General features: G+C 43.9%; 1 protein-coding gene across 2 annotated transcripts; it reads left to right on the top strand.

Annotated features, from left to right (window-relative positions):
* The first annotated feature begins 13,304 nt into the window (after positions 1 to 13,304).
* On the top strand, positions 13,305 to 42,862 carry LOC139009063 (HUWE1-associated protein modifying stress responses 1). 2 transcript variants are annotated; one of them, XR_011471261.1, is made up of 5 exons: positions 13,305 to 13,991; positions 14,559 to 14,639; positions 26,636 to 26,911; positions 39,823 to 41,351; positions 42,728 to 42,862. XR_011471261.1 is itself a non-coding variant. In XM_070412998.1 (4 exons), the coding sequence occupies exons 1-4, from the start codon at positions 13,766 to 13,768 to the stop codon at positions 40,065 to 40,067; spliced, it is 828 nt and encodes a 275-aa protein (XP_070269099.1). In that variant the 5' UTR covers positions 13,305 to 13,765; the 3' UTR covers positions 40,068 to 42,862. The 2 variants fall into 2 exon arrangements, 1 of the variants encoding a protein (XP_070269099.1); XM_070412998.1 differs by having other exon boundaries at positions 39,823 to 42,862.
* Positions 42,863 to 71,865: the final 29,003 nt, after the last annotated feature.

Raw genomic sequence — 71,865 nt, 5'->3', positions numbered from 1 at the left:
AGTGCCTACCGCATGCCAGGAACTGGCCTAGAGATTGGAGATGTAGAGATGAACAGGGCAGCGGGCAGACATGGCCTCTGCCCTCATGGAGCATTCTAGTGGCCGTGAGGAGATATGCCTCGTTCATCCCAAGAGTAGTAAGTATTTACCATGATGAGAAATCTGGGTGAAGTGGGAAAACGTGATGGGGGTGTGATTGGCCCAGCTGGTCAGGGAGGGCTGCTCGAAGGAAGTGCCATTTGAATGGAGACCTGAATGACAGGAAGGAGCCTGACAGAGACGAGGGCCTGTGCCTTCCTACTCAAGATGCAGTCTGTGGACCAGCCGCCTTGGCATCGATGGGAGCTGGTTAGAAATGCAGACTCTCAGGTCCCAGCCCAGACCTACAGAACCAGACTGCATTTGAACATGATTCCCAGGTGATTCCTGTGAGTCGCAGAGAAGTGGATTGAATATGAGGGCCTGCATTACTGGTGTTTCAGGATGCAGGCGTGACCAGGAGTGAGGCTCTGTGACGTAGACATCTTGCCTTACAGAGAAGCTGTTTCTTTATTTGTGACACCTGTGTTGGCAAAGCGACCTGAGCCTTTTTGTTTTCAGAGCAGTGCCACTTTTTAAAAAAATATTATTAAATCCTCACCAGAGGGCATGTGTAGTGATTTTTGAGACAGAGAAAGAGAGAGAGAGAGAGAGAGGGAGAAACATTGATATGAGAAACATTGATGTGAGAGAGAAACATCCATCGGTTGTCTTTCGTACACACCCAGACTAGGAATTGTACCCGTAACCTAGGCATGAGCCCTGGCTGGGAATTGAACCCGCAACCCTTTGGTTCTGGCAAGTGCAGGATTGAGCAGGGAAAGGGTGCAGAGGACGATGCTCCAACCAACTGAGCCACTTTTAAAACAGTTTTCAGGAAAATCAAGGAATCATTTAGCAGTCAGAGCAGGAGACCTGAGAAACAGTCTACCACGAAGGGCCTTTCATGGTGATAGTATTACCACTGTGCTGAAGCAGACCTCTAACCCAGGCTCTAAGTCAGTGATGGCGAACCTTTTGAGCTCGGTGTGTCAGCATTTTGAAAAACCCTAACTTAACTCTGGTGCCGTGTCACATATAGAAATTTTTTCATATTTGCAACCATAGTAAAACAAAGATTTATATTTTTGATATTTATTTTATATATTTAAATGCCATTTAACAAAGAAAAATCGACCAAAAAAATGAATTCGCGTGTCACCTCTGACACGTGTGTCATAGGTTCGCCATCACTGCTCTAAGTACCGACCACAAGGTTGCATCAAGTTGGGAAGGCCACAGGCAATCTTCTGAAAATGCATTTATTTGCCTGTGATATGCCCCCTCCGATAACAGAGGTCACATTTTTAACCTGAGTACTATCTGATAACCCACAGAACTTGCAGCTACAGTTCCAGGCTGAGGACTAGCCGTGAAGGAACATGCTGTTCTAATGGGGAAAAATTGCATAAACAGTGGTTAAAAGCAACAAAACACACACACAGGCACACACACACACACCTCAAAGAAAAACCTTCAAGTCCCCCCAAACTACGGAGTATTACATTTATTTAGCACTGTGCAAATTACCATGAGCGTTACATTACATAAGGAGTAATGAATTGTGTTCAGCTGCTGGTACAGAGAACTGACCACAGTTGCTTATATAAACTAGAGGTTTCTTAACTCTACTTAAAAACAAGTCTCACCCTGGCCAGTGAGGCTCCAAGATTAGAGTGTTGGCCAGTGTATCAAAGGGTCTCAGGTTCGATTTCCAGTCAAGGGCATGTACCTAGGTTTCGGGGTTGTTCCCTGCCCCTGGTTGGGGCAGGTGTGGGAGACAGCTAGTTGATGTGTCTCTCTCACATTGATGTTTCTCCCTTTCTTTCTCTCTCTCTCTCTCTCTCTCTCTCTCCCCCCTCCCTTCCTTCCACTCTCTCTGAAAAGCATTGGGAAAAATATCCTCTGGTGAGGATTAACAACAACAAAACAATCTAGAGCAGTGGTTCTCAACCTGTGGGTCTCGACCCCTTTGGGGATTGAACAACCCTTTCACAGGGGTCGCCTAAGACCATTGGGAAACACACATATAATTACATATTGTTTTTGTGATTAATCACTATGCTTTAATTATGTTCAATTTGTAACAATGAAATTGGGGGTCACCACAACATGAGGAACTGTATTAAAGGGTCGCGGCATTAAGAAGGTTGAGAACCACTGGTCTAGAGGTAGCCCTGGGACGACCACAAACTCATCATAGACTTCCTCCTTTCTGTTCCACTGTCCTTAGCATATGGCTTCCTTCCTCAAGGTTACCTCATGGTCAAAAATGGCTGCTACAGCCCTTGCTATTTTGTTTGTGTTCCAGGCAACAGGAAGGAGGAAGTACAAGAGCAACAGCGCAAGCCAAGTCAGTTCCCTTTAAATAGCTTTCCTGGAAGCCCCACCCAATGACTTCCCCTTATTTCATCATCCTCCCTCAGTTGCAAAGGGGACTGGGAAATGTAGTCCTTATGCTGGGTACATTGTCCACTTGAATACAATTTAGGCTCTGTTAGTAAATACTTGTGGAATGGATATGGGGAAGGGACCAAGCCAACTTTGTTATGCACATAATCTTCCATTATATGCTCAGGTTTTTTTTCTGTTTCTTTTTTGTTCCTTTTTATTGAATTTATTGGGGTTACATCTATACTAATAAAAGGGTAACAAGCTAATTAGACTGGGAGACCTTCCGGACAAAGACATGGTGGTGGGGTCGAAGCAGAGGCAGTTAGGGGCGAGCAGACTGGCAAGGGGGGGCAGTTGGGGGCGAGCAGGCCAGCAGAGAGTGGGCAGTTGGGGGTGATCAGGCCGGCAGGGGGGGCAGTGGGGGCGATCAGGCTGGCAGGGGGTGCAGTTGGGGGTGATAAGGCGGGGGGGGAGGGACAGTTGGGTGCGAGCAGGCTGGCAGGGGGCAGTTGGGGGCCAGCAGATTGGAGAAGGTGCAGGCCGGGCTGATGGACAACCCCCGCCCCCGCCCCCCCCCCCCATGCACGAATTTCATGCACCCAGGCCACGAGTTAGTAAATAAAATTATGTAGGCTTCAGGTGTACAATTCTATAATACATCATCTGTATATTGTGCTGTTTGTTCACCATCCCAAGTCAAATCTCCTTTCATCACCATTTATCCCCTTTACCCTCGTCTACTTCCCCCCAGCCCTATAGGCTTAGTTTTGAGAAACCCTTAGGAAAATTTCCCTCATGAGGTCTGAAATTTTTTGGCTCTTTGGGCAAAAGTTTTTTGTTTTGTTTTGTTAATCTTATAGATAAAACTTGTAGTCTTTTCATTTCATTTCTTTTCTTTTTAAGACAGGTAGAATTTACTTGCCCAAGTATAACAAGGGAAGAAGAACATATAAGCCTTCCAATTTCTGCTAAAATCTCCTTATTTAATATTTAATCTTATTTACTGTTTTTATTTAGAACAGAGTTTAGAGAGAAAATGTCCTTCAGTTTACCAAATGAAGTAAGAGAATTTTGGCTGAGTTCAGTCATGAGCTTGCCATTTCTGCCCCAGGAAAGGAAGTAAAAAGAGGTCAGAACACATTTCTTTCCCTGCTCAATCCTGCACTTGGCAGAACAGTCATCGACTTAGTTGTTGCTGTGCGAGAGAGCTGTGAAATGTGAGTGGTGGGCTCCCCAGGCGAGCCATGACACCTTTGAAGTCTAGGACTGTAGAGTCAAAGAATTTCAACTTCAGTAGAGATCTGAATGCAGCATGGGTAAGACCTAGATGTGGTGTTTTTTGTTGTTGTTTTGTTTTGTTTTTTTTAAATATATTTTATTGATTTTTTTACAGAGAGGAAGGGAAAGGGAAAGAGAGTTAGAAACATCCATGAGAGAATCATTGATCGGCTGCCTTCTGCACGCCCCCTACTGGGGATGTGCCTGTGCTGGGGTTCATGTCCCAGAATCAAGAAGGGTTCAGGAGTCTGGAAAAGGGGCTGTGCGTAGATGACATAGAAATCCAGAGACTAATAAAGAGTCCGGAGACAAGTTATAATTTTGAAAGGCATTGGGGGTTAGAGGAGCTTCAGCTAAAGGAACTGAAGACTCCCTCCTTGTCTAGGACCCTTGCTTTTATTAACACAATTTGTCCTAAGGCAAGGTGGAGGTAATACACTTCAAAGGGTAAGGTTTCAAAGGGTACAGAGTCCATTGTCAGAATGGGGAAATTAGCCTACGGCTATCCAGGTGTTTGGCCAGTAGGAGGCAATAACATGTAGATTAAGATGCCCTTTAACTGTCTGGCAACCACAATCAGTTTCCTATTCAGGTTTGGGGAAATGCCTTTAGCCATTCCCAACAGGTGACTACATGTGTGACTCAACCCTGTTGAGTCCCCAAGTCTCATCAACCTTTGGATGAAACTCTTGAAATTATGACATGCTGGAACTGGTCTCCGGCATGCCTGCAACCAAGGTACATGCCTTTGACCGGAATAGAACCTGGGACACTTCAGTCTGCAGGCCGACACTCTATCCACTGAGCCAAACGGGTTAGGGCTAGATGTGGTGGTTTTAAAATATGTCCCTAAATTCTATGACATTCCTCCCTTCAAAAGGTGGGACCTAATTCCCCTCCTCTTGAATGTGGCCCAGACTCAGTGCCTTGCTTCTGAGGAATAGAATGTGGCAGAATGATGCTATATGACTTCTGAGGCCAGGTTCTCCACCCCCCCGAGCCCCCCTCCCAAAAATAGCTTCTGCCTGGTGTCTCTCAGCTCACCCACTCCAAAGGAAGCCAGCCACCATGTCTTAAGGACACTCAAATGGTCTGAGGTCTCTAGCCAACAGCCAGCATCAACTTGCCAGCCCTGTGAGGATGCTATCTTGGAAGGGGATCCTCCAGCCTCAGTCAAGTCTTTAGATGACGGCAGGCCTCATCAACATCTGATTACAACCTCATGAGAGAACCCCATGTCAGAACACTCAACTAAGCTACTCCTGAATTCTGGGTGTTTATTGTTGTTTTATACCACTGCTGGTTTGTTACGCAGCAGTAGATAACTAATACACTGGACATTAAATATTATGAGAGGGAATAAATGGAGAGAGATATTCTTTTTTGTTGTTGTTAATCCTCACCTGAGGATATTTTCCCATTGATATTTTTTAGAGAGAGTGGGAGAGAGACAGAGAGTGAGAGAAACATCAATGTGAGAGAGACACATGGATTCGTTGCCTTGCATAGGTCCCGACCAGGGCCAAAGATGGAACTTGCAACCCAGGTACATGCTCTTAACTGGAATCAAACCCGGGATCCTCAGTCCACAGGCTGATGCCCTTTCCACCGAGCCAAACCGGCTAGGGCTGGACAGAGATATTATTCGTTGGTTTCTGCCTCTAGGTTTCCTGAAGCTTCTCATTTGTGATTAAAATAATCAAGTAGAGCCCTGGCTGGTGTTGCTCAGTGGTTGAACATCATCCTGTGCACCGAAAGGTCGATGGTTTGATTCCTGCCTGAAACATGCCTAGGTTTCAGGTCCATTTAAGGTTGGGGTGCATATGGGAGGCAACTGATCGATCTTTCTCACATTGATGTTTCTCTGTGTCTCTCCCTCTCCCTTTCACTCTCTCTCAAATCAATAATGGTCCAGGCCAGAGGAAATAAAATCACACTTGATTCCAGAACATCTGAAAATAGACTTAGCCACCCCAGGATGTGGTAATTGCATGAGAATGCAATTGACAAACCGGAGGACGTTTGAAAAAACAGATTCCTGAGCCCCACTCCTGGGGACCTGGGGACTAGATTCTGTAGCTTTGATTGGGCTCCAAGGACCTATATTTCTAAAAAGCCCCAGGTAATTCTGAGGAGCAACAATTCACATAATCTAGAACAGTGATGGCGAACCTATGACATGCGTGTCAGAGGTGACCCGTGAACTCATTTTTTTGGTTGATTTTTCTTTGTTAAATGGCATTTAAATATATAAAATAAATATAAAAAATACAAGTCTTTGTTTTACTATGGTTGCAAATATCAAAAAATTTCTATATGTGACACGGCACCAGAGTTAAGTTAGGGTTTTTCAAAATGCTGACACGCCTGGCTCAAAAGGTTCGCCATCACTGGTCTAGAACCATATCTAGGCTATTATGAAGCCCACTCTCCTGCGCTTGGGAGAATTTTCTGGAGGAAAACATCCTGCTCAGCTTCAGGTTGCCTCATTGTTCATTCTACCATCCCAGTTCACTGAAAGATCAGACTGTGGACTAGGAATACGAGATTTCTCAGTGATAACGTTTGGATTTTTTTTCCTCTCCAAGATACCTTCTCCCAAGGTCATCTCCTTCCTGCTGTCCTTGCCCCAGCAAGGGGTGGAGATTCTGGAGACAGACTGCCTGAGGCCCAATCCTGGACCTACATGCCACGTGGTTTTACGTGAGTTAGTTAACCTCTCTCTAAACCTCAGTTTCCTCATCGTAAAAGGGGACAATTGATGGATATGGTTCAGGGTTTCTCAACCTCACCACTACTGACATTCGGGCCAGATAATCCTTTGTCGTGGAGTTGTCATGTGCACTGTAAGATGTTTAAAAGCATCCCTGGGCTCTACCCATTAGATGCCAGTGGTACTTCCCTCCCCCTCAGTTATGACAACCAAATATCTCCAGACATTACCAAGTCCTCAGTTAAGAACCACTGATCTAGGTAACTTAGTTCTGAGCATGGTGCTTAGCAAAAATCATGACTATTTTCTCTTTTCAGAGTGCAACACTATTAGGTTTAAGCAATGTTTTTTCCTGCGTTTTTTGTTTTTTTAAAGATGCTACTTGCATTTTTGTGACAAAATTATTTTTTACAATTTAGGCAAAATGTTGAATCTCATGCTATGTGGATTCCAGTCACTTAAAAAAAGGTATGTGATGCCTTAGCCACAAGGCTCAATGGTTGAGTGTTGACCTATAAAATAGGAGGTCATGGTTCAATTCCTGGTAGAAGCATATGCCCAGATTGTGGGCTCAATGCCCATTAGGGGATGTGCAGGAGGCAGTCAATCAATGATTCTCTTTCATCATTGATGTTTCTATCTCTCCCTCCCTCTCCCTTCCTCTCTGAAATCAATAAAAATATATGTATTTTTTAAAAAAAGATATGTGAGCAGCAGCAGCAAAAGAAAAAATAGATAAATTGTACTATATCAAAGTTTCCACCTTTTGTGCTTCCAAGGATGCCATTAATAAAGTGAAAAGACAAGTCACAGAAAGGGAGAACAATTTGCAAATCATATATCTGATAAGGAACAGGTATATCTAGAATATATAATGAAATCTGACAACTCAATAAGACAAAGACAATCCAATTAAAAAATGGGCAGAGGGCTCGAACTGGTTTGGCTGAGTAGATAGAGCATCGGCCTGCGGACTGAAGGTCCCAGGTTTGATTCCAGTCAAGGGCATCTACCGTGGTTGCGGGCACATCCCCAGTAAGGGGTGTGCAAAAGGCAGCTGATCGATGTTTCTCTCTCATTGATGTTTTGAACTCTCTATCCTTCTCCCTTCCTCTCTGTAAAAAAATCAATAATATATATATATATTTTAATGCATTTTATTGATTTTTTACAGAGAGGAAGGGAGAGGGATAGGGAGTCAGAAACATCGATGAGAGAAACATCGATCAGCCCCCTCCTGCACACCTGCCACAGGGGATGTGCCCGAAACCAAGGCACATGCCCCTGACCGGAATCAAACCTGGGACCCTTCAGTCCGCAGGCCGACGCTCTATCCACTGTGCCAAACCGGCTAGGGCCAATAAAATATATTTAAAAATAAATAAATAAATAAATAATTGACAGAGGAATTGAATGGCTAGAAGAAAAACAAGTGACCAATAAGCACATATAAAGTTGTGGGCTATCAAAGATGAAGTGGTGTGTGACTTCTGACGCTGTGCCTGAAGGCAGCAAAATGGACAAGTTGTGTTCTTTCCTCTGCTAAAACCTAAATGTGCAGAGCTGCCCTTCTCCTATCCCACTGCAACAGAAGTGAAATGCAGGCATCGATTCAAGGGTGCACTTCATATGTCAGCATTGGTCCTAAACTTGGACAGGGAATGTATTCAAATATACAAAAACACTGCTCTTATTTAAACATGCTTGTTGACTTGTATGCTGTTGAATGTTAAATAAAACGTTTTATTTTGTCGTGTTATTTGTACTGCCTTTTCGTGCTTACCATATTGTTTACTTCTCTCATGTTTTTTGACTCATGCCCGTGAGTCTAACTTTGACCTTTTCTGGCAGTAATTAATCTTTGAGACCATTTTACTGCCTACTCTGATGAATGCAAGCTTTATAACAGAGAAGCTATTGGTAGTATGTATTCCCTTGACATTCTGTTTGGTAGTCAAATAGATGAGGGAAGATGGGCTGCCATTTTCATTTTAACTCAATTATGTCAACAAATAATGCTGGAGTGTGGAAAGCCTTTCAAAGACTGATGCAAAACTCAGAAGCTATAAAATAAAACCCTTGTCTATTTTGAAAAAATTTGCAAGGCAAGAAAAGTGAAAAAAAAAAAAAAAACAGTAAAAAAAAAAAATGACAACCTGGGAAGCTGGACTAATCAAAGTATGACCATAAGGAGGCCCTTTTTTCATTTATTTGATCAGCAAAGTGCAAAGTATTTTATAATAGTCACTATTGACAAGTCTGGAAAAATAGCACGCTCATATTTATTGGAGGCAATGACCATTACTCTGCCTTTCTGAAGGGCGTTTTCTTTTTTTTTAAATTTTATTTTTAATCCTCACCCAAGGATATTTTCCCACTAATTTTTAGAGAGAGTGGGAGAGAGAGGGAAAGACAGAGAGAAATACTGATGTGAGAAAAACACACTGATTGGTTGTCTCTTGCACACGCCCTGACCAGGGCCTGGGCCAGGGAGGAGCCTCCTTTGGCCCTGATGCTCTATTCACTGAGCCAAACCGGCTAGGGCTCTGAAGCGCGTTTTAGAAGTCTCATAAAATATTTGAATCATATACCTTTGACCCTAAAATACTATTTCTGAGTATATATATTTGCTCACGTATCCATGTACACACATGCAAGGATGTTCACTATAGCACATATGTACAAGGATATTCATTATAGCATTGTTTATCGTAGTCAAAGACTGGTATGATCTAAATTCCATCAATTGGAACCTGTTTATAATCAATCCATACAATAAAGTATTGCACAACATTTTAAAAGAATTTATGTCCTGATGTGGAAAAATATCCAAATTATTTTAAGGGAAACAAGTATGCATAATAGTACAAATAAAATGATCACCTTTTTCCCTTAAGAGGGGAACATACATACCACATGTGACACACACATGGACACACCTAAAAATTACAAGTTATTTATTGGAAACAGGATTGAAGATCTGGAATGAGGTAGGTAGAATGATTTTTACTTTTCCATTTATGTTGTTCTGTACAACTGGAATTCTTCAGTTGAAATACGGAGTAATAATACCACCACCAATGAATATAGAAAAATACAATGTTTTCACCAAGAGATTCTACTTTGTGGCATTTATACAAAGGAAGTAATTGAATGAGTGTGAAAAGATGAATGTACAAGGGTGATGAGTAAATGTAGTACTAAAACACAGAAAACAGCCCAGCCAGTGTGGCTCAGTGGTTGAGTATCGACCCATGAACCAAGAGGTCCATGGTTTGGTCCTAGGTTCTATCCCCGGTTGGATTCCCAGTCAGGGCACATGCCCAGGTTTTGGGCTCGATCCCCAGTCGGGGGCATGCAAGAGGCAGCTGATCTAGTCTCTTATCGATGTTTCTATCTCTCTGCCCATTTCCCTTCCTTTCTAAAATCAATAAAAACAAATTAAAACACACACACAGAAAACAACCCAAATGCCCTTTAGCACAGAACTGTTAAATACATTATGATGTACCCATACCCTGGAACGCTATGTGACTATTAATAAGAAGGAATGAGGCTACTATATTGAAAAGATATCCTAGATGTATTATAAAATAAAAGGTAGGTTTCATAATAAGCTGTGTAATACAGCTTTTATATTAATGTATTTACATAGACATATTTTTTTTTATTTAACCAATCCTTTATACATAGACATATTGAAAAGTCTGCAAGAGTGGTAAAAATAAAAGGATACATTAATCCACTTTTCTTGAGTCATCATTCTCTAGTGACTTTAAATGGAGGTAAAGTTTCCAGATCTTAGCTGAAAGATGTCATATTGACATTGTTTCAGACAGGCCTTCTAATTCCAAGGTTGGAGGCTAATCAAGGAGCACTTTCCCAGGTGTCTGTATTGAGTGAGTTGGTGTACTGGTACGTGCTCAGTTCTTTCCTCACTTATTCTCATTTAATCCTGAGAGCAAACACTATGAGTTTCTATCATCATCTCCATTTATGATGCTCAGGGAAATGGAAGTAATTTGCCCAAGGTTACTCGGCTAGGAAGTATCTGTACAGTTACTGCAAAAAAAAGAAAATTTGATTCAAACCAGATAAATCTGGGTTCTTTAAGCCTTTTCCACTTCTGAGCCTTTGAGTCTGTGTCCCCTGCTCTGAGGGGCCTCTTCCTTCCAGGAGCCCTTGTCAGTGCTTCAAGGCCCAGTGAAAATGCTTCCTCTCCCAGGAAGCCCTCCCAGATTCCATTGCTGGGAAGGACCCTTTTATCCTCACTAATCTGATTTTATGCCCTCATGGCATTTAGCACAGACTGCTTTTCAGAGTGCCCTCCTGTGAGCCTCATCCCCACGGCTCTTGCAGGTTGGCCATGAGCATCCACCAAGTGCTGATGTTGCTTAGATCTTTTTATAAAGGGTAGTTTAGAATGAAAAAAAATCATCCAGTAGCCCGGCCTCTAGAGTTATCTTCTGCGTGTGTGCTTTTTGAGAGAGAGAGAGAGGGAGAGAGAGAGAGAACCTTGGCAGGTCTCAGAAAATATATTAATATGCACACAGATTAAACTATTTTTTTTGCTGTATAATTGAAGGTTTTCAGATTTATTTTTGTATTGTAATCATTATTGAAAAAAATGTTCATAGTATAGAATAAGTTGTGTTTGTAATGCCTGTAAAAATAGGTAGACTCTCTAGGCCAGTGATGGCGAACCTTTTGAGCTCAGCGTGTCAGCATTTTGAAAAACCCTAACTTAACTCTGGTGCCGTGTCACATATAGAAATTTTTTGATATTTGCAATCATAGTAAAACAAAGATTTATATTTTTGATATTTATTTTATATATTTAAATGCCATTTAACAAAGAAAAATCAACCAAAAAAATGAGTTCACGGGTCACCTCTGACACGCGTGTCATAGGTTCACCATCACTGCCAGGCTGTGTGCCTCTAATCCGGGATGGACAAAGGGCCCTGCCCTTCGGGAGGCCTGATGAACTTAGGGTTCCCCTAGAACCCTTACTTTTGCCTGGCACGTCCTTTCCGCCATGGCCTCCATCCCCCTTCCTAAATCCCTGTTTTCAGATCCAACCAGGAATCTGCCCAGATTCCTGCTCTACTAACTTACTTTTTGGGGAGAGGAGCATACTAAGGAAACAGACATATCAATAGCAGATTGTTCAAAGTGATAAAAGGTATGAAAAGACAACAACCGGGCAATGGGAGAGAGGGGGGAGGGCACCACTTTGAAACAGGCTGGTCTGAACCGGGCTCTGTGCTCACGGGGCCTCGAGTAGAGCCCCGAGGATGACGGCCAAGAGTGGGGAAGGGGAGGGGAAGGAAAAGATTCCGGAGAGGAAACTCCTGGCAAAGGCCCTGAGGCAGAAAAGAGCTTAGTCCCCGGGAGAACGGAAAGGCGGCCCGTGTGCTGGAACCGCACGAGCGGAGCCGCGGCCGGCGTGAGATGAGCACAGAGGCGGCGGGACCGAACCCTGCGGGGACGCGATGGTCTCCGGGAGGAGGTCTGATTTTATTCCAGGGGCGGTGGCTTTAAAGCCACATTTGTAGGAGCGCGACCCGGCAGCTGGTGGGAGATGGTGCTGCACGCCGACCTCCCCACGCCCCAGGGCTCCCGGCCGCCGGCCGCCGCCAGCGTGACCCGCAACGGGGCCAGTTTGCCTCTGAGCGGTCCACGCCCATTTACGTGGCTGCCCGTTCCCAGACCCTGAGCCCCAGAGGCGGCCCCACCGGGACCCGCGGCGCGCAGCCCCGCGCCAGGTGCGCAGCGGCCGCGCAGCCCCGCAGGCTCACAGCCCCGCGGGCGCACAGGTGACAGGACTGTTGCGCGCGGCCTGTTAGCGAGAGTCCGCGCAGAACTTTCCCCCTGGAAGCGGGGCCTCCCACTCAGCGCGGCCACGCGGGTTCCGGTCGGAGGAGGCGGGGGCTGCCGCGTGACGCCAGCGGCCGCACGTGGCCCGGGAGTGTGCTGTAGGGACAGGTGCGGGGGCTGTCCGCCTCACCTGCCAAAGCTCAGACGCGCCAGGGCCTCGGCACCCTCCTGTTCCGGCTGATTCTCGGTTTCGCGGGCCGGCTGGGCGGCAGCTGCCGTCTAGTCCAGAGACGTGTCCCCGGAGACGCGGGTTGCTCGCGGTGGAGGGGGGTAGATGGGCGGCAGAGAGTTCCCCACGCACCCCGTGATAAGCTCTGTGGGTGTGGGCTGCCCTGCAGGACACAGGAAGGGCCCGCCGGCCTGCAACCTTAAAATTTTTCTTTGGGCTCTGAGGTTCGACTTGTCCCATCTAAGAAATGGGACAGTGAAATACACAGATGGGAAGCACTTTGCACACTTGGACAGAAGTTGGGTGTTTTATTCAATTCCTCCATTTCCCTCCTTGTGGAAGCCCAAGGGACCGGACTAACCAGGCTGTCACCCACCACTCCCTTCCAGCCCCGCGGCGCAGTGGCCGGATCCAATTTTGCGTCTCCTAGGGCCTGGAAGCGCCGGAAAAACCCCCGCCCCGGGTGCGGTCGCAGGGCGGGTCACGTGACTCCCGCTGGAGGCCCAGGGGCTGGGGCAGCGGGCAAGTGCGCATGCGCACTTTTTTTTTGGGCTTGGACGCAACCACTGTCAGCTCTCCCCCCTCTTTCTACGACTTCACCCTTCCTGACGTGCTCTCCTTTGCCCCCGCCGATTGGTTATGTTATGGCAGACATGTGGAGGAACCAATCACGGGGATGTGTTCAGACACCGGCACGCGGAACAGGTTGTATCGGACCAATGGGAAACCCTCGGAGCGGACGCGCCCCAATTGGGCAGGGGAGGGCCGAGTGGGCGGTGCTTCCTCGGCATGTGGGCGGGGGAGGGCGAGGATCAGCAGCCGCAGAGGCGTCGACGGCGGTGGCGACGACGTTCCTTAGTTTTCGGTTTGGGCTCATTGGCGCTGGCACGGCTGCTGGGAGGGCTCGGTTGTCAGCAGCGGCGGCCCTACGGCGGGGGGCCGCGGCGCCATGGGGGGACGGTAGACGGGTTCCGACTCTAGAGGCGAGAGGCGGCGGCGGTCCTCCGGCCCTCGGCGACCTTCGGCGGGGCCCAGGGGTGGGGAGGCCCGGGGCGGGGGTCGTCCCGGGCAGCGCGGGGCCGCGGGGCGGGGCTCGCAGGTCGTCGGGGAGCAGGAGGCCCGGGCCGCCGCGAGGAGCCGCCGCCGGCCGCTGGGCCCCGCCACCGGGCCTGTTGACGACGACGCTTCCGCGGGAGCCTAGCCTGAGGAGGACGCGGCGGCGGCGGCGGCGAGGCCGCGGGAGGCCGCGGAGGATGGAGGAGCGGAAGGAAGAGGGCGAGGCAGAGATTCAGGAGCACGGGCCCGAGCATTGGTTCTCCAAGTGGGAGCGGCAGTGCCTGGCCGAGGCCGAGCAGGACGAGCAGCTACCCCCGGAGCTGCAGGACGAGGCGTCGGCCGGGGCGCAGCCCGAGCACAAGCAACAGAAGCTGTGGCACCTCTTCCAGAACTCGGCCACCGCCGTGGCCCAGCTCTACAAAGGTGAGGGTCGCCGCCGCCATCTTGCCGCCGCCGCCTCGGCCCGACCCTCGGCCGAAAGCCCCGGGCGGCCTCCCCGGCCCGGCCGCCGCCCCGCTGCCCCCTCCTCACAAGATGGCGGCGCGGAGGCCGGGCCGCGGGGGCGCCCGGGGGAGGCCGGGGCCGGCGCGGGGGAGGTCTGCTTTGGGGGCCGGCCCCGAGGAGGCCGCCCGCTCCTCGGGCCTGGCTGCCGGGGGGCCCGGGCCGGGGAGGGCAGGGGAGGAGCCCCCAGTCACAAAATGGCGAAGGGAGGCGACAGGGCCGGCCCTATTGTGCCCGAAGCCGGCCTCGGGGCGGGGACAGGGCACCTCCCTGCGCCGTGGCTGGGCCTCGGGCTGCGCCCCGGACCCCGAGGCTCCCCTTCCGCCCCTCCGCCGACCCCCTTTCTGCCTTCCTCCCAGTCACTGTGGGATCCCGAAACCCTGGAACAAAATGGCGAAACCTAATATGGCCGTTCCTGAATGATTGACGCCCCAATAACATTTCTTTCTCCGTTTTTTTTTTTCCTCCTCCCCTTTCCCACTTTTTCAGACCGAGTGTGTCAGCAACAAGGACTTTCTCTCTGGGTCCCCTTCCAAAACGCAGCCACCGCCGTCACCAACCTCTACAAAGGTAAAGATAACCTTGCTGCATTGCCGATTAGGGGAAGGGCGCCTGCGTCAGGGTGAAAGGCCCGCGTTCCAAGTGTGTGGGCCGCCTGTACCCGGACCCAGACTGCCGGAGTGTTTGCTCCTGTATCCAAAGGTGAACCCTGAGTGTCTTGCAACTTGGAAATGGTGGTATTCTAGCGAGATCGAGGATCTTCAGCTAGGGGCGATTTTGACGCTCTCCCCCCCCCCCCCCCCCCCCTACATTTGGTTACGTCTAGGGGCATTTTTGAATGTCATCACTGGGGGGGCTGCTGAATATCCTGTTCGCTAGAGGCAGACCCATTACCCTCACCGCCCCCCCCCCCCCCTCCCGCCTCCCGCCTCCATGCCCCAAATGTCAAATAGTGCAGAGGTCAAGAAGCCCTCAGCTGACTTTGGGTGAGAGGAGCTTCTCTTTGGAAAAGGCGCCCAAGGGAAGAAAGTTTATGGTTTTGCACCTCGTGGCGGTGGGGGGGAGGGGGCGGCGTGTGGAGAATTGTAGGCACCTTGTGGAAAAGATTCTTGTGATGGACAGCTTCGAGCATGATCGTTTGTAGCATTTATAAGTGCGATGTAAACTATCTAATTGAAATAACCTGTGCCCATCTTAACACGCTGCGCTTCCCTAGCAACTTCAAGTATTTATCTTGAAAACTACCTTGTATCTGCTTGTACAATATTGACAGGAAATGTGTGATCTGAGTGTGAGTTAAGAGTTGTGTTTTATGGTAGTGCCTTTCTGGAGTTAATTTTTCTCTTCTGTGATGACACGAAGATATGTTAAAGTAAACGTTCTTGCCCATTGTGCTCTCTTAGTGACAGTGGGTTGAGATTTTGTGCCTTATTGATTTTGAAGATTTGGAAATTTGGGTTTAATTTTTGGGGGGGGGGGCAAGGTTTCTATGGAAAAAGGATTTGAATTTGACTGTTAATTTTAATAAAGATATGATTAAATGCTTTCAAACTTCTAGAAGCTGCTGGTAACAGTAATGGAACTTAGTGCATTTCAAAGTTATCAAAATAGGCTGTGGAGTGACTTGATTCTTAGATTCTTTTTTGTGTGTGTAAGAATGTACAAATGATGGTAGCATTCTATAAGAAAAATACTCTATTGTGAGATTTTGTGGGTAGAATTTGCATTTTTTTGAGAATGTAAACTGAAACTGGTGAGTAAAGTGTTAATTTTAGGGAATGAGGAACTGATAGTTCAGGCTTATCAAGAAAAGGGAAACAGTTAAAACGTGCCCTAGTGATCAACTTTGATTTTATTGTTAATCCTCATCTGAGGATATTTTTCCATTGATTTTTCTAGAGAGAGTGGAAGGGAGGGAGGGAGATTAACAGAAACAGATATGAGAGAGACTGTCAATTGGTTGCTTCCCCTGCACATTACCTACAACCCAGGTAAGAACTAACCTGCCTGATGCTCAGAACTGCATCAGCCTGGGTGAGTTCCTTAAATTTTGACCCCTGAGTAATTTGCTAACATCCATTAGTGCTTGAGGGTCTGGTATATTCTCTGGGATGGCTCTTGGTTTCATCCAGACAGGGAAATTTGAAGTAAGACATAGAATTCATTTTTTAAAATACTCGGATTTCTTGGAGTATAACTTACATGCTTTAAAATTACCCTTTAAAAGATGTAAGCTTGAGCTTGACAAACACTGTTAAGAAATTCTATCTCCACCACAGTCCCTAAGCAACCACTGATCTGATTGTTGAATATATGGTTTTTCCTGTTTCCATAATTTCATAAATAGAACCTTACAGTATGCAGCCTTTTGTGTATGGCTTCTTTTGCTGAGATTGAGTTCACGTTGCATGCATTAATAAATAGCGCAGTGCCTTTTTTTCTTTTTCGTTTTGTTGAGTAGCTTTCTGTTGTATGATGGTACCATGGGGTATCCGTTTGCTTGTTGCAATTGGCTTTTTACTTAAAGGGGAAGGCAACACATTTTTAGTGCCTTGTATGTGCCAGGTTTGCCTAGGTCAGTGGTCGGCAAACTGCGGCTCGAGAGCCACATGCAGCTCTTTGGCCCCTTGAGTGTGGCTCTTCCACAAAATACCACGTGCGGACGTGCATGTACAGTGCGATTGAAACTTCGTGGCCCATGTGCAGAAGTCGGTATTTTGTGGAGGAGCCACACTCAAGGGGCCAAAGAGCTGCATGTGGCTTGAGAGCTGCAGTTTGCCGACCACTGGCCTAGGTTATACAAAAATAGGAATGTTTTCTAGTTTTATTACTATTTTTTTTTTTTAGTTTTTGGTGCTCTTGTCTACAAGATTCTACTTCTTTAGGGCTAAAGCTGGCAGTTTTCTTTAGTGCAAATTCTTCATATAAGTAGATGGGCTTAGAAGCTGAACTTTGAAATCTCCATTTTGATTACTTGATTTACAAAAAGTCTATTAGTTTTATTTGTTCAGAAACAATGTAATAGTCATTTATTTAGAAATAAACATCACCTGAGGTTCTTGCATTATTGCAAATGCTGAATTGCAAATGCTGAATTGTTAGACTGAATTACTCTTACTTTGTATTTTATTTTTGTTAAATGCATTCCTTTGTACCTGATAGAAAAGGTAAGTTGTGGTTTGTGGAGTTTGGTAGGGTAGCAACATTTTTTATCTGATTTAAGGAGAGTATGGATAGTGCTCTGCAATTACATTGTTATTCCTTTTCAGGGTGTGGTGTAGAGAACACAATTCAACTATGGGAATAATTGAATACCCTAAATAGGTCTAATAAAATTGGCAAGGTAGTGTCACAAGTGTATGCAGCATTAAGTAGTGGTAAATTTCAATCAGAATGTTCACAGTTCTGATTATTTAAATGTAATTTACAGGGGGGCAATTTGAGGGGATCTTTTTAATTGGGTGATGCTCCTTTATTTTGTATGATTAAGCAATTAACCTAGCAAGCTAAAAAATGGCTCATTTTGCAGCCTAGGGGTAGCTTGGTACATTCATCAACTTCTTCATAATCTCTAAAAATGAACACATTGGAAGGTCAGAAATGAGGTACAAGCCTAGAAGAGGGCCCCTGTGGTCTTATGAAAAATTGAACATTATGTTGGTTAGGCAGAAAATGTAGTTGGAAGGATTTGGAGGAGGGTGAGTTGGGATATGCCCCCTCAGTGTGGACAGAATTCAACAAAATGGAGTGCATGCTTCCTTCTCCACAAAGTAGGGCCAGACTTTGCCAGCCTTTTTTGGAAAGGGGAAGGAAAATCCTGATGCTGGTTCTTGTTTTTATGTTGATTTGATAACTCTAAAGAGGGCGATGTTCGTTCAATATTTAGTCAGGTTGTGTCTCCTTTGCCTAGTCTAGTGCATTTTTTGATGTCTGCAACTAAAGGGAGTAAAAAGTTACTGAGATCATTTTAATATATTCCAGGTTGATGCTTACTGGGAAATACTGGCCAAGCCTGTGTGTTGCTTCTTAAATCCACCATCCACCCACCACATTTTCTTAGGTGATTGATTTCCAGTCTCTGTCTTTTGACTCTTTAGGAAAGTACATATTCTCCTTGTCTAATTCCAGATTCCTCCTTCCTGGGGCTACTTGTTCAGGTTGTCTTCTAGGACAAGGCCATCCTAGGAGCCTCACATGGTCAGACTGAGGTGTCAGCTGGTGCTCAGCTCTTCATCAGCCCCTATAAGCTAGTGCTTTTGATCTTAACCTGTAGAGCCACTTCTTTGTTTCTCTTAGTTTGTGAAGGTTTTTCTTCTTTAATTCTTTTTTTTATGCTATGCCTTGTTTGCTTCTTCGCATTTTAAAACTGCTTCTGAAACTTCAGTTGCATGCTGAGTTCTACCACATGTTGAGAGCTTTCTCTTGCTATTGTTTATATTAAAGATGTTTCTGGTCTCCCTGTTAATAGCATTTGCCCCAGGCCAGCAACCTTATGGAGTCTACTGCTGGATTATCTGAGTTCAGAATTTAGACTTAATATAACATAGCTGTAAACTCCTGGAGACAGACAGTGGAGCAAGATGTTTCCCCATTGTGCTCCTTCATTTTCTTAACTGTAAGTGGTGGGGATTAGTATTCACAGCTTAGTACAAAGCTCTTAGTTTAGTGCTGGCATATAGTGAGTATTCAAGTGTTAGGGCTGACTGTTGGTGATCAGGTTTTATTTTTTCAGATGTTTCTGGCTGTGGGCAGTACTGAAGAGGAAGGGAAGATATTCTAATTTATTTTTTGTCTATACTTTTTTTCTTGTGTTGGAATAAACTTCATGGTGTGTACTTTACTTCATTTTCCCCTAAAATGGCTAAGTATAATAAAATTTTCAGGTGAAAAATAGTATGCTTTTTGAGACATCTTGGTGCTAAATTCTGTTTATAATATGTTGTCTCACTACAGTGGGCCATTTTGGATATATATGTATTATACACACACACACACACAAATATATACATATAAACTGAAAGTGAACTGAACATACTGAAAATCTGTGGATTGATGTATAAGCAAATGGGCAGACGAGCATATGCTACCTGAAGACATACTGGGATTTCAGCTTTTTACAATTTTTGGAGCTTGTTTGTGACTATCCTTGCTGCAAAAACTATTGAACTTTAAGACTTTGTACAAAATGCCTTAGTATGGATCACAATTAGAAACTCTGTCTTAAATTGTATTAAACTTATAAGGAGCAGTAGTGGCCTAAGTTATTCCTAATATTGTTATTAGATTCTGTCTGTAATTTTTAAAAAATATATTTTTATTGATTTCAGAGAGGAAAGGAGAGGGAGAGAGAGAGAAACATCAATGATGAGAGAGAATCATTGATCAGCTACCTCCTGCATGCCTCCTACTGGGGATTGAGCCCACAACCTGGGCATGCCTGGAATCAAACCCAGTCCAGAGGCCGATGCTCTATCAACTGCGGCTCGCGAGCCACATGCAGCTCTTTGGCCCCTTGAGTGTGGAGTACACTAAGTTAATAACAATGTACCTACCTATATAGTTTGTTTAAAAAATTTGGCTCTCAAAAGAAATTTCAATCGTTGTACTGTTGATATTTGGCTCTGTTGACATGAGTTTGCCGACCACTGGGCTAGGGCTGTTTGTAAGTTGTTGTTTTTTAAAAAATATATTTTACTGATTTTTTACAGAGAGGAAGGGAGAGGGATAGAGAGTTAGAAGCATGGATGAGAGAGAAACGTCGATCAGCTGTCTCCTGCGACACCTCCTATTGGGGATGTGCCCGCAACCAAGGTATATGCCCTTGGCCGGAATCGGACCTGGGACCTTTCAGTCCGGAGGCTGATGCTCTATCCACTGTGCCAAACCGGTTAGGGCTGTTTGTAAGTTCTTATAGAAGACAATAATTTTACTTAATGTGTAAAAGGATGTTTTGGCAGCAAATAACCAGAAAAATACAAGTTAGGCTGGCTTCAATGGTATGGACATGGATTGGCTCCTCACTTGGAGGGTGAGGTTGACTGAATTCAGTGGCTGTCTCCCTGGCTCTGCAGCTCTGCACTCTTGTGTACTCACACATGTATGTATGTATGAGCTTTGTCTTCAGGCTAATTACAGTAAGTTGGCAACTCACATCTTAGAGCCACTCAGTAAAGCTTAGAAGAGCTGGGAAAGTTTTTTCCCCAGGAGCTACTAGCAAATGACTTCTACAGTTTCTTGGCCAAAATTGGGTCACATGCTTACTCAGAGCTCAGCATCATAGCCACAGTTTGGGATTGTGCAGATTAACACATAGAAATCTCTAAGACATAGGCCAGGGACCGCACGTTTTTGGGCAAAATGCACGTTATTTAAATCATAACTACAGATCATAATGCACTTTAGGTGTTGTTTTTCAATAATTATAACATTTTTATTTACAAAAACAATTAAACAATTAAAGTTCCTAGTACTTTTTTAACGTATGGTACTGCGTAAAACATTTTCCTCTATGAGGAGGGACCAAACAAAATTTACATAAGTATCTAGATTCGCTCCTTTTTCTATGGGCGGCACAAACTCTGCAGGCTCTCGCAGGAAATTTTTTCTTTCCACTCGCTGGAATACACGTAGGTTCATGCTGCTTCATATCACCTGACAACCTTTTGGGTGGATCTTTACGAGGTGCTCTCCTTGCACCCCCAGGGGAAGGGCCGGACAGATTTGTCTCTGGTTCCGGAGAGCCTTCGTTATTGTCATCCGTTATCCAGTCTCTCGCCACCGATAGCAGAAACTGTTTATACTTCATTTTTGCTTGTGGATTGAGGACGTTATACACTCTAAATGAATTGAAAAGTCCACAGTTTATAAGGTACAGCGCTACTTTTTTTTGTCCATTTCATCGTTTTCCTTAGAATGGAACAGCACGAAAGGAAGTGTATCAGTTTCATTGGTTTCCTTCCTTTTTCTGAGAGAGGGCATTTCTAAAAGCGCCAGGAACTTGAAGACGATGACTATTCAAATGACCAAAATACAATGTAACTGCAATACTTTATGGGTTTGTGCAATTATATAGTTTTTCGTAGATTGACCTGCACGGTTTCCACCAATGAGATCGCTTCATTCGATGTGGACAAGACAGTGTGTTGACATCTAAGGTCCATAATAGATGGCGCGTGAAAAACAAGAAAACTCATGAGCGGTCCTTAACAGATGGCGCGAGAAACAAGAGAAAGCTTGTGAGCGGTACGAAAGGTGTTAAGGACTAAACCACATGTTCCACCCCTTGAGCAAATTTGCTGCAGAAGCTTCCCCAAGAGCTATTCAAACAAAAACTTGGAGGGCCTTTAGAAAAGGAAGAAGGATGGGATGCCAGGCAACTGTGGCTGCAATGATTCTTCCTTGGTTCCTGCCCTTTGTTTTGTGTGTAGGTGAAGATTAAGTAAACATGTAATTAGCTAGAAGTTAGTGCTTATTTTTGGATACTACCTCTTTGGGGGATACATAGTTATTTTCTTAAAACAATTTTATTTTGGCTATGACTCAGATCTTTGTTTCTTTTTTTTAAAAAAAAAAAGTTTTTTATTATTTTAGAGAGGGAAGGAAAGGGAGAGAGAGCTCAAAACATCAATAATGCATGTCCCACACTGGGGAATAAGCCTGAAACCCAGGCATGTGCCCTGATCGGGAATCCAACCAGTAACCTCTTAGTGCATGGGTCGACATTTCAACCACTGAGCTGAGGCACACGAGCAGGGCCAAATCTTTGTTTTTGATTACCCCCCCCCAGACTGTTGGGTTAGTGCAGATTTGATTCTTAAGTATTCCTTTGAAGAGTTGCTTTGATGTAGTGGTGTGCTCTTCTGGTTTGTAGATCCTCTAAGGCAGGGGTGGGGAACCCTTTTTTTGTGCCAAGGGCCATTTGGATATTTATAACATTATTCGAGGGCCATATACAGTTAACTTAAAAATTAGCCTGCTATATTTGATCAAACAATTAACTTGTCCCTAGTGCTTTGGCAAGGCCAGATCAAGTGATTTATCGGGCCTTACGTTCCCCACCCCTGCTCTAAGGAGAATGGAAAATGGCTTCTCTGTTGTTGAGGAAGAAATACCTTGTAGAAGTAACTGTGCCACCTAACTTTGGGTAAGGCCCTTGGAGCCTCAGTTTCAGTTCCTCAGTTTATGAAATTGGAATATTTGCTTTGGTGGACTCACATAAGGTTTGTGAGTATCAGAAAAACAATGTGAATAGTGAAGTATCATGTAAGAAGTGTTGCATTTGGTCTTGACCTCAGAAATCATCATTTGCCAACTGCCCCATTCCAGTGGTGGGAGGATTAGACTTCTAAAAATCTCTCAAATTAAAATTTCAGCTGCTTATATACAAACTTTTTTTAAAAAATATGAAATGTGGGACATTTGACTGCCACGAATCAGTATTTCTTGAATGAGGATATGAATGTGTTATGATTAAAGGTTAGATTGACATTTTGTGATGCCCTTGGGGTTTGCCTAACCTTCAAGCTTAATGGCCCTTTTCCATGGTGACATTGGTGTCAGATGGTGTTGGACCAAAGACTGTCCCCCACTGTTAATTTGAGTTGTACTTTGAGAATTTGAGTAATATTGTCAGGGTTCAGATGTATTCAAAGCAGTCTAGCTGAGAGTTTTCAGGAGGTCATCCTGTGTGTCTAACCTGCGATTTAAATTAAAAGCTAGTCTAGCCATGCCTAAGATTCTCCAAATAAGCATTTAGGTTTTTCCTACTTAGTTCAAGGTATTTCGGGAGGGTTTTTATTTTCAACCAAGTAGCTGAAGTCCTAAACATAGGACTATATTTTAAATGCTTTAGTGTCAACATGAGATTTTTCTATTTAGGGAAAATAACAGATTGGATTAATCTGGGTGGTAAACTAATTGGATTTGTTTTCAGGAGATGTTGTTAATGGTATAAAACTAAGCTATGTCCAGGCAATGCAAAAGTGTGTACCTGAAGACCTTAAATGTTATATCTGCTTTCCTTCTACTCTATCTTCTAGTAGGTAAAAGTCACAAAATGCCTAATTTTTAGTGTGCTCTTGGGTTTGGATATTGAGACTTGTGCAGAATTTTTGAGATGAAATGATTTGTCAGTTGCATACACTATAAAAGAAGTTCACAACTAGTTATTTAACTCATCTAAACCAGTGAATATTGAGTTTTCCAATTTTCTTCAAATCTGATTAAATCATCAGCCTCTTGCAGATCTAAATTTTGAGACTTTCTTGTGCCTTTAATCAGAACAAACCAAAACTTTGTTTGCCAACCTCTTTCTTTCCTGGATTGTCAGTTTCTTTAAACTAAACCACCTTACTGAAGGTTTGTAGCAGGTGTAGCTTCTCTTTTTTGCTGTCTGTTTTGTCAGATGTACATTTACATGTCTGCTTCATCTTTGTGCCATCAAAGCCTGCTTTGGGCTTGTTGTGTCCCTTTCATGCTTCCAACTTTTTCCCCTCTGTATATCTAGTTCTGGGCTTACCTCCATTTAGTTCTTGAAAAATGAAATTTCCTTAGTCATTGTGTTTGGAAAAAGAGAAGCTTCTCCAGTTATGAACTGGATTACAATTCTTTTAGGTGTAGGGCAGGTTTTTAGAAACCTGGTTGCTCTAGGCCAGTGATGGCGAACCTTTTGAGCTCGGCGTGTCAGCATTTTGAAAAACCCTAACTTAACTCTGGTGCCATGTCACATATAGAAATTTTTTGATATTTGCAACCATAGTAAAACAAAGACTTGTATTTTTGATATTTATTTCATATATTTAAATGCCATTTAACAAAGAAAAATCAACCAAGAAAATGAGTTTGCGTGTCACCTCTGACACGTGTGTCATAGGTTCGCCATCACTGCTCTAGGTTCATATATTTTGTGTTTCTTCTTCTCCCTTCTTTGGGATGGGCTTAGTTTTCTTGATGACTTGATTTCTCTTAAAATGCTTCAATTTCTTCAGAAAACTTAAGGTCTAGACACAGCTTAACAAGGTCATCTTAGAATTTTTATCTACTCCTCTAAGGGGTGGCTTCATCTAAGTCTTTAAGACTGAGAGGTGGAAAAGTGCTCTATTGTCCTCTTAAATACAATTTGCCTTTAAGATGGAGTTCATACTTCCTTTTTGTTTATGTGAAATGAGAAATCAGAAGACATTGATTCATGTAAGTTGGCCATTATTCTGGTAGTGAAATACTGGAGAAATGACTTCATTCTTGAGCTGCTTTTTATATCTGTAAAATTAGAGTCTACTTTTTCAAAATTGGGATGGAGTTTTAATATTTTTAAGAGTGCTCCCATGGACAACTTCCCTTTTTCTTTTTAACTTTTTAGCAATAAGGAATGATCATCTGGTAAGGAATAACTTTTTTTTAAAATATATTTTACTGACTTTTTACAGAGAGGAAGGGAGAGAGATAGAGAGTTAGAAACATGGATGAGTGAGAAACATCCATCAGCTGCTTCCTGCACATCTCCCACCGGGGATGTGCCCACAACCAAGGTACATGCCCTTGACCGGAATCAAACCTGGGACCTTTCAGTCCGCAGGCCGATGCTCTATCCACTGAGCTAAACTGGTTTCGGCAGGAATAACTTGTAATAATATTCTGCTTGTGTTGCCCTCTTTGCCATCTTTTTTTTAATAATAGAAATTCATACAGTTTAAGAGCCTCTGTGATGTCTGAATTCTTGTTTTTCTTTTTGGGACACCGCTCTTCATTGATTATTGCTACTCCTTTCAGAATCTATCTTTGTAGCAGACAAGGGATTTAAAAAGAAAAAAAGGCCATGCTGGGCCGCATGGCTCAGTGGTTGAATGTTGATCTATGAAACAGAAGGTCACAATCCAAATCCTGGTGAGGGCACATGCCTGGATTGTGGGCTTGATCTTGTTGTAGGGTGGGCGGAAGGCAACTGATCAATGATTCTCTCATTGATGCCCCCCCCCCCTCCTTTCCTCTCTGAAATCAATCTGTAATAATAAAAGTGTAATATGCTAATTATAGACTGAACATCTTTCCAGACGACCTTCCGGACGAAGCTCGGGCTGCAAAGGAAGCCTGGGTCCTGGGTGCCTGCCGGCTGCGGGAGGGAAGCTCAGGTCTCGGGTGCCAGCGGGAAGCCGGTGCTGGCAGCTGGGGGAAGGAAGGACTACTCTTGCACGAATTTCATACATTGGGCCTCTAGTAAAAATATTTTTAAAAAATTACAGGTAGTTCTTTATCTCAGGATCTTTTGTAAAAGCAAATTTTTGCTTAACACAAAAAATCATCTACATTTCTTGGCCTTTTATTGACTTCAGAGAGGAAGGGAGAGGACGAGAGAGAGAAACATCAATGATGAGAGAGAATCATTGATCGGCTACCTCTTGCACACCCCACACTGGGGATCGAGCCCGCAACCCAGACATGTGCCCTGACCAGGAATCGAACCGTGACCTCCTTATTCATAGGTTGATGCTCAACCACTGAGTCATACCAGCTGGGCTATTAAAGATATACTGGTGGTTTTCTGCTGCTTGAGTAGCACAACTAAAAATAAATTTCAGGGATTGTTTTCTTGAACATTCTGGTTCTTTATATAAGGGGGAAATATCTACAGGGAGACTGGGAGGCCAGAAATTTTAAGGCAAGGTCTTTTGGAATTGGAATGGTTATGAGTTTATGGAAAACTGTTGGGTACTGGAGTAGAATGAAGCTATACCTAGGGAAATGAGTGAAACCTTTTTGTTTCAACCGTACTGTTCAGTTTTGTTGAGTAGTCAATCCGAATTAATTTCCCCGTTTCTAAAAAGTTTGCTGCTCCTTTCAGTACGTTCCCCCGGTCAGTGCTGAACTGGTCAGTAGGAGTGCATCTCCAAAATAACATGGTAAATGCTGCTGGGTGAGCGAGGCCTGATTGATACGCAATATTTAGTCATCCATTGAATGATCCTATTTAGAATTCATGAGAATTCACTTTTTTTTTTCTGAAGGAGAGCAGTATAGATTAATGGATAAGAACCACAGACTCGAGCAAAGTTCTAGCTCTTGTATATATTATTCTGTGACCTTCATGAAGTTACTCAGCGCTCAATTCCTGTTTTCTCTTGCAATAAGGGGACAGCAGTACCGCTCTCAAGATACGGATTTGTATTAATCTTTTCTCAGGTGAAGCTGAGTATAAATAGTACTAATAAACATTTAATAATTTACCCATTGTTAGCATTATTAAATGAGCTAGTTTCATAGCAAGCTTTTTAAGGTAATAGCAATTTAAAGATGGAAATTTGGCTAATAAGTAGTCCCTCTTTTTACTTAAGTTTTGTAAAGAACATGGCAGAAGCTCCAGGACTATGTGATATGTTATCTGAATTTAGAGCATTATGATTAAATGTCACGTATAACAAACAAAAATACAATTCAGTTTAATAGATTACTGATAGATATAGAGAGCTCCATCCTTCATGATACTCATTTTGGTTAACTTGTAAAATTTTTTTTTTTTTAAATGCAGCATGGTTCTACTGATCATCATGTATCGTTTTCTTTTTTTCTAACAGAAAGTGTGGACACCCATCAGCGAAGTTTTGATATTGGAATTCAGATTGGCTATCAGCGACGCAATAAGGATGTGTTGGCTTGGGTTAAAAAGCGCAGAAGAACTATTCGTAGAGAAGATTTGATCAGCTTCCTGTGTGGGAAAGTTCCTCCACCACGAAACTCTAGAGCTCCCCCAAGACTGACTGTAGTGTCCCCTAACCGAGCTACTTCAACGGAAACTAGCTCATCTGTAGAGACTGATTTGCAACCCTTCCGGGAAGCCATAGCTCTGCATGGTAAAGCCGTTTAAACATATTTCTTTGGAAAATGGTTAAGAGTGTGCCTGTGGATCCATTTTCATATTTAGGTTTAGGTCCAGATATATGATTTTTTTTTCCATTATAGTAACTACTTGCTCTAGAAATGTTTAAATAGAATGGAAGCTAAGGACATATATGGGCAAATTTTTTAATATTAGCTAACCCATTCTAAAAAATGTTTTTAGAAAGTTTGAGCTTACTGATTTTACAATAACAGTCTTTTGCAGCATTGATTAGACTTTATTGCTTTACACTTATGTTATACATGTTTTCTTACTCTCTGAGGCAAAGAGGAAGTTCTTGTGTTTTAAGAATTCTACCAGAGTAATAATTTCCTAGAGGAGCCTAGTCAATGATAGGCTGGTATAGCTCTCAGGGGAACTACTTTTGACACCCCAAGTTCATGTGCCTGTAGAAGGTGAGAGTTGTGATGATGAACCAAGTGGGAGTGGGTAAATGGAAGATTAATCGACTTCCCTTATGTCTATTGTCCCTTAGGTCCTTTGCTTTGTTAGGCAGACTGTCAGAGGACAGGTCCACTTCATTAATTATTGCTACCATCTCCCCAGGCCAGACCTGTCATAAAAAAGGCATTCTTGGCTGAGGGGTTTAATATTACTGGAGAAGTCTGGGTATGTATGTAGTCAATGAGTCTGTTGTTGCTTGTTCTCTAATACAGACTTTCAAATAGAACTAGGAGAAATACTTCTATAGGACAACATTTAATACTGCTATAAACAATAAAATAATACTTGATTGAAGCCAAGGTGAAACATGGATTGTGCCAGTGACTAAGCATATAGAAGTGATTAGTGAGTCCATAGTGTAGGTCATTTAAAACAAAGTAAGCTGGTAATAAAAATAGTGGAATATACACAAAGGGCTTCTATATCCTTGAAACTTTAATGCTTATAGAGATTTTTGTTCTCTGTGGCAAACTTTGATTCCTTATCTTAAAACTAGAACATGGGATTTGAAGTGTTTGCCTCCCCCTCCCCCATTGTGAGTTAGTTTAGGATAAATTAAAAAATACAAAAACATTTATTGCAAGAAACTATGATGTATGGATGTGATATTTACTGCTTGCTCTTTCTAATAGAGTGGAATAGTTACGCCATCAGAACTTTCGAAACTCAGGCAAAATACAAATTTATCTGTTCCTATTGAATTACAGTTTCACATCTTTTACCATTAATTTGGAAAATTTACTAAAAGTATGCAGTTTGTCAGATTAATTTTATTTTAAAAAAATTTTAAATTGATTTTTAGAGAGAGTGAAAAGGAGAGCAAGTGAGGAACATCAGTTTGTTGTTCCACTCATCTATGCATTGATTGGTTGGTCCTTATACGTACGTGCCTGACTGGGGATTGAACCCGCAACCTTGGCATATGGGAACGATGCTCTAACCAACTGAGCTACCCATCCAGGGCTGTCAGATTAATTTTAATGCATTTGATGTAGTTATCTTGAGTCTTTTGCTTCTTCTTTTATCAAGCAAATTTATGACTCATTCGATATTTCTCCTGATAAAGTGTCTTTTTCTGTGTTATGCAATATTATACTTTAGAAGATAGATTTGAAAAACGTAAGAGCCACTCTTGTTTTCAGTTTTAATGCAGTTATATACAGGGTACCCAAAAGTAGGTTTACAGTTGTTCATTTGGAAAATAATACAATAATTAATAAGTAATAATAGAAGAATAAACTCTGTTTTGCATACTCAAAACTGTACACCTACTTTTTGCCCACGTTGTACAAAGGGCGAAGCCAGCCTTCTTCCCAAACAACTATATTCTCCAACTCCCCTTACATTTTTTTAAATTGAATCTGTTCAGTTTGTGATTCAGTATTTTACTGAACTTTGGGAATTTAAATAATAGGTTTAAGAAGGGATTCTTTATAGTTTTAACTTAGTTTAAGTTGTGAGGGTTTAAAAAAGTTTACTTATAAAGCTGTGTAGGAAAATAATCTTTTCCTTCAATAAATTTACCAGTAAATATAACAAGTAGTGCCAATCCAGAATATATCTGAGACTCAGTGGGCTCTTATTACTAAGGTTCCATACACCGAATTAATGTATTTAAAATTATGTGTGTTGTGGTAAAGTAATAGGGCCCCTTGAAAGAGTATACAGAAACATAATTTATACTGAGTTTTGTGCTCTAGTGGTTTTAGAGAGCATCAGCCTATTGGAAATACTAGTCTGATTTGAGTGTTTCAAGTAATTTGAATTATTTTTAATGGTAGGGTATTGTTAACTAAATTGTAAATATAGCTTAATGACTAACTTTGTAACGACTCGTGATCTGTTTTATTGAATAGTCTGTAAATTGAAGTGAAAATTGTTCAGATGACCTTTTAAAATGTATTTGAAACATCTTAATTAGGGCACATGCTTGTCAGAATTCAGTTTTGCATATAATTTGCTTAGCCAAATACATGAAATGTGAGGTCAAATTGAAGTTCTTGGAGTTCTACAATTGAAGGAAGAATTTAAATTCATGAAGTTTGGAATGCAAGATGGGGCATAGGTTAAAAAAAATTGCTATATTGAGGCAGACTTTTTGAGTTTATAATCAAAGCAAACATGAGTGTAGGTCACATTGATTCACATATCATGTCCTATCCATTTTTACCAGAGGATAATTACCTTTCTAGTTTCTTCTTCTTTTTTTATTAAAGGACTAGAGGCCCGGTGCACGAATTCGTGCACCACTGGGGTCCCTTGGCCTGGCCTGCACCCTCTCGCAATCCGGGACTCCTTGAGGGATGTTGGACTGCTGGTTTTGGCCTAATCCTTGCAGGCCAGGCTGAGGGACCCCACAAGTGCATGAATCCGTACACCAGGCTTCTAGTATACATATAAGATCTTTGGTTAATCTCTTACTGCTCTCCCCCTCCCCTCTTCCCTCTGAGATTCATCAGTCTGTTCCACGTTTCCATGTCTGCATTGAGCGTCTGTCCCCTGGTGGTCAGTGCATGTTATAGCTACCAGTTGAACGGTCGAACAGTCACTTAGGCTTTTATATATACAGATAATCTTTTTATTTTATTGATTTTTTTACAGAGAGGGAAGGAGAGGGATAGAGAGTTAGAAACTCGAAGAGAGACATCCATCAGCTGTCTCCTGCACACCCCCTACTGGGGATGTGCCTGCAAACAAGGTACATGCCCTTGACTGGAATTGAACCTGGGACCCTTCAGTCCACAGGCCCATGCTCTATCCACTGAGCCAAACCAGTCAGGGCTAGTTTTTCTATGTACTATGGGATTTAGTCATCTGATATTAAATTCAGAGAAGTCAAAGAAACACAAGCATACGCTAAACTGATTAATCCTTTAGTCCTTGTCTTAACATTATCAAAAATATACTGAACAAATTTACTGAGCACTGACTTAATGCCTGCCACCTTGTTTTTATTTAAACATATTTGAGATAGACCAAAATTATCTGGACCTTTTGTGGTTCTCTATTTTTCTCATTGTCCCTCTTTTAGTCATCCATTCTCTTCTAGAAATTTTCCTTTTCTCTTCTTAGGCTCTCAGACTTTTCCTCAGGCTCTCCCACTGACTTTAAATACTTCGAGGGCCATCTCAGTCTTAATTTTCAAAATTTATACTTCCAGTTGAGACCCTCCTTATTGCCAAATATAATGTGCACCATTATCTTCTGGCGGACATCTCCACAGGTGTCCCACAAGCATCTATCTCACACATTTCAGATTAGACTCATCCTTCCTCCCCCAACCACAGCAAACACATGTCTTTTCCTCATTTAACCATGCAGCAGACGTGTACATGCAGATTTTATGAAGTCTCTGGGCATGTATATATGAATGGAGTGGAGTGCTTTCTTTTCTGTTGAGGTCAACACAGTTGTATTAGATAATAATTTAATGTTTTGAACCCCGTTATGTGTAAGATATTCTGGGGCAATCTGGCTATGGATTCAGAAAAGGCTCTCTGGAGGAGGTGAGACCTGGGCTCTAGGAATAATCTTCCTGCTCTTATTTCCCAGTCCTGAATTGACCCATTTGCCAGTCCATCTTTCCTGGGGCGATTGGGAGTCGATTTTTTGGATCTCTTCTCTTTACTGAAAAAATAACCTTTGTTTTCCTATGGCCTATAGGGTGAAGTCAGAACTCAGCATGGCATTGCAAGGGCCTTATGACTTGGTCTTAACCTTGGGTCAGGTATCTTAGTCATATTGTTTGATCTATTAAATACTGCTATTTTCTTTCTTTTTTTTCTTTTTGTGTCTATCTTCTCCATTCTCTTTTGAAATTTTCCCTATGCCTGTTTATCCTTTCAGATTAAAAGCTTTCCTTCAGTTCTCATTTTCTCAATCTTTCACTGAACAGTATCTTTATCTTTGCTCTTCCAGTTTGAATTGTTTCCATGGCTTTTCCTTCCATTAGACAGGGCTGCCTTAGGGAAGGGGCCTTGTCTCACAGCTTCTGGCTTTAGTAGAACCTGGTGTAGATGTGTTCTGGGCTTAATGCTGGTTCAGATGTCTGTTAGGTAAATGGGTGCAACACAGTGTGGGCAAAGAACCTTTAGAAAGAGTAAGGATACAGTTCCCTAGGTGACTGCAATACGGGTACACTAACTGGTGTTCCTTAGGAGTGCTACAAAGTAAACCTAAATTAGAACAACCAAGACTTGGAGTGGGGCCTGAGGATGACTTATAATAAGAACTATACTTTTAATGTTTACTTGGTGTCAGCACCCCACTAATAAGGAGGGTCTCCTTTAATCCACACTCTTACCTTGAGTCTTTGCCATTTTATCAGTGAAGAAAGGTTTATTTGGATAAAATGGAAGCAGTCAGTAAGTAGTAAAATAGATATTCTAGATCTGTCTGAATATCTAAATGAATGTTCCTAACCACTGTGCCTCTGTGTTTGTACATTTGGGGTTTCTCTACTCCCTCCCCTTGGTAGGGGTAGGGGATGGGATGGGATAGGTCTCCAGGCTTACTTTTCTAAAGACATCAGAAAATAACATGAATTTGTATCTTTTGGTTTTTTCCCCATAAGGAAATGTGGACAAGTAGGCTTGAAGATCAATGGCTGTGACCATTTAAACTTTGTATACAGGCTACTTTCCCAGTATGACCTTGGGCAATATGGTTAGCCTCTCCAAGGCAGTCTCCTTTGTTGTAAAAGGTGTAATACTTCGTTAATAAGGTGATGTAGTAAATGAGAAACTACGCAAAGTACCTACCCTTCCACAACACTGTGTAAGTGTTCTTTGACTTGAGAGGAGCAGGACCTCTGGTTAGTTCTAAGTCCTGTGAGTGCTCTCTTTGCCCCTGAATGCAAGTTTAGACTTAGAGTTCCAGTGGCATTCGGGGCTACTTTTCCCCCTCCCTTTTTAATAAGGGTGGCTTTTTAAAATTTCAGAAATCACTCCAGAGGGACAGGGATTACTTGCAAATTACTGTTAATTACTTACATTACTTGCTAAGACCTTGAGCTTGTTTCATGTTGATATAAACCAGTGAGGTTGGTGATGTTCTCTTTGTATTGTATGGAGAGAGAGATTCTGAGTTGGCATGCCCAAGCTAGTGGTTTTGTCTGGAAAAAAGCCTTAGATTGAAATCTAGTGTCTTTATTCTGAGTTCTGTTTGTCATCATGAGATTTAGGTGTTGTAAGGGTCCAGAGTAAGAATGGGACATGCCTTCATATAGGGAGAAGATGGAGACCTGGATGGAAGAGGAAGCAGGATGCCAAGTCAGACTTTGTTTAAACTTTATTCAAAGCTTTGCTCTCATTCAAATCATCTCATAGGTGGTCTTTGTAGGTTTCTGGCCCTGGTTCAGACTATTCCAGAAAAATCAGAGACACTTTGTTTTAGTTCCAGAAGTCATTTTGATAATCTCTACTGCTGTACTAGGAACTAACCCTACTGGGCCTGGGTTAACCCTTTGTAAAATTCATCAGTTCAAACTCAAAAGGCCTCTAGCACAATAGGGTCTCGTGTCTGGTGGGAACCATTGCTATTAAGTAGCATTTGGCTTTGAAATGTCACCTTGTCCAATTTTAAGTTTGTTTTGTTTAAAACAAGTTTAAAAAAATACAGTGTAAGTGCTGGGAGGGACTTAGGCAAACATAGGTAGTCTAGCCTTTAATACAAAATGAGAATTTGAAAAAGGAAAGAAACAAAAGTAAAGTTTTCTTTTTTTTTTTTTTTTAAGAAATAACTTTGTGAGATAACAGTACCTATTTAGTGAGTATTGAAGTCTAAAGTCTTTGTTGTTGTGTTTTGTGTGTATGTGGATGCAGTGTTATAAAATTCTGACTTTTGCAATTAAATTCCTTCTGTGGAAGGTTGTAGTCATTTAAAAAATAAAGTATTATTCTGTAGCCTTTCCTATTGCCCAACATTTACTGAACACTGTAAATAGCAAGCGCTATATTAGAGAGGCTAGTGGTAGGAGCAGGGTGATACAAAGGAGAATCAAATAATCTCAAGGAATTTCTAGCCTAATAGAATTACATTAGACAGTTTGAAGTTTATAAACCCAGGCAATCAGATAGAGGGACAGTGCCAACCCCTTAGGAGTTAATAGGCTCCAATTCTGTTTTCTCCCTTTTTGCCTAACACAGTCTTTCTCTGAGGGTTGTGGAGATCCTTATTCTCATAAATTATTAAATTATTTGACAAATCCTTGGATCTGGAGAAACTGGGTATAGGGCCTTATAAGAAAAATGTAATTGTTTGAAATTGTTTTCAGGGATATAAGGTCAGCTAGGAATTTTTACCTAGAAAAAATGTAAGTTCTTAATTTGTCATACTTACATAAAACTGAGTAAGACTCTTCTTCCCCTACAATTTATGGAAAACTGATTCTGGGCAGCCTGAACCACAACAGGATTGTCTTTCTCCTTGAGCACAGGTTTTGCAGCTTTTGTTATTTTGTCATTGTTAGGCCTGTGTGCACTAGAGTGATAATAGAAGTTACTAAATCTTCCTCTTAAAATTTCTTATTCAGTTGAGGTCTGTCTGGTACATTTCGGAAGAAATTTAAGTAATTATGCTTGGTTCTCTGTCTCTCCCCCTTCCCTGTCACTTTTCATCCCTTCCATTTGTAAAGCTAAATATTTAGACACAAAATTTGACAGTTGAGCACAAAAATTTAGATTAACTATTTTTAAACTGATGGTATGTTATAAAAGAAACTCCTTGGAACTGTCTGTTGCAGAGGACTATTTGGAACTGACCTGTGGGGGATTTTTGTACATCCACCTTTTAAAGTCCCTTTTCTCCTCTTGCCCAACTTCTAGCACAGTGTGTGGAGCTGTAGATTCTTAATAAATGCTTGAATGTTGTGATCTGTATCTTCTTGAATAACAGATATCATCAGTTACTTCACAGTAAAATGTTTTAAGAACTTACTTGGAAATTAAGATATAAGAGATTAATGCACCAAAGCCATCTCATTTCTTAATTGCTTAAGATGGATTATTTTAAAGAATATTCTTTAAAATTCCTCTTAAGGCTGGAATTTCTAAACTAATGCCCATTGTTCAGACCAGCCTCTGAGAACAAGAATAATTAAGGCAATTAAGATAGCATTAAAATTTTTGACGAAAAGTTGGCATTTTCTGTATGTTAATGTTAGATATAACTTGCTGAGGGTCTAGGACTTAACTAAAGCTTCCAACATCCATGGTACAAAATTGCTTGAACTTGCAATAAAATTATGATGGCCTTTTTTTCTCCATTAAGGTGAAAAAGGAGTCCATATAGATAAAGGAATACATGTAGCCATGCCTCAAAGCCAGTTTACTCACCTAGTACTTCTTAAAAAATCCATTGGTAGTTAATGAAGGGATTTAACATTTGAATTTATTATTTTTTTGCTAGTTTTCTGATTTATTAATACTAATTTCTTGGAAAATTGAAAAATTTCCAAAAAGTAAATATTCAGTATCTTGTTATCCAACTATACAAAGATAACAGCTGTTAAATGTTTGGTGCATTTTCTTCCAGTCTTTTTTCAATGTATAAATATTAAAATTATTTCATAGTTGAGATCATACTGCAATATGTGGTACTGTATCTTGCTTTTTTCATTTTAACATGAGCATTTCCCCATGGCATTAAAACTGTCTTTGAAAAATTGAAAGCATTTTGGGCTGTCAGCGTAACTGAAAATGTTTTCTTGGTGTGACATGTATCTTTGTAATTGATTTGATTTAGTGTGCTTTGCTTCAATAAAAGTTCAGTATTGCAATTTACAGATTGGGGTGGGGAGTGGTCTACTTCAAATTACCAAAATCTTCCTAGTAGAATTTCTTTTTCAATGATTCAACTCCCCCTGGTGCATTTAAAACACCACACTTACACACAAGTGCTTTTTGCTTAAAGCCTCTGAACACAACTTTGTGAAAAGGGAGGGCTATCCATTTGACTAGTGCAATTCATTTCATATGCAAGAATACCAGTTTCTTAGGGTTCAGTTAGGATGTTAACCACTTTGTTCTAGCTGTGGGGATTTCAAATTCCCCTCTTTCTGGTGGAGCACATCTGCAGAGGGTCCTGAACCTGTCTTGCTGAGTGGATCAACAGTAATAACAGTCTGCCTTCTCTTTCAGGGCTATCCCTCACAGGGCTGGGGGTGGGGTGGGGTGGGGTGGGGTGGGGCAGGGTGGGGTAGGGTAGGGTGGGGCAGTGGTGGTGGTAAACAAATAGAGTATAGACCTGGCTTCCAGGCCAGAGGCTGCTGGTGGAGGAAGGAGGTGGATTGGTTCTGCATTTACTCTTTCACTGCCTATGTGTGACCTAACTATGTGTTGGTAAGCTGGAATCATGTAATTCTCAAAATAGGATTTTCTTATTATGCTAAGCATGAACTTGATATGAAAATAATAGTTATGTGCTGCTTTTAACAATTTACCATGTAACCTAGATTCCTATAACCTGGACTTGTAACTTTGTTTTAGCTCCAGTGGGAGCTTTCTTTTCAAAGTATGATTAAATTCTAATTTTTTTCCCTCATTCCTTCACTAATCATTTAAAATGGATGCAGAAACTTTAAAACTGATAAAGTTTATCTTGTATTAAGCAATTGAGACTTTTCTGTCTAATCATACTACTTGTTCTATTGCTTTTTGTCAATTGATATTCCTATAGCTCTTTTGAAAAAGTGTGTTTTTGTTGGGTGTATGCCCTTGGGCTATACAACTTCACTTTTAGTTCTGAAGCATGTTTAGATTCTCTGTACTTGTATAGGCCTGATTGTTCATGTGGCTTAGCTAAGGTTTTCTAAAGCATCTTTTAGTAGCTGTCATTGGTTTATTAAATAAAATTTGGGCTGTTTAAAATACACTTTTTTTTTTGGTTGTTAATCTTAATTTTTTTTTTTTTTTTTGGACACTTAGAAAGTCTTTTTGGGGAAGATTAGTTAAACTTTGAAAAGAAATCTCACTGCTAAGAGTAGGTAATGTTGCACATTGTAAGTTTACTTTAGCTGTCAAACTGAACCCAAGTCAAACACCCAACAGAAAAAGATAAATTTTGTGGAAGTTACTGGGGAATTTTCAAATTGATATTTATGCTCATCTTTTTCTTGGAGAATGGCAAGGGCGTGCCTGTTCACTTCTGATGGAGTGACTTATGAGCCTTAGGTGTTTGTCCTTACGTGTTAAATCATACTGCCCTGAAACCGCTACCTTAAGAGGAGCATTGGGGTGGGGTGGACTTCTTGAAGTTTGTGTGTGTGGTTTCAAATAATATCCTGAGTTGAATTACTGCAGTAGTTTAGTCTATTGCTGAAGGTCCAAATTTTGCAGTATAATTACCTTAGAACCTCCTGCATTATGAAACAAGTATGATGGTTATTGTTTAAAGTATTTGGACATCTTTCAGTAGTATGTTGTGAGGACTGAGGTTACAGACACAGCTTTCTCGAGTTTACAGACTTGGTGAAAAATTTTTAAAAAATGCCAGTAATTTGGGAATAATTGAATTTTTAAGTTGATGGCAAAACTTTAAGTGAAGAGGGCTACTTGAGTTTATTTTCTGGTGTTGGAGAAGTGAATAAACATTAACAGCTTTGGATTTCGGTGGGTTTCAAAATATTGGATAGGACTCTGAAGCATCATTGTTTTTCAGAATTCAGTGAATGTTACGTGCCAGGCACCGTATTAAATTTATTAGCTAGAATTGAAAAGATAGTTGAATGATGGTATGATGCTACTGTGCTATTCTAGAAAATGAGCCCGAGATGCTGCTTTCCCTCCTTTTATTTTTTTGATTAGCATGTGTGGGCTGGGAAAGGAGGAGTACAGTTCCTTTTGCAAATGTTAAGTTTGAGATGAAACTTAACAGGAGAAGCAGCTTTCCTTTTTAAAATTTATTTTAAGTAAATCCGTGTGGGCTAGGGAAGGAGCCCAGTTCTTTTTGAAAATGTGAAGTTTGAGATGTCCAACAGGCAGTTAGAAAAATGGATAGGTCCTTGAGGAGAAATGTCTGCTCCTGTGGCGCACTGATTTGGAAACTGGGTAAGCGAATGGGTCAAGGCCATACCAATCTGCCGGTCAGAAAGAGGCCCACACAGGCCACTGAGAAAGGAGCAGAGACTTTGAAGCAGGAAGGAAGAGGAGCCCGCAAGAGACTATAAAAAGGAGAGGTGGGAAAACCAGAGGAGAAGCCCTCAGAAGGGAGGTTTAAGACCAGATAGGAGAGGAGCTCGGCTCGGCTCATCTCCCACTGGTCCAAATGACATGCCTATAATGTCTGGCTTCCCTTTGCTCCTTTCCTATTATTACTAACTAGTTAATTACAACGGTATCAGAGGCACTGGAAAAACCAGTGGGAAGCAGATGTTGGAAGGTAGGCACAGGCCCAGCCATTGTAGGAACTGCAAATTCTCAGGTACAGGCAGTCACGATTCAGTCTTATGGGGCCAGAGGAAAGCAGGAAAGGAGAGTAACTTCAAAGAGATGGGGCCTAAAGCAGGCTAGGCCCTCTAGACCCTAAGGTCACTTCACACTGAAATACTTTAGACTTTTAAGAGGGGGCAGTATAACAGTGAATAGGAATATGGAATCTACTTGAGTTTAAGTCCCAGTTTTTGTTTTATTAGCTGTGTGATCTTGGGTGGCTCACTTAATCTTGGTGTTTCATCTACAAAATGGAGATAATACAGGTGTCATAGGGTTATTTTGAGGATGAAATTGAAAAGTACTTAGTGCAGTGCTGGACACAGTAAGTACTCCAATATTCGTGCTTGTACTCTATTTTTTTTAAAAATAGTTGCCAGCCTTGGAAAGGTGTTTAGAGCTTAAAAGGGACACGATTAGATTTCCTCTGGCCATCAGTGGGAAGGGTTGGATGTGTTGTCTACAGGGAGAGCAGTGAGGGGACAGGTTGGTTAGAGCAGCTTAGAAGAGAGGTGAGGGCTGCAGAAACATGCTTAACATGTGGGAGGTGGTTGAGGCTGTGGGCTTGAAAGTTTTTACAGTATTTGTAGAGTGAGAACAATGTCAAAGGGAATTTAATAGATTTGATGTGGTAGGAGGCAGAAAATTCTTTTTCAACTTAATGTTCACATTTAATTCATATTTACAAACCTAAGATTAGAAAGAATGGGCCCCTATGAAACCACCCTCTTCTTATTCTTTGGAAACATTGATAATACTAGATCATATTACATAAATTTAATCAAGCGACAACAAAATCCCATGGTGATACTAGAATAGCGTAAGGGGAAATTCGTGAGAAGAAATACCTACTGCCAATGGTGTTAGGCTTTTAAATTCAGTGCTGTGGTTTATGTTTTCTTGTCTCACGCCTTTTACAGGTTTATCCTGAACGTTTAGGAGTGGAACATGTCTGCCTCCTTAACTGTTCAAGAGTAAGGAATTGAGTGTTCAGCAATGAGTGTTAGGTCTATTCTGGATTTAATAACTTAACTGTGCAAGCAAAGCAGTAGGATTTTTTATGGTTCTCTTGCCCTTCCCCACTGGATTATAGATGATAATGAGTTAGGTTGTCCTAAGGGGGTATCTAACAAATAGAGTCCAGAACTTGAGTAATCAGGCAGCCCAAGTTGTCCAGGGCAGACTTGTTTTTTTAAAATATGTTTTTATTGATTTCAGAGAGGAAGGGAGAGATAGAAACATCAATGATGAGAATCAACTATCTGGCTGCCTCCTGCACACCCCCTACTGGGGATTGGGCTCACAACCTGGGCACGTGCTCTGACTGGGAATTGAACCGTGACCTGGTTCATAGGTCAACGCTCAACCACTGAGCCATGTTGGCAGGCCAGGGCAGACTCATTTAGTACTTGATGTCCCAGCAAAATTTATAGCAGTGAGCCTTTTTTTTGGGTTTGATAGTGTACTGTTTTGGATGACAAATTATAAAGTCACCTTACCTAGAAGGGGATGTTGAAAGCTTACTCAGGCCTGGAATGATTGCTTGTTCCCCTTTGTGCATGTAAACACACACCACCCTTCTAGACCCACAGACACATCAGAGAGAGGGATCTGTTGGAATGGTGACTTTCAATAACTGAAATTATTTAAAACAAGCACCTTCTGTCTTCAGCTATAAATTGCATATACAGTACCTAGCTAAGAGAGAGGGAGGATTTCATGACCTGTTTGTATACCTAGCATGGTGCTTGCTACATAAGCTTCCAATAGTTGGTACCTACCAATACTGTAAATATTGGTAGTATTACCAATAAAACATCTCATATGAAAGCCAGACAATTCCTCTTTCCAGAATAAAGCTTTGCTCTCTGGGGACCCCTTACAAAAGATGTCAGGCATCCTTTGACACTATGACAACATTGAAAGTAAAGTGGGTTGCTTTCAAGAGGGTTGAATAATTGAGCAACTCTAAAACCTTTTTTCTTCTTCCTAGGTCTTAGTGGTGCAATGGCTAGTATAAGCGTGCGTTCGAGTACCCCAGGCTCTCCTACACATGTAAGCAGTGGATCGAATGCTAGTCGAAGGAGAAATGGACTCCATGATGTCGATTTGAACACTTTCATATCAGAAGAAATGGCACTCCACTTGGACAATGGTGGAACTAGAAAGCGTACCTCAGCCCAGTGTGGCGATGTCATTACAGACTCACCAACCCATAAACGCAACAGAATGATCTAAACTGAAAACATTTTCACACCCACCATGCTGCTTGAAAGCCACTTGATCCTCAACATATACTATTATTGCAAAGGAAACATGAGGCCATCTTCCCTTGTTCACTGTTTCTAAGACAAGTGAATTCTATAGTGGTTGCCATAAAAGGAAGTTCTAGGTATTTACAGTAGATGCCTCTTGTAACCATGGCTTTCTTAAAACTATAATCCTAGCAGAGGACATCAGATATTGTGTAGTTAGCAAGATCATCATAGGCAAACATATATCCGTTCCAAGGCTAAAAGTGACCTTAACTGTATTTATTCTCAAAGGGAAAGGAAATATCAGATGTTTATTTGGTTATAGAATGCTTTTTTCCCCCTCCATTTCCTGCTGTGTTGAGTATTTTGCTTCAACAGTATTGCCAGGTTCCTAAAATTGTCTAAAACACGATTTGGCTTCCTCGTCAAATCTGCAGGCTTCCATTTTTGCACAGCAGCACTGTACCATGCACCTGATTTCTATATAGTAACAGTGTGCAACTTCTAATTCTTGGACTGTGCCCTGTTTTCAGTTTTCAAAGCAGTTGCTAATTCTGGTGATTGTGTGATGTAAAGAGGTGCTATGATGGTCATGCAATTAATACTTAATATTGAATCAATACACAGAACTTTATTGGATTCACTTTGTGTGTGTTAGTGCTCTAAAAGTAGCAATATTTTAATCGCCCCCAGATGAATGAACCCTTTAGGCTTAAACTCCAGTTTTAAGACAAGTACTGCTTCCCATGCAGGGTACTTATTCTTATGGTAAATGTAAACATGTAGACTGCACTCAAGGTGACCTCAAGTAGAGAGGTCATAAAATTTGAGAGTGGGCTTCCTTTTTGGTATAGTATTCATGAGAAGGGAGATGGATGGTGGGAGTGTAGGTATTCCAGCCTTTCTGTCCTGTTTTACATTTTTTATGGGTGCCCTACATTGTGCAGTTTCCATTGGAATGGGTGGCAGGTTAAAATAGGTCTTGATCTGCTTACAATGTGATTACAACTTAAATAGCAAAACCCAACTCGAATCCCTCTCCTAAAAAGGGCAGTTTGGAATCTCATTCTGGAAAAGATGGAATCGCATGGAGGTTCTCTAGATGTTAGGTAGACCTAAATAAAAGTTCTCACTAGATTCCTCTTTTGAGTAAAATATAAGACCTCTTGTAGCTACAATGTTTTAGAGCATGTTTCATCTTCATTTTTAATATCTCGAACTGAATGATAGTCTTTTTTTAGATGAAGAACTGATGTCAGCCTGCCAGGTACTGTAATTTATTCTACCATATTATTATATAATATATATCAAGTAGGACAGTGAAAAAATGTTTCCTTGCAAATTTGTAGTCCAGTATCAGTTACTTCTTTTTATCCTTAAAAGACCATTGCAAATCCAATGTAAGGGTTTTTCCAGTAATTTACTCACAGCACTTTGTTAAAGTTTGCAATTTTCAGCCATTTAATATCTTTATGTGAAAAAACTTTGCTAAGTTAACCATAATATTCATCGACTGGGTGGGATGTAAACAGAATGTTAGAAATGTGTGAACTGGAGTTCTGTAATCATTATATATAAAACCTTTTATTTAAAAAAGTCAATTCCATGCTAAAACTAGGAATGAAAGATATTTCTAAATTTTGGCAAAAGTGGATTATTTTTGTTTTAATATTATAGCAGGAAGAAATATAGCAATCTCTCATTTTACCTGAAATGGACAAACCTCTGTAATATGAATACTTTCAAGCTGCCCTTGGGATTATACAAAGAAATGCAGTTGGAGATATCTGTGTTTTTCTGTCGTTGTAAATTTAGATTCTGGAGTTGGGGTTTGGTGGTGTGATAAGTTGCTCACATGTGGCCAGAACTCCTACTCCTAAAGGATTTTTTTGAGATTGAGGAACGCATATTTAATCTCCCCTTTATGCCTTGGTTCTGTCTAGTTCCTCTTTCCAAGTTGAGTGACAATTTGGGGGGGGGGGGGGTTGTTTTAGTTGGTGCTCTGACGCTTAATCTCAGTACCCTTTACTCTTGATTGTCAAATTTTGATAAAATATGTGCCATTTTCTTTGGTAAGAGAAAGCAGGTCTTGTCTGCCAGAACACAATTTATATGCCTTATTGGCTCCATTAAACTTTTTGAAAACTTTAGCATTCGTTACTTTTTTCCATTGCATTTAATCACTGGTAACTCCCTCCCTTTGTATCCCCTTGCTTTCTCCTGTGCCACCTGAGCACAGACTAACCCCGAGACCTAGGTTAGAAAGGAAAATTATTTCTCTTAGGAAAAGTTAGTTCTGACTGCTAGATTTTTAAAGCCTTTCTTTGTACCAGTTTAGATATAAAACGAATCATGGAAGATTGCATATATGTGTGGTACTTTTAAAATAATGATTTTTTTTCTCCCCCCAGTCTCTTGAGAACATTGTAGGCTGAATTTTAAAACTTAACACTTTGCTTTTGGGGGACAGAATCTCTCTTCATCTTGAGATAGATTATCAGATTCTTTTAGACATCGTAGCTCATTAGTTCTGTTCCTTTCATCCTAACTTGGCATGAGTGGGTTGAAGTCATCCTTACACTGCAGTGTTCTGAGCATGGCTGAAGCATTAAAACCTTAATTATAATGTCTGGTATTTTATAGAGTGAAATTAATGGAAACATTTGGCTGAATCTGAAGACCTGCAGTCAAATTCTTCAATGTGGTTTACCCAACTGGAGTAGTGGTACACATCTTAAATCACTCAATGAATAAATATTTAAAAAAACCAAAAAACCATGGGGCTTGTCTGCAGTTTTGTTGTGTTCATCACATCTGAATAACTCTTTGTAATCAAATGAAGTCCAGGCTTTTAAAAAGGAACTAGCCTACATTTTTTCCCCTAAGGGCTGTTGGAACGAACTCGCTCAACTTGAGTAATTGCTGCTTTGGGTCTCCATGTTTCCTTCCAGCAGTGAAAGGTGGGCAAGCTCTCTCTATAGCAAGGGCATGGCCAAGGTCTGACCATGAGAGTGAGCCAACCTGAGTGCAGTGAAGGTGCAAGATACCAAGAGGTGATTTGGAAATGGGGCCTATAGTTGGGGATATGGACAGCACAGTTAATTTTAGAAAATTTATGAACAAATCCTTAAATTTTTGGCATGATTACTGCCTAAATTGTTTGAGGCATGTAGTTACTGTTAGTAAATCTCATTGCATTTTATTTCATACAACTGTCACTTTGTCTATTAGGTTGATTCCTTAGGGTGTCTAGTGATGAAGTTGGGAATCTTCAGAAATACATTCTGTCCTCTAGGAATGGAGTGACTTGGGAGGTCCCTCCAAACAAGGTAAAAAAAAACCCCATGTTTGTTTACTTATTATTTTAATGTTTGTTGATCTTCACCTGAGGATATTTTTCCATTGATTTTTAGGGAGAGTGGAAGAGAGAGGGAAAGACAGAAATCGATGTGAGAGAAACACATCGGTTGCCTCCTTCATGAGTTCCGACCAGGGTCCCGGGCTGGGGAGGAGTATCCATCCAATCAAAGTACCTGCCCTTGACCGGAATCGAACCCGGGACCCTTTGGTCCTCAGGCTGGTGCTCTATCCACTGACCCAAACCGACTAGGGCAAAACCCATATTTATTAAAGTTAAACTTAAGATTTATTATTATTTTTTAAAATATATTTTATTGATTTTTACAGAGAGGAAGGGAGAGGGATAGAGACTTAGAAACAGCAATGAGAGAAAAACATTGATCAGCTGCCTCCTGCACACCCCCCACTGGGGATGTGCCCACAACCAAGGCACATGCCCTTGACCAGAATGGAACTGGGGACCCTTCAGTCTGCAGGGCCGACGCTCCATCCACTGAGCCAAACAGGTCAGGGCTAAACTTAAGATTTATTAATTAAAGATAATTCTGATCAGATGTTTATAGTGCCTGCTCTCCCCCACCCCTTTTGAAAGCTGTTAAAACTTCAATGAGTTCAGATGACCTTTCAGACTCTGAGGTGTGTTTAGAGGTGTGTGATGTTTCTGAGGTGTGTGATGTTTTAGTGGGGACAGTATTTTGGTTGATATTCCTTGTCTTGGACTGATGCATTTGACATGGTGAGATCCAGGGTTTTACTTCCTGTGATGGGACATGCATGCTCTCTTAAAGTTCAGCAGATAGCAGCCTGTAACATTGGTTTTCAGGATTCAACACAAACTTTGTAGCCCTCAGCAAAACTTGGAAGTTTCATTGATGCTATTCCAAGTTTCTGATGTCCCTTCATTTTATTTATATTGAATTAATGATTTAAAGAACACCTAAAACTGCAAAAATTAAGCCACACAACTGGTTATAGTGTATACATGTCTTTCTGCATGAAATATATGTGCGGATGTTTTATGACCTAATAGTACTTCATTGTATGGGTGGGCCTTAAGGGAATCACAGTTTAATTATTAGTATACTGCACAGCAGTGAATATTCTAGTTTTTTAAAAAAAAAATACTTTTATTGATTTCAGAGAGGAAGGGAGGAGAGAGAGAGAGAAACATCAATGATGAGAGAATCATTGGTCGGCTGCCTCCTGCACACCCCACACTGGGATCGAGCCTGCAACCCGGGCATGTGGCCTGACCGGGAATGGAACTGTGACCTGGATCATAGGTCCATGCTCAACCACTGAGCCACACTGGTCAGGCAATATTCTAGTTTCCTTAGGTTTCTATAGGATATATTTCTGTAGGTAGAATTGCTGGTTTAAAGGAATTCAAATTTAAGACATTGATGAATCCTACCAAAGTACTTTCTGCAAGGAACAGTTAAACTATGAACAAGGTGACAACAAGTGTGCCTTTGTCCCTATGACTTAGCCGAGATTGGCTATCTATACTATTTGCAGGCAGAAGGGAGCTTATATTTTCATTTGCTTTTTGCCCCCTCAAATGGAGAAAGAACCTTTGCTTGAAATTATGTGGATTTGAATGCTGACTTAATTACGTGTGGGTACCTGGGCCTCCCTGGGCTCAATTGCATCATCTGTGAAATAGGTATAATATTTAAAAAAAAATGACATGAAGCTTGGTGATCTGGATTCCATGAATAATTTACATTTACATTTGTAATCTGTCTTCCTTCAGTGGTGGCCCTTTAGGACTCTGGAATAGCGGAACAAATTAACATGAATTTCTGTAAAAAAAATGTCCTCCTTCACCCTCCTCACAGGTAAAAACTGACCAGTTTTGGAGAGTAATCTTCCAAATCACTTTCTATGTTTATAAGTATGATGTCGGTCATTCTGGTTAATGGGAATTTGAAAGCTACAGTCTTGAAAGTAGACTGATTTCACCTTGTTTTGGTGCAGTTTGAAACCAGATGGGGGGAGGGTAGGTACCAAATACACAGTGACATTTGTGTGCTGTGAAAGCTTGTCCATATGTCAGTAAGATCCTATTTTTCAGACAGGTTGAATGCCTGCCAAGGAGATGCCACAGACCAGCAACTACAGGCAGCCTAACCTTAGTGCTCAATGCTCACGTAGGTCAGGGCGCCGTGTCTTGTGAACCAAAGTTGAGGTGTTTGGTGTGTGCTGCAAGGGCTTTGATGCAGCTCCCTGTTAGCACAACTGTACACGTCAGTAGTGAGGGCTGTGACATCACTTCTTTTAAGTCTGGTGGCCATGTTGCTGAGCTGCCGGAAGTGTGGAGCTGCTTTGAGAGTTTCAAAAGTTCTAGTTTTTGTTATTTTAAAATACATTTTTATTGATTTCAGAGGGAGAGAGAGAGAGAGAAACATCAATGATGAGAGAGAATCATTGATTGGCTGCCTTCTGCACGCCCCCTACTGGGGATTGTACCCACAACCCGGGACTCTTCAGTCCACAGGCCAATGCTCTATTAACACTCCGGTGTGGGGTGAATTTCCCGCCAAAATATAAGATGGCCCGGGCAATTATTTAGGTTTCCCGCGCAAAATCAGGGATTTTAATGATACCTATTACCCCAATGGGTATGAAACGGTTCGCATACGCAGGTAGGTATCTTTGTGAACGGCAAACAAACAAATATTTGGTAATACGCAGTTACAATCGGCCCGAGTTTACACGTTTCCCGCACTCCACCGCAAATCTATATGAACCGAGTTAAGACGGCTCCCGCAGAGTACGCGCAATTCACGCGAGCCGACTTAACTCGTTTCCCCCACTCCAAGTGTTAACTGAGGCAAACCAGCTAGGACTCTCCCCATCTTTTTTTCCAAGGTGGTGTCGTAACCACAGTGGCAGTGTTGATTTCATGGCGCATCTAGCAATTGATGACTCCTGAGCAGTTTTGGTTTGTTGTTTGAGGGTTCCTAGGTTAACACACACAGAACTGTTTGCTAGCACGATTACGTTCTGTATATTATGGCTTATCTCTTGCCCATCTCAGTGTTGCTTAAATGTTTTGTACTGTGATCCACAGAAATACCTCCCATCAAGACCTCATGTGCAGACACACACATCCACCATAAGTAATACGAGTTGTAGAGAGCCGTTCTCTTACCTGTATCTGGTGCACTGGATCCTAAGTCCTGCCATCCGCTTACCTCTTTTTACATTTAAAACATTACAGTATGCTATGCTGTATGTGAACTACTGCACTGCTTCCACAACCAGTTTGGAAACCTGGCTCTCTGGAAGGCAGCTCCCTGCACTTTGTAGGTACTTGGACATTTCTTGAATGAGTGAGTAGATAAAAGGTGACTTGAAGAAATTTTCTAGGTTTTCATGAAGAGTCGCTATTTTTCCTCTTGGGCCCTAACAGTCTCAAGAGCGGGACTTTGGGGTCGGTGTGATGTAGGTGAGCCACTGCCTTGGATCTGTGTCGAGATGATGAAGCCCTGTTGATGGCTGGCACATGGTAAGCATTTACATGTTAGCCATTAAATGTGGTCACCTCACTGGCTGGCTGGATAAAATTTCCTTAGACTGAGGGGAGCTCTCCTGGGATCCACGCTAGTCAGTTCCCATTTCCTTTCCCCTCCAGTTCTGTGGTTCTCAACCTGCCTGCACAGGATCAGCCGTGCCCAGAATGTGCTCAGACAACTAACTGGGACTCTGTCAGATGGGACCAGGAACCAGTCTTTTTCCAGCTCCTCCAGTAGAGAACCAGCATCCAAGGATCTCCAGGGCATTCTGCAGAGAATTCCAAGGGGAATGTTACTTTGGCTTTTTACAGATTGTTCCTGGACAGATGGCCCATGGGTCTGGACTTCCTGGCGCCCTGAGGCTGAGGGCAGCTGGAGCTGCTGAGGCCTACACCTTTCCCGATATGCTGCCTGCTCATCCACCTTTAGTTCCTCAGGCTTTGAGGAAGTCTGGACATGACCAGGGCTTGGGGCAGTGGGCAGGTGGAAGCTCACACCCACAAAGGCCCCAGGGAGAGGTGAATCCTGGCTCACCAGGAGGGGCCTCTCCACGGGGGGGCTGTGGTGTAACAATACAGATCTTGGGCTCCCCATTTACATTAAATCCAAAGGTCTGGTGTGGGGACGATATCTTTAAAAAAAGGTTAATTCAAGAAAATGGATCCTAAGTCCTACCATCCGCTTACCTCTGTGTACATTTAAAACATTACACTTTGGGGAAAATTGTACAGAAAGGTTCAAGGTGGAGTCTTCCTGAGCAGTCTGCTTGTGGATGTCATCGTGTGTGCAGGTGAGCCTGAGTTGTGTGGCCTGCCGCCATGATGGAAGCAGGCCAATGCCAAGGTTGGTGACCACAGCAGGAAATAGGAAGAACCTTGTTCCTCGAGCATGCTGGCTCCACTTGGAATCCTGTTAAAAGAGCAATTCCCAAAATCAGGGTGGGGCGAACTCATCCACATCCCTACAGACTCCACATCTCCCTACCTTGTCAAGAATTACTTAGTGAACTTAACTACTTACATGGACCTATGTTTTCCTGAAACCTACAAAAAAGGTCATGTACATTCTTAAACTGCACTTTTGTTTTCAGTTAAAGTTGGGTGGAGCTCTTCCCTTTACCAGCCTATACCGAACTGCATCTTTTACTATGTATGAATATCCATGAGCAAGGAATAAAGTTCCTGGGAGCTCATTCTGTTGGGTAGGTACTGTCGTTTCCATTTACCAGTTGACCAGGTGCTTCAGTGCCTGGCTTTGTGGCCACCGATCTGTGTGGGGCTGGGCATGCCACGGATTCTTGTGGGTCCCTCACTGCCGCTGTGCCTGGAAGTCCTAGAACCTTGTGATTATGGTGTCACCAACCCATCCTAGCAAGTTCTTTAGACACTGCCTCAGTTTCCTCATCTGTAAAGAGGACTGTTTGTGACGATGCCTAAGGGCACCTGGCTCAAGGTGAGCACTGAATTCTTAATCCTGGCTATAAGGAGGTGGCTACAAGATAGTATTCTCTTCATTTTTTCACAGGGGTGGGGGGGATTGAAGTGGTTGGCAAATTGTCTTGAGGCTGATAAGGGGTGACTCAGGTTGGAGGCTGTTCCCAAGTGAGAAGCAGGGGGAGGGAGAGGGAAAGAATGTGCTGATGTGCAGGGAATGTCACCAGGAATGGCCTTGGTGACATCCACCCCAAGGAAGGAACAGTCTGTTCCCAGCAGCTCACAGCCACGTGCAACATGAGGACAGCAGGTGGGCTCCTGTGAAGCTGCCTGGGACCTGACATCCCAGTGAAATCCCGTTTTAAATGGACTCCTGACTGCTGAGGCCACCATGCAGTGGACTTCCGGCTGTGCAAGCCAGAGCAATGGCATTCCTGGGCACGACTAGTGGGCTCGTGTAGAATCACTGGCTAGTTTACCTCCTGGCACAGGCTCACAGCGCAGTTGTGGGGGAGGTTCCTTGAAGGCAGAGGGTGGAGCTAAAGGGGAGGGGATGGGTTTTTTTCCAGCACCTAGGTGTAGAGCTGGTGCTGTCAGGTTGGGGAGGACCAGGGCCTGGCCTGTGTCTGCTGTCACCCCAGCTGGCATTCTCTGGGTGCCAGCAATGAGGATTTCCCTCCCTCGGGCATGGCAGGGTCTGGGGTCACCCCACTGAAACCTCGAAGCTTCTGGTTAACATTTACTCCAGCTGCAAGTTATAGAAATAATGTGGGATTCTTTTGATTTACATCTGCTTCTGGGATGTCCTACCCACTTTTTAAAAAGGCTGTCACTTTTTTATTCGTTTTGGATGTCCCCCTCCTGCATTTTTATCTGCCTTTTGTTTTTTATTATGTCTTGTGATTTTATTTATTGGTGTACTTTTGTTTTAGTCAGCCTTTCCTGGAGTCAGTGTTCACTCTTTAACCTGTCTTTGTGCCTGTCACCAAGTAGGCATCCAGTAAATAGTTTTTGAAGGGATGAGGGGACCCCATTTTACAGGTTAGAAATAAAAGGTTAAGGGGGGTGGCCAAACCAGGATCTGAACCCAGATCTGTGGCTTCAAACTCAAGAGAATAGGAGAGTGGGGCCGGTAGGAACTAGGGCAAGTTACTTTAACCTGGGCCTCAGTTAGCTCATCTGCAAAGTAGGGACAACAAAAATAACTGCCTCATAGTGTTGTGAGCACATAAACCATTTAGCTGGCTTGAGTGTGTGTTCGGTAACCTCTTGTTTGGGGGTCTGGCCTGGCCAGTCACCAAAAGATGCCCATGTGACCTGCTTGACTAGTCAACTCAGATGAACTTGGATTGCATTTGAGACTTTCTCTAGTTGCTCGCTATTCAGTAATGCAAGCAGATGCTGAAATTTTGTTCCTCGGCTTACAAATCAGTCATACAGTCCGTAAAGGCCTGACCCCCACAGAGGGCCAGCCCTTGGTTGGCCTTGCTAGTCTGCCTAAGGCTGGGAGCCACACATTCTCCTGTGGTGACTCACTTCCTGTTTGGGCCTGGAATTTGGAAGACAGAAATGTCAGAGTCAGCTCCCTGAAAATGGCTGGACCTGCCCACCAGAATCTTAAAGGGACAGTTCTCCCCAGCAGGGCTTGTCTGGAGGGGTCCCTGGTAAGGATTGGAGTGCTGTTGAATGGTCCCAGAAATTCAGAGTCAGGGTGTGAACCCAGGAAGTCTGCTGCCAGATCCCACAGTCCTCTTCCCCTAGGAACACCTTTCCCCCCATGCCCAATCCATTCCTAGGCCATTTTGGAAGGACCGACACTCTAATCTTGAACTTCTGCCTATTCTGGGCCTTCCGTTGATTTTATCAAACTGGATAACAATACCCCAGGCTGATAGTGAAAACTCTTCGAGGGATGGGGGTGATGTGGTGGTGGTGGGACACTGAGATGCTGATACATGACTAAAGCTGGCAGCCCTGAGACGACAGCGATTTGCAGAGTACACATCGATTTAAGGACACGTAGAATGTGTTTAAAGACCCCGTTGGCCCAGCCAGCACATTCTGTGGATGAGGTTGGCTTTGGCATCTCCTGGGTCAGAAAGCCTGGAAGAACGGGTGGATGCCTTTCCAGGCTCCTTCAGAACCAGCCTTGCCGCTTTTTGGGCCTCACCTTGCCCACCTCTAAAATGGGCCCCTTGCCAATCCTGGGTTGCGATACTCAGCAATCAGTGAACTGTAACTTGCAGGTAATTACTCTCAGGGTTTCCAGTGTTTCTCAACCTTCTGGCCCTTTAAATACAGTTCCTCATATTGTGACCCAACCATAAAATTATTTTCATTGCTACTTCATAACTGTAATGTTGCTACTGTTATGAATCGTCATGTAAATATCTGATATGCAGGATGGTCTTAGGTGACCCCTGTGAAAGGGTCATTCGACCGCCAAAGGGGTCGCGAACCACAGTTTGAGAAACGCTGGTTAGACGCTGCTTCCCATCCTCAACATCCTCCATTCCCAGACTGTCATGGGGTTCTGATGGTGCCTTGGGCCTGCCCATCAGGGCTTTGCCTCAGAAGTCCCTTCTTAGGTTGCCCTTGTGGCTATAATCCTTCTCTTAGCCTTTGGCAGGAGATGAAACTGTGGCTGTGGGCAGAGCTAGCTCTGGTTTCCCTGCCAGACAAACAGGAAGTCCTCCAACTGTGCAGGAATTTATGTAATGTCCATTTCTCAACTCTCTCTTGAGTGCTTTGCATGCAAATCCCATTGCATGGTGATGGCAACCCCTAAGGCATGTATGTGCCTGTTTTGCCAATGGATAAGCCATTGCTCAGAGAGGTTGAGTGACTTGTCTGGAAATGCCCAACTGGAATTCAAAGGGATTTTGTGTCTTTAAAATCTGGACTTTCTTCTGTGTAACTTTCCTTCCCCGGAACTTGTGATCCAGTAGGAAGTATGGCATTCAGTATCAGATATGTTCAACTTGGCTCTTTATTCACTCCAGTTAAAGCACAGTGTTTCATGGTCTCAGCATAAAGAGAGAAAATAGCTGCTTTGTCCACTCATGCTTTTTCTTTAGTATAAAAATGGAATTCTTGATTAAAGTGGCTGGTTTAGAACATTAGAGCACTATTTTAAAAAAGACCAACACAGCAGGACTAAAAAAGTAGTGCTGACGTGTAATCTCTGGGCTTAGGCTGCTGGGTTTGAATCCTGGCTCCACTGCTTGAACTCAGCAAGTGTGTGTGACCCCAGCAAACCTACTTAACCTTTCTGTGTCTCAGTTTCCTCATCTGTAAGATGTGGATAATGATAGTTTCTATTTAAAGTTGTTATGAGGCCGAAATGAATTACTTTATAAAGGTAGAATAGCATTTGCCATATGGAAAGCACTATAAAAGTGTTTATTTAATGACAAGATAGATAAATACCATGTGGAAGCATCCTTACCCGTAACAGACAGAGCTAATAGCCTCCTTTCTTCCCCAAGCCCCAGTCCTGGTTCTTTCACAGAGGCAACCGCTGATATAATTTTGGGAATTTTTTTTCTTTTTTTTAAAATAGAGCTTTTATTTTTTTAATTTTTAAATGTATTGATTTTTAGAGAGAGATGAGGGGGGGATGAAAGAGACAGAGAATGAGAGAGAGAAAGAAAAACAGAAACATTGACTTGTTCCACTTATTTGTGCAGTCATTGGTGGATTCTTCTATGTGCTTTGGGGATTGAACCCTCAACCTTGGTGTCTCGGGACAAAGCCCTAACCAAATGAGCCACACCTCAGGGCTAATTTGGTAATTTTCTTTCTGACCAAGAGTCAGCAAACTAAGCCTGAGGGCCAAATTCAGCCCACTGCCAGGTTTTGTAAATAAAGTTTTATTTACACTCACTTGTTTACATATTGATAGTAACAGAGACCTTATGGTTCATAAAGCTCAAAATATTTGCTAACTGGTCCTTAACAGAAAGCATTTGCCGAAGTTGACTACCTTGGTTTACTTGGAGCAGGGGCATTGTTTTTTAAGAAAAAACATGTCATGTAGGTTGTCTAAAAATAAAATGCACTTAAACAAACAAAAAAAGGAATCACACTGTAGGCATTTGTTTAGCAGTTTGCTTTTCTTCATTGAACATTAAGTCGAGAATTTCCTTCCTTCTCTGTGCATGTGCGCCAGCCTGCTGCTAGGATTGTAGATTTGCTTTACCCATAATTCATTAGCCAATCTCTATGATGTTATTTATGTGTCATCTATTGCAAAAAGTCGGGCAGTGAACTGTTTTTTTTTTTGTTTTGTATATGTGTGAGGTTTCTAGGTACCAAGAAGTGGAAATTCTGCATCAGTGCATCAATACATTTAAAAGTTTGATAGAGACTGTCCAGTTATCTTCCTAAAAGCCCGATTTCTATATCCTCCAACAATGTCTGCAAGTGCCCATTTTTTTTTCCCTACACTTGAGCATTGGTTCTTTCCAAATTAACTTTTAGTTGAATTTATAGTTTTAGTAAAAGTCCAAAGGGATTTTTGGAAACGAGTCAGAAGTATTTAGGTTCAGCTGAAAGAATTCACAACTGAAAACAGCTAAGGAGATTTTGAAATAAAAGATAGAAATTAAAACATGAAACAGCAATAATTAAAAGTTAGGCATTAGCACCAATGCTAAAACAGGATAGACACTCTAGAAAATACCCTGGTTTATGTAAGAACTTGGTATTCCATCAGAAAATAGAACAAAAACAGATCCAGAGACAGAGAAGCATTGATCAGATCATCAAACCTCAGAGGGAAGGTAGGGGAGGGAGGGGGTAAGGGAACTTGTACGCATGCATATAAGCCTAACCAATGGACACAGACAACGGGGGTGAGGGCATGAGTGGGGGTGTGGGGAGGCAATGGGGCAATAAGGACACATGTAATGCCTTAATAATAAAAAAAAACATAAAAAAAGAAAATAGAGCAAAACAAGAGGGAAGGGATGGATTATTCAACAAGTAGTAGGAAAATTGACTATTTGGGGGAAAATTGTTAGAGCATCATTTCATGTTCCCAGATTAAAGGCTAAATGTAAAACATGATTAAACACTGGAAGGAAATATATATGAATATTTAACTTTATAAGCATAAAGGTAATGGACAATATTTTTATAAACAAAAGCTTGAGCCCTGGCTGGTGAGAATCAGTGGTTAGAGCGTTGGCCCATGCACCTAAGGGTCTCGGGTTCAATTTTTGGTCAAGGGCAAGTACTTGGGTTTTAGGTTCGATCCCTGGTCCCTGTCTGGCCTCTGAGGGAGGCAACCAGTTTCTCTCACATCGATGTTTCTCTTTCCCTCCCTCCCTTCCTCCCTTCCAATCTCTCTAAAAAAATCAATGGAAGAAATATCCTTGGGTGAGGATTAACAAAAAAATAAGATAAAAATAAAATGTAAATCTTTAAAAAATAAAAGCTTGATTATGAGTATAAATTTATTTAATGTTATTTTTAAAATATATTTTTATTGATTTCAGAGAGGAAGAGAGAGGGAGAGAGAGATAGAAACATCAATGATGAGAGAGCATCATCAATCAGCTGCCTCCTGCATGCCCTTCACTGGGGATCAAACCCACAACCCAGGGGCATGTGACTTTGACTGAAATTGAACCCATGACCCTTCAGTCTGTAGGCTGACACTCTGTCCACTGAACCAAACTGGCCAGGGCTATGAGTATCAAGTTAAACTTAACCAATATAAACAGAATTGAAAGAAAAGGAGTATGACAAATTTAATCATACATACACATATACTAGTACGTACACAGTTGGGGAGATATATATGTGAATAAGAAAGTAATTTGTCACAAAGGAGAAATAAATGATATTACAGGGAGATTTCAGAAATACAAATGACCAATCAATATATGAATAAAAGGTTCACCTTTGTGAAATTCAAATTTTCAGAAGAGAGACTGTTTTGCATGCAATTAGAAAATATAAGTGGATACCATTATGCTGGGAGGTCTGAGGTGGTAACTCCCTACATGCTGCTCTGAGAGGGCAAACTGTTACAGCATTTGAAAAATAAGTTGGTCAAATATATCAAGATCTTTAAACTAGGTCCTAGCTTTTTAAAAAAATATATTTTACTGCTTTTTCACAGAGAGGAAGAGAAAGGGATAGAGAGTTAGAAACATCAATGAGAGAGAAACATCGATCAGCTGCCTCCTGCGCACCCCCTACTGGGGATGTGCCTGCAACCAGGTACATGCCCTCAACCGGAATCGAACCCGGGACCCTTCAGTCCGCAGGCCAACGCTCTATCCACTGAGCCAAACCGGTTAGGGCAAGGTCCTAGCTTTTGATCATATAAAGTCTACTTCTAAACCTTAATACCAGGAGGGGAATAATCAGAGTTTTGGAAGCTGATTTTTATGTAACAATATGAAATGTATTTGGAGTAGAAGAGAGAAATAATCTAAAAACCAAGAGTAATGGACTAGTCGATTGAACACACCAGTTTCATTAGGCGGAAAATTTTGAAGCCCCATATAAAGGATGCTTTTGAAGAAAAGAAATTGGGATCCCAACTGGTGTGGCTCAGTGGTTGAGCTTTGACCCATGAACCAGGAGGTCACAGTTTGATTCCCAATCAGAACATATGCCGGGGTTTTGGACACCATCCCCAGTGGGGGAGCGGGGGCATGCAGGAGGCAGCCAATCAATGATTCTCTCATTATTGATGTTTCTATCTCCCTCTCCCTTCCTCTCTGAATTCAAAATGGGGAAATGCTCAGAATATAATGAGAAATATGTACAGCATGATAATTTGGCTAGAAGAGTGCCAAGCATCAAGTTTGCAATACATGTTAGCTACTATCATTGAGAATTTCAACCCCTCAAATGATCATCACGCAGGCATCACGCAGTTGACACGTATGTATCTGAGTGTTCCACGTGTGAGCCAGTTGGGGCAGGATGTGGGGCTGGTGACTCTGGCTCCTCTCCCTGGGCCTTCAGTGGGCTCCGTTTCTGGCGGGGCACTGCCATCTAGAGGCTTCTGGCCCACAGGGCAGCTGTCCTTTGCAGCCTGAGACAGGGCTCCAGCTCCCGGGGAGGGCTGCTTGTTTTCTGGAAGCCTCTGAGAACATCAACACTAGAAATACCTTCAAGAAGCTTATGTCAAGGAACCTGTGGGGCAGTATTCCTTCGAGCGTGGTCTTGGAACCTGCATCACTGTCAGCTCGTGGGAGACTTAATAATGAAAATCCAGGACCCAACCCAACGCCCCTGAATTTGACCTTCTGGAGGGAGCAGGGTTGCCGAATACCTGGAATTTTACCACGCTCCCCAATGATTCTGATGCCTGTTGACATTTGAGAGCCATCAACTCAGACCACTAATATTTATAATTTAAGGGTGGGGGTGGGGGTGGGGGCTTGGCACAGAGCCTTTGACCTTCTTCCTAGAAACATACACATAGGTACATTTTAGGAGGCTCCTTGACTATGCCAAGACTTTTTTTTAAAAATTATTTTTAGAGCAGTGTTAGGGTCACAGCAAAATTGGGGGGAAGATACAAATGTCCAGCCTCCCCCATTTTCAGCACCCCCCACTATAGTGGTACATTTGTACAATTGCTGAGCCTACAATGATACCTCATATCACCCAGAGTCCATAGTTTACATCAGGGTTCACTCTTGGTGGTGTACATTCTGTGGGTTTGGACAAATGTCAGTGACATGTTTCCATCACTATGGTGGTGCCAGACAGAGTATTTTTGCTGCCTTAAAAGTCCTCTGTGCTCCACCTACTCATTCCTCCCTCTTCCACAATGCCTGGCAACCACTGATGTTTTTACTATCTCCAAACTTTTACCTTTTTCACAATGCCGAAGAGTTGGAATCAGGCAGCAGGTAGCCTTTTCTGACTGACTTCTTTCACTTAGTAACATGCAGTAAGGGTCCTCCTTGTCTTCTCATGGCTTGATAACTCATTTCTTTTAAGCATTTTTTTTTGTTAATCCCCACCTGAGGATATTTTCCCATTGATTTTTAGAGAGAGCAAGAAACATCAGGTGCTGACTGGTTTGGCTCAGTGGATTGAGCGTTGGCCTGCGGACTCAAGGGTCCCGGGTTCGATTCCGGTCCAGGGCATGTACCTTGGTTGCGGGCATATCCCCAGTAGGGGGTGTGCAGGAGGCAACTGATTGATGTTTCTCTCTCATCGATGTTTCTAACTATCCCTCTCCCTTCATCTCTGTAAAAAAAAAAATCAATAATTATATATATATATACTAGAGGCCCGGTGCACAAAAATTTGTGCACTCGGGGGGGAAGGAGGGGGTCCCTCAGCCCGGCCTGTGCCCTCTCACAGTCTGGGACCCCGCGGGAGATAACGACCTGCTGGCTGAGGCCTGCTCCTGGGTGGCAGAGGGCAGGCCTAATCCCTAGGTGCAGCCCCTGGTCGGGCTCAGAGCAGGGCTGATTGGGAGGTTGCGATGCCACCCTCAGTCACGCTCAGGGTAGGGCTGATTGGGGGGTTGGGGCATCGCCCCCTATCACACTCAAGGCAGGGTCAATGGGGAGGTTGTGGCGTCACCCCCTGTGATGCACAGAGCAGGGCCAATCAGGGGGTTGGGGCACTGCCCCCTGTCACTCACAGAACAGGGCCCATCAGGGGGGTTGGGGCTCCGTACCCTGTCACACACAGAGCAGGGCCCATCAGGGGGTTGGGGAGCTCCCCCCTGTCATGCACAGAGTAGGGCCGATAGGGGGGTTGGGGCGCCGCACCCTGTCACACACACAGCAGGGCCGATCAGGATATTGGGGAGCTCCCCCCTATCAGGCACAGAGCAGGGCCCGTGGGGGGGGTTGGGTTGGGGCGCCCCACCCTGTCAAGCACAGAGCCCCAGGGCAATCAGGGGATTGGGGAGCTCCCCCCTATCAGGCACAGAGCAGGGCTGATCAGGGGGTTGGGGCACCTTCCCCTGTCACGAACAGAGCAGGGCGGATAGGGAAGTTGTGGCCTCGCCCCCTGTCATACACAGAGCCGCAGGGCGATCAGGGGTTTTGGGCGCTGCCCCCTGTCACGCTGATCCCGGTGCCGGGAGCCTTGCTGCTCCACTGATCCCGGTGCCGGGAGGCATATTACCCTTTTACTATGTAGGATAGTGGCCTGGTGCACGGGTGGGGGCCGGCTGGTTTGCCCTGAAGGGTGTCCTGGATCAGGGTGGGGGTCCCCACTGGGGTGCCTGGCCAGTCTGGGTGAGGGGCTGAGCGCTGTTTTCCGGGTGGCGAGTGACTAAAGGTTCCAACCGCTCCTTGTTTTCTTCTTCTTTTTTTTTTTTATTCTGGGCCAGCTTTAGCTCTGAGGCCTCGCTGCTGAAAACATGGATACAATGTTTCGGTCCGGCTGGGTTTCAGTCCAGCTGGTTTCTGGGGTTTTGTTTACCTTCTTATTTGCAACATAGTACATAGTTGCTTAGACCTGCAGTTGAGAGGCCGGCAAGTGAGGCGGGGAACGTTGGAGTCCGCAGCAAGCAAGCCTCCCTGCTTGCTTCAGTGCCTGGCTGCCGGCCGCCATCTTGGCTGACAGTTAATTTGCATATACTCACTGATTAGCCAATGAAAAGGGTAGCGGTCGTACGCTAATTACCATGTTTCTCTTTTATTAGTGTAGATATATATATATATATATATATATATATATATATATATATATATAAAAGAAACATCAATATGAGAGAGACACGTTGACTGGTTGCCCCCCAGACATGGGGCCAGGGATTGAGCCTGAAACCGAGGAGGTACATGCCCTTAACCGGAACTGAATCTGGGACTCTTTGGTCCGAGGGCCGACTCTCTATCCACTGAGCCAAACCGACTCACTAGGGCAATAGCACATTTCCTTTTAGTGTTTAGTAATATTCCCTTATCTGAATGTACCACAGCTTATGACTAAAGCTGTTGTAATCATCCAGGTGAAGGTTTTTGTGGGGACATAGTGTTCAGCTCCTTTGGGCAAATACCAAGCAGCCAGATTGCTGGATTATACGATAAGAAAGAAACTGCCAGACTATCTTCCAAAGTGGCTGCAAATGTTGCATTTCCATCAGCAACGAATGAGAGTTCCTGTTGCTCCACATCCTCGTCAGCATTTAGTGTTGTCAGTGTTCCAAATTTTAGCCATTTTAATAGGTCTGTTGTGACATCTCACTGTTGTTTATTTTGCATTTCCTGATGACATGATGTGAGGCATCTGTTCATATGTTTACGTGCCATCTATGTAATATATCCTCTTTGGTGAGGTGTCTATTAAGGTCTTTGGCCCATTTTTTTAAATCAGGTTGTTTGTTCCTTATTGTTGAGTTTTGAGAGTTCTTTGTATATTTTGGATAACAGTCCTTTATTGCATGTATCTTTTGCAAATATTTTCTCTCAGTCTGTGGCTTATCTGGTTTATCTTCTAATATTCTTGATACTGTCTTTCATAGAGCAGAAGATTTTTAAAAATTAAAAAAATTAAAAAACATATTCTTACTGATTTCAGAGAGGAAGGGAGAGGGAGAGAGATATAGAATCATAGATCTCCTGCCTCCTGCACACCCCCTACTGGGAATCAAGCCCATATGTACCCTGACCAGGAATTGATTCTTGACCTCCTGGTTTATAGGTCGACCCCCAACCACTGAGCAACACTGGCCAGGCCAGAGATTTTAAATTTTAATGATGTTCAATTTACCAATGGTTTTTAAAAAATATATATTTTATTGATTTTTACAGAGAAGAAGGGAGAGGGATAGAGAGTTAGAAACATGGATGAGAGAGAAACATTGATCAGCTGCCTCCTGCACACCTCCTACTGAGGATGTGCCCACAACCAAGGTACGTGCCCTTGACCGGAATCGAACCTGGGACCTTTCAGTCCGTAGGCCGACGCTCTATCCACTGAGCCAAACTGGCTAGGGCTACCAGTGGTTTCTTTCATGGATTATGCCTTTGGTGTTGTATCTAAAAAGTCATTGCTATACTCAAGGTCTAGGTTTCTCCTATGTTATCTTCTAGGAGTTTTATAATTTTACACTTTAAGTTTAGGTCTGCAATCTATGTTGGGTTAATTCTGTGAAGGGTATAAGGTGCTGCAGCCATAGTGAGTCCTGGACGGAGGAGGAAGGCTGATCTACACTTACAAACCCCTTAGGGGTGAGCAGGGCTGGCCCATTTGCCCAATTTCCCCAGAGAAGAAGGAAGCACTATTGTTTGTTAGTCTGCACACCATTCTCGGTCACAGAGACAGCTGTCCTTTCAAAATTTCTATTTGTTAAAATAAGCAGTGATGTGAGTGTAAAAGAGTAAAATTCTAAATGCACTGTTTTTGTGTAGTTTCTCTCGAGCAACATATAGGAGTTAATAATGAATACCTTACTGATGTAAGGTGCATGAAAAAAAAAAACCAAGCATAGGGTTTTGTAAATCCTAGCTCATCACCTATTGATGATGTGACCTTGGTTTAGTCATTATCTTCTAAGTTTTCTTGTCTGTAAAAGAGGATTAACAATAGTATCTTACCCATGGCAACAACTGCGGGGGCACATGGTTGTACCAAAGAATGACTTTACTCCCCACCTCCCTTGCAGCTATGTGTAACCATGTGACCAAGTTCTGGCCAATGGGACGTAGTAAAAGTGGTATGGGAAACTTCTGGGGGCTGTTTCCCTTCTCTCCCTCCCCTTCCCTGAGCTGGGTTGTAGGTGTAATGGCTGGAGATGGAGCAGCCATGTGGAACGTGAGGACTGCAGAATGGAGGGCATCATAGTAGACCAATAAGACAGGACAACGTTGTTTTCCCGACATCAGGGAGTTGCCACGCCAGCCTGGACCACTTTACTTAAGATTTTTTTAAAATTTTTTATTTTATTTTTAAAATTTTTATTTGTATTGATTTCTGAGAGGAAAGGAGAGGGGGAGAGAGAGATAGAAATATCAATGATGAGAGAGAATCATTGATCGGCTGTCTCCTGCACACCCCACACTGGGGATCGAGCTCACAACCCAGGCATGTACCCTGACCGGGAATTGAACCGTGACCTCCTGGTTCATAGGTCAATGCTCAACCACTGAGCCATGCTGTCCGGGCTATAACAGATTTTTATGTGACAGAAAAGTAAACTTCTACCTTATTCAGGCCACTGTCATTTTGGGTCTCTGTGAACTTGAACTGAACTCAGTTCTAATAAATGTATAATCTCAGATTTGGGGGGAAGATAAAATGAGATACTGGGTATAGCCTGCTTATCACAATAGCTGGCACATTATAAACACTCGGTAATGTTAGCTTCCTCTTAGTATAGCTCCTCAAGCATCTAATTATAATAACTGTCCCACATCCCCAAGGAGAATTCTAGAGGAGAGTTCTGCAAAGAAGAGTTATCAAGATTGTGTTGTTAATTTTCTTTTTGTTCCCAAACAGTCACAAAGAAAGAAAATAGCATTCTCATAAACAATTCATTTAATAGAAATGATTTCATTGGAGCGCTCCTGTTCTCATGTTTACTAGTTTCAGCTGACATAGCTCAGCCTTACACATTTGCATGGTATGTTAACTGGAAGATAAGTCATATATCCCTTTAAATAGCTGCGTTTATAAACACAAGCTCAATTGTTCTGCAGTTGAAATCCAGCCTTTGAAAACAATGTAGGTGCATTCTTCTCCGTGGCTTTTTCCGCTTGGGAAAACATGCTGGAATGTGTTCCAGAAGCCCATGGCCCCAGTCCAACCTTGTGCTTTGTAGCGTATGGCTGGTCCATCTAGCAAACAGTCAATATCCAATGAACGTTTGTTGACTCAATAGTTTCTAAGATCTTGGTTAGCTCTCAAGTTCCCTGGTTCTGCAAAACATTGCCTGTATAAAGAACGCAAACCTCGATTCCTAAGGACTCCTAAGGGAAAGAGGGCAAGGACAGTAAAACGGAAGAAAGAAAATTGTTACAAGGTTTATTATCAATGAATGAAAGCTAAGAGACGTTAAACATTACACTTTGTCCTGGCTGGTGTGGCTGGGCTGGTTGGAGCATCGTCCTGTGCACCAGGAGGTGGCAGGTTTGATTCCTGATCAGGGCACATGCCCAGCCTGTCAGGGTGCATGCGGGGGGTTGGGGTAGGTAGGGCAGCAGATCCATGTTTCTCTCTCTCTCTCCCTTCCTTTCTCTCTAAAAGGCCAATAAGCATATCCTTGCCCGAGGATAAAAAACAGTATAAATAAAATAAGCATGCTTCTTATTTTTTAAGAAAATATATTTTTATTGATTTCAGAGGAAGGGAGAGGGAGAGAGAGATAGAGACATCAATGAGGAGAATCACTGATCAGCTGCCTCCTGAACGCCCCCTACTGGGGATCGAGCCCACAACCTAGGCATGTACCTTTTCCTGGAATTGAACCCGGGACGCTTCAGTCCACAGGCTGATGCTCTATCCACGGAGCCAAACCAGCTAGGGCAGCATTATTCTTTAATGTTTAAAAAACACGCAAGCCCTAGCTGGTTTGGCTCCGTGGATGGAGTGTCGGCCTGCAGACGGAAGGATCCTGGGTTTGATTCCAGTCAAGGGCACATACCCGGGTTGTGGACTCGATCCCCAGTGGAGGGCGTGCAGGAGGCAGCTGATTAGTGATTCTCTCTCATCATTGATATTTCTATCCATCCCTTTCTCTTCCTCTTTGAAATAAATAAAAATATATTAAAAACAAAATAAAACACAAAAATTAAATATATGTGATATAAATAACATTTGGGAGAAAGATAATTTCTGATATTCTACATTTATACAATTTTTAAAAAACATGTTTTTATTATGATATAAAGCAGTACTGTTCCTGTTAACTCAATTTTACACTAAAACAGGTCTTACATTAAAAGCCCATTGAGTTTTGTTTGATATGCAAATTGGAAAATATTTTCTCTGCAGAAAAATAGTAAAATGATGATATGTCCCCAGCTAGCCCAATAGGTTCATTTAAGCCAAGTAGTAGCTGAATTATACATTTATAAATGTGGTGTGAGTTCTGGGACCCAGGAGAATTGTTAGCTTCATTTATTGAGATAACCAGGTTTTTCTTAAAGTTAAGAAAAAATTAAGCCCCCCTTATTCTTTTTTATTTTTAATATATTTTTATTGATTTCAGAGAGGAAGGGAGAGGGAGAGAGAGAGATAGAAACATCAATGATGAGAGAGAATCATTGATCAGCTGCCTCCTGCATGCCCCCTACTGGGGGTTGAGCCCACAAACCTGGCATGTGCCCTGACTGGGAGTTGAACTGTGACCTCTGGATTCTTAGGTTGACACTCAACCACTAAACCATGCCAGCCTGGCAAGCCCCCCGTATTCTTGATTTACATCTGATTATTTTTTAAGGCTAATTTATCAAGGTTTCAGCTGCCCTTCCTTGAATGATAGATACTGAATTCTTTTATTCTGCTTGATAAGGTACCCCTCCCTATTCATGAAAAGTTCTTTGGTTGTTATTAAAGCACTAGAGGCCCAGTGCACAAAATTTGTGCACGGGGTAGGGGCCCCCAGCCTGGCCTGTACCCTCTCCAATCCAGGACCCCTCAGGGGATGTCCGACTGCTGGTTTAGGGACTGCTGTCTCCTAACCGCTCACCTACCTGCCTGCCTGATTGCCTCTAACTACCTCTGCCTGCCTGCCTGATCACCCCTAACCGCCTCTGCCTGCCTGCCTGATTACCTCTAACTGCCTCTTTCTGTCTGCCTGATTGCCCCTAACCGCTCTCCCCTGCTGGCCTGACTGCCCCTAATCACCTCTGCCTCGGCCCTGCCACCGTGGCTTTGTCCGGAAGATGTCCAGTCTATCTGGTCTAATTAGCATATTACCCTTTTATTAGTATAAATGTATTTGGGCAAAAATAAAACCTAAGAAGTTATGGTCCAAAAGGCACATGGCTTTGTCCTGTGCTTTGTTGGGAGACATTGAGGATTTGGGAGGCGATGAATGGATCAAGGAATAAAAACCAAGGGAATTTCTGAGGACAGTTTATCCAGTCAGGATTCAAGAATAGAACTGAAGTTCAAATAGAAAAAGTACCTTGCCTAAAGGACCAAGAAGGAACTGGCTGTTGGCGTGGATAGGATTTCAGCGCGTAGGCAATGTTCTTGGCGGCCACTGCTCGCCTTCTCTTTCCCCAGAACCTCAGGCTTGTCTGGTTACTCACTGCACGGGTTTCCTAGGGCTGCTGCAATGAAGCACCACGTGCCAGGTGGCTGAAACAACAGAAGTGTGTTCCCACAGTTCTGGGGGCCAGGAGGTAAAGATCACGGTGCCCACAGGTCTGGTCCCTTCTGAGGGAAGTGAAGAGAACCCGGTCCATGCCTCCTGCGCAGCTTCTGGTAGTCTCGGCGTTCCTTGGCTTGTAGCTAGGTGGCTGTCTCCTCCCTGTATCTTAACATGGTCTTCTTCTTGTGCATGTCTCTATGTTCAAATTTCCTCTTAAAATTTTTTTAAAAAATTTATTTCAGAGAGGAAGGGAGAGGGAGAAACATCAATGATGAGAGAGAATCATTGATTGGCTGCCTCCTGCATGTACCCCCTCCCCTCCCCCACCCCCCTTCCCGGCCCCGGCATGTGCCCCGACCAGGAATCGAACTGTGACCTCTTCTTTCATACATAGGTCGACAAGCAACCACTGAGCTACACCAGCTGGGCAAAATTTCCTCTTTTTATAAGGACACCAATCATATTGGATTAGGGGCCACCCTGATGTCCTCATAGTGTGATTGTCTCTGTAAAGGCCCTGTCTCCAAGGATGGTCATATTCTGAGGTCCTGGGAGTCAGGAGTTAACATCTTTTTTGGAGGGGGCCCAATTCAACCTGAAACATCCACCCTCCTTGAAGGAGGTTCCACAAATGTGTGACCAGCCAGACTTTCCACACCCCACCTTGCATCTCTAGGGAAGCTGCCATCTGCACACGCATTTTTCGAAATGTTTAGTGCGGGGATCTTTGAAGGATCTTTGAAGAGTCCAGAGGGCTCCCGTTCCAGGTGAGCAGGCCAAGGACAGGGAACCTGCTTGCGGTCCCTGGACTTGGCAGCAGAATGGAAAGCTGGGGAAAGGCTTTGCCTGGGAGGCTGCACAGCCTTGTGGTTGAGGACATCCTCAGGGCCACCTGCCTGAGCGGGAATCCGGCTCTGGAACTCGCTAGTGCATGACCTTGAACAAGTCACCTGACCTCTCTGTGTCTCAGTTTCCTCCTGTGTAAGACGGTGCTATAAATGGGACCTGCCTCACAGGATTAGAAGAGGGGATGTGCATAGGGTGCTTAGTGCTGGGCCTGCCACTCCGTGACTATCCATTAAGGGTTAGCTGGTTGCTGTCCATTCAGGGCCATTCTCCAAGGGTCTGTGGTGACCCTTGTCCTGCAGTCCCTGCCCAGCCCTAGGGGATGGGGGAGCTCAGGCTTGTAGTCAGGCACCCCTGAGTTAGAATCCTGGCTTTGCTTCTGGGCTGTGCAATGTTGGGCGACTAACTCACTTCAGGACTCTAAGTCGAAGTTTCCCCTAGGTTAAATGGGGTGAATGCTATTACTGATCATAGAGGCTCATTGTGAGGCTTAAAGACCATTCATTCATTCAACAAATATTTATTGTAATGCTTTACTACAGGAGACTAGAGATAAATATCAAGCAAATAAGGGAATTATTTAGCAAGTTAGAAGGATGTGAATGCTATAGGGAAAAACAAAGCAGAGAGAGGAAGCAGCAATTTTATAAGGCACATTTGAACAAGACCTGAAGGGGATGAGGGAATGAGCCATGATGGCAGGGACAGTGCAAAGGCCCTGGGGCAGCAGTGTGCCTGGGAGGTTTGAGGGACAGCATGGAAGCAGGTGTGACTGGAGCAGATGAGTGTGGGGGGCGGGGGAGGTGAAGGCAGAGAGGGATAGAGGCTGCTGGAAGGACCCTGGGCTTACAAAGAGGTCAAGTGCAGCCATTGGATATACCCCACACTTATCTCCTGGGCACTGCCTTTGCTCTGGGAACTAGGCTGGGTGTTGGGAACAGTTCGGGCCTCAAAGAGCTCAGCGCTGCCCCTGGGGACTGTTGGGGGTTTGCTGATGGGCCTTCTGGGGAGTTTGTGGGGCTGGATGTGGGGCAGCTGATTGGGGACCAGAAACGTACTCTGAAAGCCTTTGGAAGCAGAACAACACACCCTTTCAACACCCAGCAGCTTACTTACTGGAAAAGATTAAACATTTTTAAAATATATATATTTTTATTGATTTCAGAGAGGAAGTGAAAGGGAGAGAGAGATAGAAACATCAATGATGAGAGAGAATCATTGATAGGCTGCCTCCTGCATGCCCCCCACTGGGGATCGAGCCTGCAACCCAGGCAGGTGCCCTTGACTGGAATCGAAACCGGGACCCTTCAGTCCGCAGGCTGATGCTCTATCCACTGAGCCACACCAGCCAGGGCCAGATTAAACACTTTGTTCCCAAGGGCGACTGAAGCCCACCCCTTGCCTGGGCTTCTTTTCCTCCTCTCCCCACTGGGGCCAGATGTGGTCATCTGCCTGCTCTGGGGGCTCCAGGTGGACTCTGCAGCCTTTGGAATGGATACAGATAAGATATTCTTTCGAAGCACAGGCATTTTTATTATTATTCAAATCTTTAAAATGTTAGTCCATTAAATTTGGAGCTTGAATCAGATGGGGCCTCCAAATATGGTCTTTTTCTCTCTCCTCCCTCCTATCCTTTCCCTCCATCCCTCCTCCCCACCCTCCTTTCTCCTCCCCCATCTACCTCCCCCTCCTCCCCATCCCTCCTCTCTCCTTCCCCATTCTCCCCATCTCTCGCCCCCCTTTCCCCTTCCCGCTTCCTTCCCTCTCCCCTCCCCCTTCCCTTTCCCCTGCCCCAAGTTCCTTCCTGGTTTTGTTTGCTTCAGATGATGCAGTTCCCGTGTCTGTGTCTTTGTCATTCTGTTGCTACACTGTCTATGTGTTCACTTCAGCAACATTTTTTTTTAATCCTCACCCGAGGGTATTTTTTCACTGATTTTGGAGAGAGTGGGAGGGAGAGACAGAGTGAGAAACATCGATGTGAGAGGGACACATGGATTGGTTGCCTCCTGCAAAGTGCCCTGACCAGTCCCAGGGATCAAGCCTGCAACCAAAGTACGTGCCCTTGACCAGAATCGAACCCGGGACCCTCAGTCCTCAGGCCAATGCTCTATGACCCAAACCGGCCAGGGCTCCTTTAGCAATATGAACAGTGGGGCTACTTCTTTGCTGTGGGGACTGGCCGACGTGCTGGAGGATATTTAACAGCTTCCCTGGCCGCCACCCATTGGATGTTAGTAGTACCCCCTCCCCAGTTGTGGTAACACAAAATATCTCCAGGCGCCCCCAAATGTCCCCTGACACAGTCTTTTTAGACCCACTGGTCTGTCCCCTTCTTCATCTCTGTGTGTCTCTCTCATGAACTCCATCCCTCTCTCTGGCCAACATAAGCCGGTAATCAGGCCTGAACTGTCTTCAGGGCTGGGAAGCCAGGCTGAAGCCCGTCCCCCCACCCCCCTCCATCCATGGGGGTAGGGCCATGAGCTGAAAAAGAGTGGGAGTGAGCAGGGGTGAGAGCTTGAAGCAGGGCTCCTGGTGTGGGCTTCCAGCACCTGAGGGTCATGGCAGGGTGGGGGCGGGCTTGTTCATGCTGGAGGGTCCTGGGCTTTACTCAGCCTCCTGTGATCCATCTGAGACGCATTGGTCTGGGCTGCGGATACGGCCAGGACTCCCACAGCTGCCTCGGCAGTGGGTTACTATGTGTGCCATGGGTTTCCTGGCTCTCACTGGGCCAGCTTGTGAACAGTAATTCCCGGGTGCCAAGGGTCCTGAATTCCCGGCGGTGTGGACTCTGGCTGTGCCCTCCACAGGGGCTGATGCAGCTCAGCAACGTCTACATTCTAATCTATCAGGCGAGCTCCGCCGCCCAGAAACCTGAGTGGGCCTGTTCTCTGTCCAGGCCGTGCACTCTCACTGCCGACAGCATCTCCTCTCCCTGGATGCCCACGTGTGGCCCAACTCTCTTCCCCAGGTGGACTGTGAAGCGCTGTGCCAGTCCTCTGCTCTCCCTGAACAACGGAGGGAGGGGCCGCAGCAGGTGATAAAGGCTGCAGATGGCAGAGCAGAAGGAGGCCTCACGTGAGAGGAGACCCACAGACCTGACCTGGAAGTGAGGTTCTGCCTCTGAACAGCTGTGTGACCTTGAGCAAGTCACTTCACCTCTCTGAGCCTCTGTTTCCTCTTCTATAAAATAGGGACAACACCACCCAGTGGCATAGGTAGCTTATATGACATCCACAATGGATTCTTTTCTGCAGCTTTATCTATATACTAGAGGCCCGGTGTATGAAAATTCATGCACTGGAGGGGGTCCCTCAGCTTGGCCTGCCCCCTCTCACAGCACGGGAGCCCTCAGGGGCAGGAGGTGACCTGGCGATCAGGGGAAGGCAACGCCCCCATCACACCCCTGTTGCTGCCACTGCTGGCAGCGCAAATCTCGGCCTGTCCTGGTTACCTGAGGCTTGCCTGCACCTCGGGCCGGCCCTGGGCAGCTGGGGGGCTGAGGGAACTGGGGGACTCCAGAGGCAGGCATGCGGCGCAGCCTTGCCGTGCGCCTGCCGCCCTGTTGGGGCTGAGGGGACTGGGTGCCGCCATCTTTGAGGGCGTGGCATTCAATTAGCATATTCCCTCCTTATTGGCTGTGGGGCCATCTTTGCAACAGTGTGAGGGTCAGTTAGCATACTCCCTCTTTATTAAATAGGATATAGAGAGCAGACGGGTGCAGTGGAAGCGTGCTGGGCCCATAAATAGGGTATAAAAGCCTAAGTGACTGGCTGATTAGCCAACTGGCTAGTAGCTATGATGCACACTGACCACCAGGGGGCAGATGCTCAATGCAGGAGCTGCCGAGCTGTGGTCACTTGGCAGGGGCAGTTCTCGGGTGACACACCCTGAGCCAGAGAGGAGGGAGCCTGATTCCAGGGTGTGTCACCCGAGAACCACCCTCTCGAAATCCGGGACCCCTCGGGGGATATCGGAGAGCCGGTTTTGGCCCGATCCCCACAGGCCAGGCCAAGAGACCCCACTAGTGCATGAATCTGTGCACCGGGCCTCTAGTTCATAGATAATTCACATACAATATACTTCACCCTTTGAATGTACAATTCAAAGAAATTTTTTGCATATTACATTACTCATTTAAAAATTTGTGGTAAAATACATAGCACCTAAAATGCATTATTTTGACCATTTTTAAATGTGCAAATCAGTGGTGTTACTTACATTAGCACCTTCTCTTCTCTCCCATAAAATGATCTTGATACTCACGTGAGCCCCGAGAAAGAAGATACCTACTAAGAAAGGCTCCTGGAGGCTAACGGGGCTCAAACTTTAAAAAACCGAGCCTTGCAGCCATTTCTGCACAGGGGCCTCTCACTCAAACTGCACTTCAGGGAGAAGCTGGCAGTGACCTCCCTGCCTCGGCACTGGACTGCCTGCTGCCCTGTGTTCCTGCCACCGGAGCCAGGCCTAGAAACGAGCTCCTGGCCCTGGCCAGTGTGGCTCAGTTGGTGGGAGCATCACCCTCTGCACTGGAAGATCACCGGTTGGATTCCCCATCAGGGCACATGCCCAGGTTGTGGGTTCGATCCCTGGTTGGGGTGTGTACATGAGGCAACCAATTGATGCTTCCCTCTCACACTGATGTCTCTCTTTCTATTCCTCTCTGTCTAAAATCAATAAAAACATATTAAAAAAAGAGTTCCTGAATCCTATTTCAACCAATAGGTCTGAAGCTTTCCCTATCCTATCAGCTATGAGCCCCCCTCCCCTTGTTCCCCCCCGCCCCCCCCCCTCCCCCCCCCACACAATCATCAACATCTCACTAACCAATCCGAGCAGCTCCATTCTGACCAGTCAGGAAAATGCCTGTTGGACTCATCATACTGTGGAGTCCTCATTTACATGAAGATGGACCAATCATACTGTGATTTGGAGTCCTCATTTACATGAAGATGGACCAATAAGGGATTGGGGGGGTGGGCCGGGGGGCGCAGGGACTTCTCTGTATATAAGCCAGCTCCCCTCTGGCTCTGGGAGCGCACATTCCCTTCCCATTGATGTCTTGTGCTTCCCCAGCCAAGCTGAAATACCAACGGTGTCGCAGAGCAGAGCAGAGCTGTCTAGCATGAGAGGGCCTGGCTCTAGGGTTACCTCACAGCCATGCTGCATCACAGTTGAGCTGTTCTGTACTGGATAAGTGAGAGAGAGAGAGAGAGAGAGAGAGAGAGAGAGAGACTTCAAAGTGAGGGAGAAACATTGATCTGTTGCCTCCTGTACATGTTCCGACCCAGGGAACAAACCCAAAAGGCATATGCCTGGACCAGGAATCCAACTGACCACCTTTTTGGTGTACGGGATGGTGCTCCAACCAACTGAGCCACCGGGCCTGGGCTGCCCAACATCTAGGAATTTACTCTCAAAACAAACACTGGTGGTGGCTGAGTCTGGCTGTGTTGCCGGGCACTCTCAGAATGAACTTCCACGTAGGATATAATGCAAATTAAAGGATAAGGAGTCCAAACGTGCTGATTTGAAGTTTCCGGATATATGATTAAAACAACAGTCATGGCAGCAAGTGTTTAGAACTTAAACCAACAAGAGATATTTTGGGGAAGAGGATTGCCTGGTTCCCACGGTGATCACAAAAGACAGTCCACTTGTGATCGAATTAATCCTTGTTTTAGGTTCTGCCTACAAGACGTAACCCGACTGACTGCCCGCCCGAGGTGGGCTGTGCCCTCAACACCACTGGGCTGTGGATTGGGATTCGCCGTCATGTGCAGTGAGCACCGGCAAGCTCCCCGTGTGTCGAGGGCATTTGATACATAACTGATGCCTCTGTCCTGGTCAGTATGGCCCGATGCTACGCTCCACTGCCCGGCTGCCCACCGCCCGGCTGCCCACCGCTCGGCTGCCCACTGCCGGCTTATGAACTTTTCTAATCTTAGGTGTGGCCTCCTTCAGGCACAAACCACGTGTCCCCTCTGAAAGCCCCTCCAGGAGCACAGGAATTTTCAACAATTGCACTTGATGCTGTTTTTCCATGGAATTTGCTGGGGGAAGAAAGAGTAACTCATGCTGCCCTGAGCCTCTGTTTTGGGAATATGAGTTAGAGCTCACAGAAGATGCCCTTTTTATTAAAATCCTTAAAGTAAATTCCACTGACAAAGCGTGGAACAGCGAGGCATTTAGAGACGGGCTGGGAGCAGAGCTGTGGGAGCAGGATGCTCTAGGCTTAGCTGTGTCCTAGAGTAACTGGGGAGGGAGGGGGCGGGATCCTGACACATGCGTCGTCCCCACAGTGTGTGTGGGCAGTGTGGCCTCCCGTGCACACTGGCCCGCCTTCACCCGCCACACCTCATTTCAGGATGAAGACACTGAGGCTACGTGAGCTGGCGTCTGGCGCTCCCATGCACCTCTCCCAGCTCCCACGTCTTTCTGGGCACCCCATCTTTGCACATCTGGACTCCCGTGAAGTATGTGTGTGTCTGTGTCCTGGTTTTTCTTACTTGGCATCTGTCAGGCCAGTTTCTCCAGCTCTTTCCTACCCCTTGGTTGTGAGAAATCTGAGGTTGGCCTTGTTTGAGGTCTGTTTGGGGTATTCTTGTTGCGCCCCAGTTTGGGGCCCTGTGTCAGTTTCCCAGAGACATTGTAACAAAAGACCCCAATGTAGCGGCTTAAATCAACAGGATTTCATTCTCTCACCGTTTTGGAGCTTAGAAGCCCGAGATCCAGGTGTCCACAGGGTTGATTCCCTCTGGGGGCTCCGAGGGAGACCCTGCTCCCTGCCTCTCTCCTGATCTGGCTGGGGCAGGCAGTCCTAGGCCTTCCTTGTGCTACTGGGACCCCAATGTTTGAGTCTGTCTGCCTGAGCACACTGGTGCGAGGTGATGCATGAGCTGGAGTCTGCAGCATAGAAAGAAAAATAGTTCAATATTGAATTGGCCAGTTCAGAGGCGGGGAGCTAGTGTTTAAGATCTGAATCCCCAACGGTGTGTAGGTTACGGATTATACAGGGCAAAATCACAAGACACTGTGGTTAGGGGGTTCAGGGCTATGCTGGGAGGGGATGATCAGAGGTGAGGTAAGGGTAATACGTGAGTTCTTCAAGTCTTGGGAACAGTTCTCAGGTCTGCTCTGCGTCCCTCTGTCCAGTCTTATGGGAGAGTAGCTAGGGGATTGTTCACCTTAGGGGTCAGGAGCTGAAACATAACTAGGTCAAGAGGTTGGCCCACACCCTGTGAATGAGGAGATCACGGTTCGATTCCCATTCAGGGCATACTGGGTTGGTGGTAGTTTGTTACAGAAGCCATAGGAACCAGATACAACATCTCACAGTTCAAAACGTCAGGCAGAAGCTGCACA

This window comes from Myotis yumanensis, unplaced genomic scaffold, assembly GCF_028538775.1.
Source record: "Myotis yumanensis isolate MYYU_CA2020_CCGP unplaced genomic scaffold, mMyoYum1.0.hap1 SCAF_4, whole genome shotgun sequence".
Taxonomy (NCBI): domain Eukaryota; kingdom Metazoa; phylum Chordata; class Mammalia; order Chiroptera; family Vespertilionidae; genus Myotis; species Myotis yumanensis.
Note: the sequence above shows the minus strand (reverse complement) of the source record. Positions and strands in the feature narration are given on the sequence as shown.

Coding starts and splice junctions, on each gene's coding strand:
- LOC139009063 (XM_070412998.1), top strand. CDS start 13,766: ATGGAGGAGCGGAAGGAAGAGGGCGAGGCAGAGATTCAGGAGCACGGG. Junction 13,992..14,558: donor CGTGGCCCAGCTCTACAAAG/GTGAGGGTCGCC, acceptor CCACTTTTTCAG/ACCGAGTGTGTCAGCAACAA. Junction 14,640..26,635: donor CGTCACCAACCTCTACAAAG/GTAAAGATAACC, acceptor TTTTTCTAACAG/AAAGTGTGGACACCCATCAG.